Below are 72,089 nucleotides of genomic sequence, written 5' to 3'. Positions count from 1 at the left end.
CATCATAGTATATGCACAGCAACCACACTACCTCTCATTATTTGTTGTAACCAATCTAACAGCATGCATATCTTCTAGCACAAGTGGGGAAAATAATGATCGGACATGTGTGGTCTCTTTAGATTTCTTCTCACAGATCCTACTTCTACTGGTCAAAAAAGATGGTGAGGTCAGGTGGATGGGGGTTTCCAAGGAGTAGTCAGTTTCACTCGTTGTATTCTTTATTATTGTCATGCATTTGTTGAAAGCCTGCTATGAGCTAAAAATAAAAATTCTTACAAGAGGTGCTAGATTGCTGTTGGCCAATCTCATCCGTTGGTGCTGATCTTGACAAGAGATTTGACTTTTTTAAATTGGAAGACATTTAGAAATGACAAAAAATTATTTTTTGACCTCTGAAATAATATAGAACAAATTAATGAGCAGTTTCACCTGAATTTCTGAACAAACAATTACATTTATAAAATGGATATATTGGTCTGTATAAAGGGCAGAATGGTGAAGCTAACTAGTTGACACAATGTTTACTATGGTTTTCAAGTAATTTTCTTGGTTTAACTGTATGACTTACTCACAAGTTCAACTGGAAACATTTGAAAACAATAAGTACTCTCCAGTAGGTGGGAAATTCCATTTTACAGAGTCTCTTGCGGGATTTCTGGCACTAAATATGTGCTCGGGGAATGCTTCCACAGAAGGAGGTGACAACCTATTCTTGCAAACATGCTGTATCAAGGTTGGGTTTCTCAGCAATTGTGGGGCACCATACATATCTTATGATGAAATTTAGCCATATTTTCCATGGACCATGAGACATATATATCAAAGTTTTATGTCACTCTTGTGCCATGCAAGGTAACACAAGGGTACCACAACACCTAGCTGGGATTTACCAATCCACGCAAGGCTAACTTGCGCGGCCCTGCAGTCATTGGTTCATATGGAGAAATGTGTCCCAGCACAGTATAATACTTATTCATGGTGAAGCTGGTTTATTCTTAAAATGGCACTTTTATAAAGTTGGCATTTTCCAGCTTAAGCTATTTAGTCCCTGTAGCCTGTACCTGGTTAACATGACTGGGTGTAGCTCGCAGTTGAGCTTTGTGCATTCCTCCTAGACAGCCACACAAAATCAGGATCTACGTTGTGCCAGGATGGGCCATCACTGGCAGGATGGGAGGGAGCAGCGGGGCAGAGCCCCACTTAAACTTTAATAGGCTGTCTCTTCTCCACACAAAGGGCTGCATACCCTCTGTAGTTAGACTGGAGCCAGGGAAAGTAAGGCAGAATGCCATGAAGACTTAAAAGGGAAATCTCAAGAAGCTTCTCCCCCACTTCAAAGGTACAATTGTTTATAAATACTGAATCTCAGACACCACCATTTCATTACACTTCTGAACCTATGGATACTCTGCCAGGAAGAATGACTGTTGCCTGCTACAAGGACTGCCATCCTGCTGGATTGCTGCTCTAAAGGATCTGCTCTCCTGCTATGTATACCTGCTGCCCCCTTGCCTGGAGAAGGAGAACTGGACCTGCAATTGTCGTCTTGAACCCAGTATCCCAGAGTGACTACAAGGGCAAGTCTGCTTGCCTCCTGATAGGAGCTCCAGGGTCAAAAAAGGCCCCCCAATATCCTGAGCCATCCCATGGAGTTAGATCCATTGAGTGCCTGACCCCCAAGAGGAGTGTCTCAGATCATGGACCTATGGTGTGGCTCATGGATGCTGAAATCAAGCTTTTGGGCTCTTTGTGACCGTGAACAGGCTAGTTTGCACTGAGACCTCTATGCTTGCACAGCAAATTTGCACAAAGCTCCATCAACTCTTTGCACTGCAGCATCAAGAACTCATGGGGAGCGCCAATGCACAGCTTCAACAATGCCCACCTTAGACACCGGCTGGCTCCTCGCTCTTCAGAAACAGTCTTGCATGACCTTCTCACTGCTCCTCGCAGACCTCTGAAATGCAGACGGGACTCTTGGCACAATCTTTAGAAGGTAAAACATCAGCAGGACTGACCTGGGACTGTATCTACCCTGCACTCCATCATGGTTGGCCTGAATGTTTTGAATTTGACCAGTCCAGTGTGACCAGATAACAGTGGTTGGTGCTTTGTATTTTTCGGCACTATTTTACACTAAATTCTTTACGGAATCATAACTCCAGTACTACTGATTGGATGTTTGCCATTGTGGTCTAGTTTTATTCATTATATTTGTCTCTATTCGTCTATCCTGGTGTGGGATCTTACTGTGTGTTGTTTTCGTAACATAACATGTGTATTTGTAAAGCACATGTTCACCCCGAACAGGGTATCTTGGCACTGAATAACAGATGTTTATTGTTACCCAAATCAATGGTACTCATTTTATCAACCGCAGATGGATGAAAGGCTGAGGGGACCCAGAGGGATTTGAACCTGTGACCATGAGGTTGAACACAGGCCCCAGCAGTGGATGCATTAGTACACGGAGCCACCAGACCCAGCTTTATTGGGTAACTGGTTGTGCCAAGCTACCAGGGGGTTGAGCATAGGTTAATTTGCGGTTTTCTTGCGCCTTGACAAGGATAGTGGTTGCTGCTTGACCAGGTCAAATACCTCAATCAACCAGTTACCCAATTTTTACAGATACACATTGGTTAGGCACACAACAGCAACTGAGAGGCAAAGGATGAAAACAAGAAATATTTGGAGGGTATTTGCATACAGATTGTAGTGTCTAGTGACTTAACAATGATAGAACACTTTTGACTAATGATGGACTACATAGAACTGTGACATACGTGTTAGAGCAGAATGCAATGAAGGCTGGATTAAACTGATGAGTTCTCCATTACACGCAGATGAATAAAGTTGTGTAATATTAAGCTCCATGTGTTGCATAGTCTTGGTGAGTACCCAGGTTGTGGAAGATGCTATAAATGGCAACAAGGGTGGCATAAGTAATCAGAAGATCTACAGTGCTCTCCCAGAGAATTTGCCATGGTCCAAGCAAGCTGCTTGTGTACACCACATGTGCTGTTGTTGAAGTATGTAATCAACACTTAATGCATGTGGACTCAAAGTGCAGCTCCAGCCACTGTGAAGCAGTTGAAGGTAATGAAAGCATTACAGAGTATCTACATGTCACTGGCCAAGAACCTGCCGGTGAGGCTATACATAAATGGACAATGCTGAGACACAAGATGAAGTCATTACATTATTCAGAGTGTTAACACTGAAGGAGGATACAACCAGGTTTTCAAAGAGAAGTCATTGATAATCAAAATTGCTAAATAACATTGTGAACAGAGGTGCTGCAAGGAAGAGATCACCTAGGTGTCATAAAGTGCGATTTTGACACTAATTGACTTATCAAACCCATTAAAGAGAGTCATCATACCTCTGAACTCAGTCAAGTGGCTCAAGGAGACATGCCCAGTGTGTGCTTACTGAGCCATCCATACTAGAAGTGGCTAATCACCAAAATTACTGAGTGTGTGGAATAGTTAACTTTTTCAGATAGCAGGGAAGAAAGTCATGTTTCCAGCTATCATTAAAGATGATTGAAAGGCCAGCACATCGTAAGGCCTCACAGATGGGTTGCATAAACCAAGTCACAGTGACCTACACGCGGTATCATTAAGTTCCACACTGGTCTACAATGCTGTAGCCTCTATAAACCAAAATATTGGTCTTATAGATAGATGGAATAGATGGATTGTTTGGATAAACAAGTTCGAAGATCTTACTGACACACTTGAAAAGACAGATAACACAAAAGTTATCAAATACCTGAAAAATGTTGCTGGTGATTGTGTAAAGGAAGTCATAAAGATGATGCCGCAAAGTGACAAAGATATCACATACCGCCAGATTAAAGAAGCTTTAAAATCTCAAATTTAATCCAATGATCAATGTGGATTATGTGAGATATCATTTCAGTCAAGAATGGCAGAAAGTTGGTGAAACCATCCATGAATTTGTGGAGAGACTTGAAACACTCATCAATCAATAGATTTAAAGATGAAGAAACTATACGTCTTAAAGTTAATGATGGATGCTTGTCAGATTCATTCAGACTGCTGAGCAAAACTCTTTTCTGCAGTGAATGTTAATGGCTGTCAGAGCTGAAGAGCATGCTGATAGACAAGCTGCTGACATGGAGGCTGGAGGTGCCCAGAATTAATCAGACAAGTGTGTGAAAAGTAAGCCAAAGTAAAAAGTCGGAAGGACACTAGTCGATGTATACACATAAAAAAGAGATTGTGTTTTAGATGTGGATTTTCTTTCCACACGATGGTAATTGTCCCACCATTAAATAGATATGTAGAGGATGTGGGAAGGAGAACCATTTTGTGATGGTTTACAAAGCAAAGAAAAAAGCAATTGTGTCACTGTGCGAAGACAAAATGGCTGCTGGAAATTTCCAGAAGCATTGTTCGATGTGCACTCACAAGGCCAAGCGTCGACATCAGTTAAGACAAATTGACACTGAATGAAGTTGATTGTGATTTAAATCATCGTCAAACAGTTCTTCTATATCAGTATCAAGTGAAAGTTAAGAATATGGTTGTGCCATGTCGATGTTTACCTCCGGAAAAGTATGCGCATGTTGGACTGACTATATGTGAAGAAAAATGTCAGTCAGAGAAAAAAAGTCCTGCCAGAGCACCAAAGTCATTCAGACATTGTCAGACGATGACTCTGAAAAGAAAATGGTTGTTCGGAGCTACACAAGATAGCGTGATCAAGCTCACACACACGTATGTCGTTTACTTACTGATGCAGGTTAGACTTTGAATGCATATAAATGTGAGATCAACAAGGCAAAGCTGAAATTCTTTGGCCATATCTTTTCTGACTAGGGCATGATACCTGATTCTGCAAAAGTACAAACACTGTCAAATGCTGATCCCCCTCAAGATGTTTCTATGGTACGTTAAGTTCTTGGCATGGCCAGCTACTGTTCGAGATGAAACCTTGCCACTGTAAGTGCTCTGTTGAGAGATTTGGAAAAAAAGAGTGTTTCATTTCAGAGGTCATATGGGTTAAGAAAAACAAACAAGCCAGTGAGAATGCTACTGAAATGGCCTATTTTTATCTGAAGCTTCATACAGAGGTTGTTGTCAAAGATAGACCAGTCGGGTTAGGCACTATCCTTGAAGGCATATTGTGGAATATGTGAAGTGGAAGTTTGTCCCAAGCAGAACATGCTTATTCACAACCTGAAAAAGAAAGTTTAGCCATGGTATGGAGTTATGAACATTCCCAAGTATAGCTTTACGGAAAGCAATTTATGCTGGCAACTGATCATCAAGCTTTACTAACTTTGTATCGGAATCCATAGGTCAAGATGCCTTCTTTCATTGAATGATGAGAAATGCAATTACAAATGTACAATTACAACATAGCAGTAGAACTGTGCTGACTACTTTTCTAGCGTGCCTATGCAAGCTCTTGGTACTCCATCCAAGACGGCTGAAGCCTATATAAATTTCATTGTGAAAATCAAACACCTCAGCTGCTATTCCTTCAGCCCAGTTTATCACTGCCACAAGCCATGATAGTCAAATGCTAAAGTTGAAAGATATAAGAGCACAGCAATCATTGAACAAACACCCTCGACCTCTCAGCAGTGATGGTGAATGTACTGTCCACCAGAAAGGAAGGAGTTATACTGCGACAGTTGAAAATCCTCTTTCCGGAGAGTCTGTGGCAGAAAATGATTCAAGGGGCCCACGAAGGACATCATGGAATTGTTGCCACAAAACAAGCTCTCTGAGACAGAGTCTGGTTTCCATATCTCAATGAGTGAGTTGAAAATAAATTAAAGGACTGTTATATCTGCAACTGACTTTCTATAAAAGTTACTCAATACAGCTTAAACATGTCAGAACTCCAGAAGCATACCTGGGAGAGATTAGCCATTGATTTTTCAGTCCACTTGAGAATGGACATAACCTGATTGTGATTGTGGATAAATACTCATGATTTCCATTTATTGAGACTCTCTCATCTACAACTCAAGACCGAGTCATCGAGAGACTAGATTGCATCTTCACTTCATGGGGTATTCCAGCCATATTGAAATCTGACAATGGTCAGCCTTTTAAGTGTTGAGAGTTCAAAGGTTTCTTAAAGCATCTGAATATAAACCATCAAAAAAGCACACCTCTGTGGCTGCAGGTCAATGGACTTGTTGAGCGCTTTATAAGTGCACTAAAGAAAGCAGTGCAGCATGCTACTGTTGAGAAGCTCCATCTAAAAAAATTGTTAAATTCTACCCTAACAGCTTATCATTCAATGCCTCACTTGACCACAGTTGAAAGTCTTGAGACAATAATGTTCAGGTGATCAATGGCAACCAAAATATCACATTGTCTTTTACCAGAGACTCTTCTCACTTTTGCCATTTAAATGTAACTCATCATTCATCAGAGCTACAGGTCAAAGAAAAGACTGGTTCTGAAGCCACAGTGAATGCTGTTACCTCTCCACCGTCAATGCAAATCCTGGACGTTGATGGTAACAGTTTTTTAGTTTCCAAGGTTGAACAATTAAAGCACCAAAAAGATTGATTGAAGGGATTTAAGAGTGTGTGTGTCTATGTGTGTCTGGGTGTGTTTGTGTGTGTGTGTGTGTGTTCACTGGATCACAGGGGTTATGACATCTTTATTAAGCAGAGTTAAGCGGCATGAAGCTTTTCAGCGTAGATCGCCTTTCTTAAATGCCTTCATCGTTGTTACACTTGCTGTCTACTTAATACATTGAGCGCCTCACAAGGGATTGGTGGAGGCACTCTGTCTCGCAAAAGAAGGAAGGTCTTTCCGAACGTGTTGCTCCGAGTTCGTGCTGCAGACGCACACTAGTCAGTACATACCCAAGTGGGCGGGGTCTTCAGCCCCACTTTGTCAGCCTGGACTTAATGATCGAAAAAGGGGCACAATCCTCGGTCCTTCGTCCAGCCACTTTTTGTCACAGCATGCAGGGACACCAACTATATATATATATATATATATATATATATATATATATATATATATATATATATATATATATATATATAGTTGGTGTCCCTGCATGCTGTGACAAAAAGTGGCTGCCTCTGAAGAAATGCAAGGTAGCATGAAACGCGTCAGGCAGGCATTTGAAATACAGAAGACTTCCTTGTGACATGCTGTTCCTCTGTGAATAAAAACGAAAATTTATCTTCCTGTGGTGGCTCTCCTTCATGGGCAAACTTGGTTTGATGGATGTTTAACGGCTGGTCCCGGTCGTGGGAGAAGCCCTGCTGCTGCAAAGTGGCCCTGCTGGAGTCAACCGACGATCAGCGCGAAGGGCAGGAGGTCGTTTCATGGTGAGAAACAGAACAGCATATTGAACTTGGGACTCTATATACCCACTGGGGTTTTACTAGCAGAATATTTAAAGCGCTGCTGCAACTCACTGAAGTTTTAATTTTGCACTACATAGACCAGCAGGCTCAGTGCGAGTCGCCGCCCACTAGGACAGGTGGTCTGAATCAACAGTACAAGTAGTGCCTTTGCATCACGCCTCTTTTTTGCCAGAACTGCCTCTGAAGAAATGCAAGGTAGCATGAAACGCGTCAGGCAGGCATTTGAAATACAGAAGACTTCCTTGTGACATGCTGTTCCTCTGTGAATAAAAACGAAAATTTATCTTCCTGTGGTGGCTCTCCTTCATGGGCAAACTTGGTTTGATGGATGTTTAACGGCTGGTCCCGGTCGTGGGAGAAGCCCTGCTGCTGCAAAGTGGCCCTGCTGGAGTCAACCGACGATCAGCGCGAAGGGCAGGAGGTCGTTTCATGGTGAGAAACAGAACAGCATATTGAACTTGGGACTCTATATACCCACTGGGGTTTTACTAGCAGAATATTTAAAGCGCTGCTGCAACTCACTGAAGTTTTAATTTTGCACTACATAGACCAGCAGGCTCAGTGCGAGTCGCCGCCCACTAGGACAGGTGGTCTGAATCAACAGTACAAGTAGTGCCTTTGCATCACGCCTCTTTTTTGCCAGAACTGCCTCTGAAGAAATGCAAGGTAGCATGAAACGCGTCAGGCAGGCATTTGAAATACAGAAGACTTCCTTGTGACATGCTGTTCCTCTGTGAATAAAAACGAAAATTTATCTTCCTGTGGTGGCTCTCCTTCATGGGCAAACTTGGTTTGATGGATGTTTAACGGCTGGTCCCGGTCGTGGGAGAAGCCCTGCTGCTGCAAAGTGGCCCTGCTGGAGTCAACCGACGATCAGCGCGAAGGGCAGGAGGTCGTTTCATGGTGAGAAACAGAACAGCATATTGAACTTGGGACTCTATATACCCACTGGGGTTTTACTAGCAGAATATTTAAAGCGCTGCTGCAACTCACTGAAGTTTTAATTTTGCACTACATAGACCAGCAGGCTCAGTGCGAGTCGCCGCCCACTAGGACAGGTGGTCTGAATCAACAGTACAAGTAGTGCCTTTGCATCACGCCTCTTTTTTGCCAGAACTGCCTCTGAAGAAATGCAAGGTAGCATGAAACGCGTCAGGCAGGCATTTGAAATACAGAAGACTTCCTTGTGACATGCTGTTCCTCTGTGAATAAAAACGAAAATTTATCTTCCTGTGGTGGCTCTCCTTCATGGGCAAACTTGGTTTGATGGATGTTTAACGGCTGGTCCCGGTCGTGGGAGAAGCCCTGCTGCTGCAAAGTGGCCCTGCTGGAGTCAACCGACGATCAGCGCGAAGGGCAGGAGGTCGTTTCATGGTGAGAAACAGAACAGCATATTGAACTTGGGACTCTATATACCCACTGGGGTTTTACTAGCAGAATATTTAAAGCGCTGCTGCAACTCACTGAAGTTTTAATTTTGCACTACATAGACCAGCAGGCTCAGTGCGAGTCGCCGCCCACTAGGACAGGTGGTCTGAATCAACAGTACAAGTAGTGCCTTTGCATCACGCCTCTTTTTTGCCAGAACTGCCTCTGAAGAAATGCAAGGTAGCATGAAACGCGTCAGGCAGGCATTTGAAATACAGAAGACTTCCTTGTGACATGCTGTTCCTCTGTGAATAAAAACGAAAATTTATCTTCCTGTGGTGGCTCTCCTTCATGGGCAAACTTGGTTTGATGGATGTTTAACGGCTGGTCCCGGTCGTGGGAGAAGCCCTGCTGCTGCAAAGTGGCCCTGCTGGAGTCAACCGACGATCAGCGCGAAGGGCAGGAGGTCGTTTCATGGTGAGAAACAGAACAGCATATTGAACTTGGGACTCTATATACCCACTGGGGTTTTACTAGCAGAATATTTAAAGCGCTGCTGCAACTCACTGAAGTTTTAATTTTGCACTACATAGACCAGCAGGCTCAGTGCGAGTCGCCGCCCACTAGGACAGGTGGTCTGAATCAACAGTACAAGTAGTGCCTTTGCATCACCCCTCTTTTTTGCCAGAACTGCCTCTGAAGAAATGCAAGGTAGCATGAAACGCGTCAGGCAGGCATTTGAAATACAGAAGACTTCCTTGTGACATGCTGTTCCTCTGTGAATAAAAACGAAAATTTATCTTCCTGTGGTGGCTCTCCTTCATGGGCAAACTTGGTTTGATGGATGTTTAACGGCTGGTCCCGGTCGTGGGAGAAGCCCTGCTGCTGCAAAGTGGCCCTGCTGGAGTCAACCGACGATCAGCGCGAAGGGCAGGAGGTCGTTTCATGGTGAGAAACAGAACAGCATATTGAACTTGGGACTCTATATACCCACTGGGGTTTTACTAGCAGAATATTTAAAGCGCTGCTGCAACTCACTGAAGTTTTAATTTTGCACTACATAGACCAGCAGGCTCAGTGCGAGTCGCCGCCCACTAGGACAGGTGGTCTGAATCAACAGTACAAGTAGTGCCTTTGCATCACGCCTCTTTTTTGCCAGAACTGCCTCTGAAGAAATGCAAGGTAGCATGAAACGCGTCAGGCAGGCATTTGAAATACAGAAGACTTCCTTGTGACATGCTGTTCCTCTGTGAATAAAAACGAAAATTTATCTTCCTGTGGTGGCTCTCCTTCATGGGCAAACTTGGTTTGATGGATGTTTAACGGCTGGTCCCGGTCGTGGGAGAAGCCCTGCTGCTGCAAAGTGGCCCTGCTGGAGTCAACCGACGATCAGCGCGAAGGGCAGGAGGTCGTTTCATGGTGAGAAACAGAACAGCATATTGAACTTGGGACTCTATATACCCACTGGGGTTTTACTAGCAGAATATTTAAAGCGCTGCTGCAACTCACTGAAGTTTTAATTTTGCACTACATAGACCAGCAGGCTCAGTGCGAGTCGCCGCCCACTAGGACAGGTGGTCTGAATCAACAGTACAAGTAGTGCCTTTGCATCACGCCTCTTTTTTGCCAGAACTGCCTCTGAAGAAATGCAAGGTAGCATGAAACGCGTCAGGCAGGCATTTGAAATACAGAAGACTTCCTTGTGACATGCTGTTCCTCTGTGAATAAAAACGAAAATTTATCTTCCTGTGGTGGCTCTCCTTCATGGGCAAACTTGGTTTGATGGATGTTTAACGGCTGGTCCCGGTCGTGGGAGAAGCCCTGCTGCTGCAAAGTGGCCCTGCTGGAGTCAACCGACGATCAGCGCGAAGGGCAGGAGGTCGTTTCATGGTGAGAAACAGAACAGCATATTGAACTTGGGACTCTATATACCCACTGGGGTTTTACTAGCAGAATATTTAAAGCGCTGCTGCAACTCACTGAAGTTTTAATTTTGCACTACATAGACCAGCAGGCTCAGTGCGAGTCGCCGCCCACTAGGACAGGTGGTCTGAATCAACAGTACAAGTAGTGCCTTTGCATCACGCCTCTTTTTTGCCAGAACTGCCTCTGAAGAAATGCAAGGTAGCATGAAACGCGTCAGGCAGGCATTTGAAATACAGAAGACTTCCTTGTGACATGCTGTTCCTCTGTGAATAAAAACGAAAATTTATCTTCCTGTGGTGGCTCTCCTTCATGGGCAAACTTGGTTTGATGGATGTTTAACGGCTGGTCCCGGTCGTGGGAGAAGCCCTGCTGCTGCAAAGTGGCCCTGCTGGAGTCAACCGACGATCAGCGCGAAGGGCAGGAGGTCGTTTCATGGTGAGAAACAGAACAGCATATTGAACTTGGGACTCTATATACCCACTGGGGTTTTACTAGCAGAATATTTAAAGCGCTGCTGCAACTCACTGAAGTTTTAATTTTGCACTACATAGACCAGCAGGCTCAGTGCGAGTCGCCGCCCACTAGGACAGGTGGTCTGAATCAACAGTACAAGTAGTGCCTTTGCATCACGCCTCTTTTTTGCCAGAACTGCCTCTGAAGAAATGCAAGGTAGCATGAAACGCGTCAGGCAGGCATTTGAAATACAGAAGACTTCCTTGTGACATGCTGTTCCTCTGTGAATAAAAACGAAAATTTATCTTCCTGTGGTGGCTCTCCTTCATGGGCAAACTTGGTTTGATGGATGTTTAACGGCTGGTCCCGGTCGTGGGAGAAGCCCTGCTGCTGCAAAGTGGCCCTGCTGGAGTCAACCGACGATCAGCGCGAAGGGCAGGAGGTCGTTTCATGGTGAGAAACAGAACAGCATATTGAACTTGGGACTCTATATACCCACTGGGGTTTTACTAGCAGAATATTTAAAGCGCTGCTGCAACTCACTGAAGTTTTAATTTTGCACTACATAGACCAGCAGGCTCAGTGCGAGTCGCCGCCCACTAGGACAGGTGGTCTGAATCAACAGTACAAGTAGTGCCTTTGCATCACGCCTCTTTTTTGCCAGAACTGCCTCTGAAGAAATGCAAGGTAGCATGAAACGCGTCAGGCAGGCATTTGAAATACAGAAGACTTCCTTGTGACATGCTGTTCCTCTGTGAATAAAAACGAAAATTTATCTTCCTGTGGTGGCTCTCCTTCATGGGCAAACTTGGTTTGATGGATGTTTAACGGCTGGTCCCGGTCGTGGGAGAAGCCCTGCTGCTGCAAAGTGGCCCTGCTGGAGTCAACCGACGATCAGCGCGAAGGGCAGGAGGTCGTTTCATGGTGAGAAACAGAACAGCATATTGAACTTGGGACTCTATATACCCACTGGGGTTTTACTAGCAGAATATTTAAAGCGCTGCTGCAACTCACTGAAGTTTTAATTTTGCACTACATAGACCAGCAGGCTCAGTGCGAGTCGCCGCCCACTAGGACAGGTGGTCTGAATCAACAGAACAAGTAGTGCCTTTGCATCACGCCTCTTTTTTGCCAGAACTGCCTCTGAAGAAATGCAAGGTAGCATGAAACGCGTCAGGCAGGCATTTGAAATACAGAAGACTTCCTTGTGACATGCTGTTCCTCTGTGAATAAAAACGAAAATTTATCTTCCTGTGGTGGCTCTCCTTCATGGGCAAACTTGGTTTGATGGATGTTTAACGGCTGGTCCCGGTCGTGGGAGAAGCCCTGCTGCTGCAAAGTGGCCCTGCTGGAGTCAACCGACGATCAGCGCGAAGGGCAGGAGGTCGTTTCATGGTGAGAAACAGAACAGCATATTGAACTTGGGACTCTATATACCCACTGGGGTTTTACTAGCAGAATATTTAAAGCGCTGCTGCAACTCACTGAAGTTTTAATTTTGCACTACATAGACCAGCAGGCTCAGTGCGAGTCGCCGCCCACTAGGACAGGTGGTCTGAATCAACAGTACAAGTAGTGCCTTTGCATCACGCCTCTTTTTTGCCAGAACTGCCTCTGAAGAAATGCAAGGTAGCATGAAACGCGTCAGGCAGGCATTTGAAATACAGAAGACTTCCTTGTGACATGCTGTTCCTCTGTGAATAAAAACGAAAATTTATCTTCCTGTGGTGGCTCTCCTTCATGGGCAAACTTGGTTTGATGGATGTTTAACGGCTGGTCCCGGTCGTGGGAGAAGCCCTGCTGCTGCAAAGTGGCCCTGCTGGAGTCAACCGACGATCAGCGCGAAGGGCAGGAGGTCGTTTCATGGTGAGAAACAGAACAGCATAGTGAACTTGGGACTCTATATACCCACTGGGGTTTTACTAGCAGAATATTTAAAGCGCTGCTGCAACTCACTGAAGTTTTAATTTTGCACTACATAGACCAGCAGGCTCAGTGCGAGTCGCCGCCCACTAGGACAGGTGGTCTGAATCAACAGTACAAGTAGTGCCTTTGCATCACGCCTCTTTTTTGCCAGAACTGCCTCTGAAGAAATGCAAGGTAGCATGAAACGCGTCAGGCAGGCATTTGAAATACAGAAGACTTCCTTGTGACATGCTGTTCCTCTGTGAATAAAAACGAAAATTTATCTTCCTGTGGTGGCTCTCCTTCATGGGCAAACTTGGTTTGATGGATGTTTAACGGCTGGTCCCGGTCGTGGGAGAAGCCCTGCTGCTGCAAAGTGGCCCTGCTGGAGTCAACCGACGATCAGCGCGAAGGGCAGGAGGTCGTTTCATGGTGAGAAACAGAACAGCATATTGAACTTGGGACTCTATATACCCACTGGGGTTTTACTAGCAGAATATTTAAAGCGCTGCTGCAACTCACTGAAGTTTTAATTTTGCACTACATAGACCAGCAGGCTCAGTGCGAGTCGCCGCCCACTAGGACAGGTGGTCTGAATCAACAGTACAAGTAGTGCCTTTGCATCACGCCTCTTTTTTGCCAGAACTGCCTCTGAAGAAATGCAAGGTAGCATGAAACGCGTCAGGCAGGCATTTGAAATACAGAAGACTTCCTTGTGACATGCTGTTCCTCTGTGAATAAAAACGAAAATTTATCTTCCTGTGGTGGCTCTCCTTCATGGGCAAACTTGGTTTGATGGATATATATATATATATATATATAGATAGATAGATAGATAGATAGATAGATAGATAGATAGATAGATAGATAGATAGATAGATAGATAGATAGATAGATAGATAGATAGATAGATAGATAGATAGATAGATAGATAGATATATCCAAAAGCAAAGTCGCCTGCTAAGGAAGAGCCCATAACAGGTAGGTTTCTGCCAAATTCTTTATTTGCAGGAAGCACTCGAGGAAAACAACAGCCTTGTCCACAGAAAATCGCACACCCAGCCCAACGCATTTCATGTCCAACACTTCATCACGGGCTCCGGGTAACTAGTCAAAGTAACGGCAATTTTGGCTGCATCATTTATAATAAGATTACCCCGCCTCAGTGGGCATGACCATCATCATGGCCTTGTGGGAATCGTAGTGCCGCCAGATTACTGCAGTGAGCTGCCGTATGTGGAACTACTGTAGAATCAACTATTCAATCCAAGTGGAGTGTGGCAATGTCCTAAAGCACCACAAGTGCTTCAATTTCCCTCCAAACACGGCACCTGTTCCATCAATAATCCCGCCGTTTTGACGGAATCGCAGGAGTGCCTTCTGACACCAGGGCTTGCTTCCACGGCTCAGGCAAGCCGTATTATATCCAAAAGCAAAGTCGCCTGCTAAGGAAGAGCCCATACCAGGTAGGTTTCTGCCAAATTCTTTATTTGCAGGAAGCACTTGTGGAAAACAATAGCCTTGTCCACAGAAAATCTCACACCTGGCCCAACGCGTTTCATGTCCAACACGTCATCAGGGACTCCGGGTAAGTAGTCCAAGTAACGGCAATTTTGGCGGCATCATTTATAATAAGATTACCCCGCCTCAGTGGGCGTGACCATCACCATGGCCTTGTGGGAATCGTAGTGCCGCCGGATTACTGCAGTGAGCTGACGTATGTGGAACTACTGTAGAATCAACTATTCAATCCAAGTGGAGTGTGGCAATGTCCTGAAGCACCACAAGTGCTTGAATTTCCCTCCAAAGACGGCACCTGTTGCATCAATAATCCCGCCGTATTGATGGAATCTCAGGAGTGCCTTCGAACACCAGGGCTTGCTTCCACGGCTCAGGCAAGCCTTGTGGGAATTGTAGTGCCGCCGGATTACTGCAGTGATATATATATATATATATATATATATTCCTTACGAAAAGCGTTTTTTGTTTTGCCAATAACACTGGCACCGCTTTGCGAATCTTCACATTTGATGTCAAGAAAACTATTTAAACTGTAGGGGTAGATAGAGATTGAGAGGAATTATTAGTCATTCTTGTACATAGTATGCCTACCAAGAACTAGAAGATATGGCAGGAGTTAGTAGATGTTACAAAACCTGAAAAAGCAACTTTATATCTGGTACAAAACAATGTTTGCTATAGAAATGTGGAAAGCCTGCAAGATATCACACATATTGAGGATCAGACATTTCCATCAACAGGTCAGATTGATAAGGTAGATCAGTCTAGGACAGAAGATATTTATGAACATTATAGCATCCATCCTTTGAATTCTAAAGAGGTTATTGGTGATGCCATTGAGCTGTTCCAAAGTAAGGAAGCAAAAAGAGCTCCATTAAGTGTGTGGGGAAAAAGGTTTTGAAGCTCGGTGTTTCCCACATCTTTTTCCTACTGGAGTAGTTGGCAGGTATGACGGGCCGCCTGTGCAAATACCTGCAGCTGAGTATAGATGTAGTTGACTTTATTTAGAAGATCCTAGATTTTGTCAGTATATTCACTATATATTTCACCAATTTTTTGAGAGTGACTTGTCTGGCTTCTCATATGCTGTGAATCATATTTCAAAAACAGGAGTTAATTTGCATAATATATCAGCAAGAGAACTTTTAAAAAATGTTCAAGGGAAAGATGAGCACTTGGAATACAATTTAATATTCTAATGGCATGTCAGTGTGGGACTAATGAATATTGGTATTGGCGTCATGGTGAACTCAAGTGCATGTTGAGGAACCTTGCAGTACCTACTTGGTTCCTGATGCTGAGTTGTGATGAATATGTTTGAAATGACCTGCTAGAATTCTTGCAGGAGGCAAATTAAAATATAAAAAACATAAATCTGAAGATGCCAAAAGAACTGTGCTCACTAGACCCTGCAAATGTTTGCAGATATTTTAATCCCAGATTTCAAGTAATGATGACTTTCATCTTGACAAAACAAAACCTCCTCTTGGTGGAGTGATTGATTTCTTTTGGCATAAAGAGTACAAAGACTGAGGTGCTCCCCATATTCACATGGTATTGTGGGTAAGGGATGCCTCAAAGTTTGGAACAGACAGTGATGAGTCTGTGCTGTCTTTTTTTGAGCAGAATGTAACTTGCTCCAACTCAAAGGAGAGTAGTGACACCATTTTAAGACAAAAAGTTCTAAGTTTCCAAAATCATAGATGCGGAAAATACTGTCAGCGAAGATACAGAACAAAAAGGAAATTTTATTCAAGATGTCGTTTTGGATTCCCATGACCTGTCATCTCACAAGGAAGAGTCAACAGCTTTTTGTCTACAGTCAGACATACACTTACAAGGAAATCTCCGAAAATGCATACAACCTATGAAGAACAGAGGCCTCCAAGTATATTAATGATTACAATCCTGTGATTCTGAAGCTGTGGAATGCAATCATCGATGTGCAGTTTGTTGCAGACAACTCAATTGCTGTTGCTCAGTACGTTACATCTTATATAACAAAGTCAAAGAAAAGTGTGATGAAAGAGATGTGGAGCAGATTTCAGCAGAAAAGAGTCTTACAAAGAAATTGTACAATTTTAGTTTAAAAATGCTTTCTCACAGAGCGATATGCTCCTATGAATGTGTAGACAGCTTAAGTTCAGCTAGTTTGTTTTCTAAATCTAGAGGAGTTCTCTGGGTGTGTTTAGGGCTTGCTAATACTCATAACAGAGTACTGAAGTATTTTCCTGAAATTCAATATCTGGCAGAATTTGAGCCACACAGTACAGATAGTCTGAACAGTGACATGCTGGATACGTACTATCCAAGAAGACGTTATAATCTAGAAAGGATGTGTCTTTCTGAAACACTACAAAATTATACTTTCATAAGTAATGTCAGTGAAAACATAGATGAAGGTAAATTTGCTGTGGCTGGATTTGAAGGATGTTTGATGAGGCATAACAAAGGAAATTTAATCAACCATTGAAAGCCACGTTGCCAAGCTCCAGACAAAATAGAGTTTTTCTATTTAGCCTTGTTACAGTTGTTTAAGCCATGGCAAACTGAAAGTGAGCTACTTGGAAACTTTGACTGTTATGAAGACTCTTTCAACGCTGTAAAAGACACTATTGAGTGCTCTGCATTTCCAGTGTATCTTCACATGTTGAAAAGTGAGATTGAACAAAAAGAAACAATTGCTGCTGAGATAGCAAGAGAGAGTTCTCAGAGCAGTCAAAGTTCAGCACCTGGAAGTCAAGATCCACTTGGACAAAAATCATTGAAAATGAAGCTGCACTAGCTATAAATGAGATGGAGAGTGCAATGCTACAAGTAAGACAGGAAACCGTGGATCTAGAACTACTAACACAGCAATTGAATGCAGATCAGAAATACATTTTTGAAGAGGTAAAAGGTAAAGTACATAGGTTTTTCCATGAGAATTAAATGTGTGCATGTTCTACATATAAACCAGTTCTATTGTGCATAAGTTGTCAAGCTGAAACTGGAAAAAGCGTCTTGATTAAAGTTCTGAAGAGTCCAATTTGTTGTGTGTAGTTACTACACCAACAAGCTTAGCTGCTCGAATGTTAAAGGAGTCACCCTTCATCGATTGTTAATGCTGCATGTTGAACATGACAACAAATTACAATATAACAAATTATCTGGTGATCTTTGTCATGAAGGGGAAAGAGCATTAAAGAAATTTAAGCTACTAATTATTGATGAAGTTAATATGGTGTCTAACCTAATGCTAGTGTTTTTAAATTTAAGAATGCCGCAAATATTAAAAACTGACTACGATATACTTTTTGGAGGAAAATACTTAATAGTCTTTGGAGACCTCGTACAACTAACTCCCATAAGCATTCAATACAAAGAGTTAATCCAAAATATGTGCCAAGCATCAGATATGTATCATGCAGATATACTAAAGGATATAAGAGTGTGAGTCCTCTCAAAAGAGGGATAGATAGTAGTACAAACCTGTCTCATCACAAATTTGTTTCCAAGTAATGTTTCAGCTACTGAAGTAATGTACAATTTTGTTAAGGAAGAGAAGTCTATTGTTTCTTTTATACCAACTCTTGAGGAGAGTAGTGCATTCAATGAAGAATTATTGCAACTGGAAAAAGAAGATATTGTCGAAATTAGAGCAATGGATAAAATGGAAAATAAAGGAGTTACAGGGCTTCTAACAGAAAAACTCCAATCAAAATTGGAGAGTTTAGAAAAGTCTGTGTCAAAAACTGCAGGATTAGAAAAACAGTTACATATCTGGAAAAATTGTCATGCAATCTTATGTCACAATTAAAATGTTGAAGAAGGGCTTATAAATGGTGCAATGGGTAAAGTTATGAAATGTGTTAAGTATCCAAACAGAAATCATGTGGAATACTTAGCCATAAAATGTTATGATATTGCTGAAGTTAGGCAAATTAATAGATGTGTTGTACGTTTCCTAATTGTGAAAGACTTATATGTTCAGTGAACGCAGTTCCTATTGTATTTAGTGTGTGCAGTAACCATTCATAAATCACAAGCTTTAAGTGTAGCTACAGGTCTTGTTAATATTGGTAGTAGTGTATTCAAAGAAGGAATGTCATATGTTGCTTTTTCGCAAATTCAAAAATTGTCTGGTTTATTTCAAATTAATTTAGATGAGAAGAAAGTAATTGCTGATGTGAGCTGTGTAATGGAGTATAATTGGTCTAGAACACACCTCATTTAGGCCAGTATCCTGTGGTTCAAACAGCAATACTATGTCCAAAGGGGAAAGTATCTAATCAGTCTATCACAGTTGAACAGAAAGATAAACAAAGGGAATATCAACATGGAAGAAAGAAAAGAAAAATAGAACATAATGAGGAAAAACAATGATAAATCAGGAGTAAACTGTTATGCAAATGTAGTGTTATTTGCCTCATTTTGCAAATTCTAATAATTAAAAGGTAGATAAAACAATGTATTCACAACTGTGTAGTCTACTTGAAGAATTAAAAAGTGATAGAAGTATTATACATTCTGCTACTGGAATAATAAAACTCACTGATGACTGTATTGATTCAGCAGTGTTCTCTCAAACCCTTGAGCAGGATGCTCAAGAATTTCTATTGGTAATGCTAGGACTAGTAGATGAAGAAGATGTGAATATCAATGAATTATCTGGCTTACCTATAAATGGACCCATAACTGTGAAGATTGTGAATTTACGTCTATCAATGGAATCAATTCAGAACAATTCCTATACTTAACATTACCAAATTGTGAAGCTGTGCTGTTTGAAGATTTAACTACAAACGCCCATCAAGTTATGTTCTGTCCAAACTGCAGGTCAACGTTGTTTCTACAGAGGTATGGAAAATATATCATAGTCATTCTACTACGATGCAGAGTGGATGGTCCTAAATTACAAATTTTAAACACAAATTTTCATCTCAAAAAGAACTCTCACAACAATAGCAATCATATTTCATGAAGGAGTTAATATCTAGACACAGCATATTACAATTAAGATGTCAACCAGGATGGATAGTGTCCAATGATGTACTAGTTACATTTAAATCAAGGCTTCCCAAAAAGTTACCACACTCCTATCTGCTGTTTCTAGAACCTAAGTTCTACGGAGAATCTAAGATAAGAAAATGTGGTATTGTGTTGACATATATATGAATTATGTGTTTCTGAAAAATGTTTCAGCCTATTGGGGCTATTGTTTATAGGAAGCTATTAGAAATTAAGGATTCTTTTTAACTGCGTAAAGGAATTTATAAATATTTGAGGACTGTGTTACTACACATAAAAAGTAAATGGAGGTGCTATAATACCGGTAGCCTGAAGTTACATGTGAATAGTCTCTTTACCACAAAATAAAGTACACTTTTGTTGCTACCACAGTAACTTCTACGTAGTACTATGAGTTATGTTTTTCATACATGGACTAAGAACACTTTAGACCTCATTTGGCCTGAGAGGGATGATGTTTACAAAGGACATTAAAAAATGAAGACTGCTTCATAATTGTTTGACATTTTGTACCAGATATAATAATGTCAAAAACTATTTCATTATATAGTTGTTTTCATTGAGGTACTAAGCTATCAGCATGCCAGTAGTAAAAATGCGGTAGTGAGTGCAATAAATAGTATGATGTAGATGTAATGATCTACTGTGCAAGTTTTTTTATTTTTACAATCCATTGACTATTTTTATCCACTGTTTCATGATGAGTCTTCATACAGAGCACTGTTGAAAGTGAACAAGTATGAAAGCTGAAAAGAGGAAAAAACTGTAAAACATGTGTTTATGTTGAATTAAAGTTTTGCTTAAAAATATTGTATATTGTTTGGTTGCCTTATGTACGAAATGAAATTCTAATAAATGTTTGTCTTTTTTTCCACAGTGGTTGGAGGTATCGAATATTACATGTGTCAAATCACTAATCTAGTAAAGTTACTACTCATGCACTCATCCCATCTCCCAGGCAGAGCTGTTGCGCTAGTGCAATCATCCATCCACTACCTAAATAGTCATCCAATCACTCAAGTACTGCACTTGAATTCATCTAATCTCTCAGCCACTATTCATGTACTAATCCAATCACCCATGTGCTACCCATGTACTATGCAAATACCCAGACACTATGTATGCACTCATCCAATCACCCAACACTATCCATGCACTCACTCAATCACACAGACAGTATCCATTTATTCACCCAATCACCCAGACCATATCTGTGTGCTCACACAATCATGAAGCCACTACCCTTGCACTCATCCAATGACCCTGGGTCTTCTCTTGCACTCACCAAATCACACAGGTGCTACTCTTGCACTCACCTAGTCACATATGCACTACTCATACAATCAACCAGGCAGCACTCATGCACCAATCAAATTACCTAGGCAGTACTCATGCATTCATTTATTTACTCATGCACTATCTATGCACTCATCCAATCACCAACACACTATCCATGCACTCATCTAATCACCCAGGGCCCGATTCACAGAACTAACTTAAGACAAAATCCTAAACTTACTACCATTTTGGTATTCACAGAAGGCACCTACTCATTTTGGTATTCACAGAAGGCACTTACTCATCTCGGTATTCACAGAAGTTAGGAGTCCTAACTTTAGGACTCCTAAATGCCTTCTGTGAATACCGAAAGTCTTAAAATTAGGATTTTTCTCAGTTTAGTAGTAGTACAGTTAGGACTCCTAACTTTAGGACTCCTAAATGCCTTCTTTGAATACCGAAAGTCTTAAAATTAGGATTTTTCTCAATTTAGTAGTAGTAAAGTTAGGACTCCTAACTTTAGGACTTTTAAATGCCTTCTGTGAATACCGAAAGTCTTACAATTAGGATTTTTCTCAGTTTAGTAGTAGTAAAGTTAGGACTCCTAACTTTAGGACTCCTAAATGCCTTCTGTGAATACCGAAAGTCTTAAAATTAGCATTTTTCTCAATTTAGTAGTAGTAAAGTTAGGACTCCTAACTTTAGGACTCCTAAATGCCTTCTGTGAATACTGAAAGCCTTAAAATTAGGATTTTTCTCAGTTTAGTAGTAGTAAAGTTAGGAGTCCTAAATTTAGGACTCCTAAACTGAGAAAAATCCTAATTTTCAGACTTTCGGTATTCACAGAAGGCATTTAGGAGTCCTAAAGTTAGGACTCCTAACTTCTGTGAATACCGAAGTGAGTAAGTGTCTTCTGTGAATACCAAAATGAGTAAGTGCCTTCTGTGAATACCAAAATGGTAGTAAGTTTATGATTTTGTCTTAAGTTAGTTTTGTGAATCGGGCCCCTAGACACTACCCTTGCACTCATCCATTCACTGTGGCACTACCCATGCACTCATGCACTCACCCAGGCACGACTCATGCATGCATCCAATTACCCAGGCAGTACCCATGCACTCATCCATTCACTCACACACTACCCATGCACTCATCCATTTACTGAGACGCTACCCATGCACACATCCATTCACCCAGGCACTACAGTTGCACTAATGGATTCACCCTGGCACCCACTTCTACTCCTTCATTCACCCAGGCACTATCCTTCTACTCATTCATTCACCCAGGCCATACCCTTGCACACATGCATTCACTGAGGCACGATGCTTGTGCTTATCCATCCACTCTGCCACTACCTATGCACTCATCCATTCTCTGAGACATTGTCCATGCACTCATCCACTCACCCAGGTGCTACTCATGGACTCATCCAATCACCCAGGCACTATCCATGCACTCACTCAATCACACAGACAGTATCCATTCATTCGCTCAATCACCCAGACCTTATCTGTGCGCTCACCCAATCACCAAGCCACTACCCTTGCACTGATCCAATGACCCAGAGTCTTCTCTTGTACTCATCAAATCACACAGATGCTACTCTTACGCTCACCTAGTCACATATGCGCTACTCACACACTCATTCAATCAACTAGGCAGCACTCATGCACCAATCAATTTACGTAGGCAGTATCCATGCACTCATCCATTTACTCATGCACTATCCATGCACTCATACAATCACCAACACACTATCCATGCACTCATCTAATCACCCAGACACTACCCTTGCACTCATCCATTCACTCACACACTACCCATGCACTCATCCATTTACTGAGACGCTACCCATGCACACATCCATTCACCCAGGCACTACAGTTGCACTAATGGATTCACCCTGGCACCCTACTTCTACTCATCCATGCACCCAGGCACTATCCATGCACTGATTCATTCACCCAGCCATTATTCATGCACTCATCCATTCACATAGGCACTACGCTGGACTCCTTCATTCACCCAGGCACTACCCTTCTACTCATTCATTCACCCAGGCCATACCCTTGCACACATGCATCTGAGGCACGATGCTTGTGGTTATCCATTCACTCAGCCACAACCTATGCACTCATCCATTCACTGAGGCACTACCCATGCGCTCATCCAATCACCCAGTCACTATTCATCTACTCACCCAATCATACAGGCACTCTTCATTCATTCAGCCAGGCACTATCTATGCATGCACCCAATCACCCAGACACTACCTTTGCACTAATACAATTACCGTGGCACTACCTTGCACTCATCCAATCACTCAGGTGTTCCCCTTCCACACATTCATTTACTCAGAAACTACTGTTGCACTAATCCATTCACTTGTGCACTACCCATGCACTCATCTACTCACCCAGACACTATGCATGCACATATCTAGTCACCTAGACACTACCCTTCCACTTATCTGTTCACTCAGGCACTATGCACGTGTTCATCCATTCACTCAGGTACTATTCAAACACATGTCCTATTACCCAGGCACTACACTTGCACTCATCCTTTAACTCATGAACTCATGCATTCACCCAGGCACTAACCATGCATATATCGAATCACTCAGCCAGTACCCATTGCACTCATCTATTCATTAAGGCACTACCCTCACACTCATCCATTCACCCAGGCACTACCCATGGACACATCCAATCACTCAGCACCACCCTTGCACTCATCTGTTCACTCAGGTACTACACATGCACTCATCCATTTACTCAGGCACTATCCATGCACTCATCTAATCACCCAGGCACTTCCCTTGCTCTCATTATAGGGGTGAGAAGTTTGCGCTTTACAAATACCGTATTGATTTGATACGCGCAAATTTACCTTCGCGCTCCCTGTATAACACCCCCTAAGCACCATACACAAGTTACAATGTTCAAAACAAAAGTTCCTGCGAGTGGGTACAACTACATGCTGATACTACTTGACAGATGTGGAACAGCGGCCAGAGCACATGACTTCACAGCATATTACACACAGTTTGGACTCACACTTTCATCCCCGACTCCGGCAGCACCTCAGCTTAGCACCATGAGATTCTAGACAATACCTCACATATTTTCCATACCCCAGGACTTTCATACCAGTAGGTATGAGTACTTCGCTTTGCACCCCCTCTATAGCACACCCTAAACACCCCACAGAGGTTACAGTGCTCCTACCCTCCTCTTTCCTACTTTTTTCGCCCTTTTTTCCCCTTCCTCGCTTCAACAGAATCACAAAATGGCGGCCAACACTTCCTAGTTGCAACCGCTCGCAGCGCTCCCAACCAATAAGCAGCAAGCTCGTGCTCGTGCTCGTACCGCCTCAGCCTATCAGATGCCAGAATTCCCAAATATCGATATCTGTAAATTTCGATATTTCTCAAAAACTGCTGAACGGATTTACACCCTATGAACAAAAACATGATTTCTAGACCAAGACCCTTCTCCCTGCCAAATTTGGGGTAATTCTGTTCACCCGTTCGACCTGAAGCCTTGTCTAAAGTTTCCTATTGAAATTATCATTGAGAAAACACGTTTTGGGACCACCCTTTTTTCTCAGCCCCTCCTTGATGGATCACACCTAAGCTTTCAACATAGGAGCTGATGTGAACAGAGAATTAGTTTTGAAAATGTCATGAAGATTCATCAAACGACGCCAAAGTTATAAGCAAAACAAAAGATTTTCTTCCTATGAAAACTTGGTCCTAACTATAACTACCTACTGGCGACCGCCAGTAGGTAATATATATATCTATATCTATCTATATCTATATCTATATCTATATCTATATCTATATCTATATATTCACTGAAAAAAACATAGGTTTCAGGGGTGTTAATAGTTAGCTGGACTTTTCACTCGTACAAAACTATTGAAATTCCCCCGTTATAGTTAGTTCAGCTAACTATAACTCACGCGCCCGCAATGCACTGCTGATGACGTCACATATTACATCACTCATGACATGGTCAGTGACATCACTCATGACATCACTGATGACATCTCAAATGACATCACTGATGACATCATCCAGTGAATGTGTGTTTTTCTGAAAATTACATATGTTTTATATATGTATATTTCAAGGTTGATGGAAGAATAAATGGGTATATAAGTGTCTAAATGGATGATTTGTTTTTGAAAAATTGATTGTATAACTGACTGATTAAGTGTATCTTAGTGAATACATGGCTTAGTGAGCAATGTTTAAATATGTAAATATCTGTATCAGTCTCTCACTTTGTGTATAAGTGACTGCATGGGTTGGTGAGTAGCTACATGAGTGTCTATATAGGTTATTAGTTGGTTTTTTGAGTATCAGTATGAGTGTCTGAGTGTCTGTATGGTTCACTGGGGGGTATTACGTAGTGCATAGGTGCAGGAATGAGTGACTCACTGTTTGCATGTGTTCAAGACGGCATGTGTGCAGGACTGTATGGGTGGATGAGTGTGTGCATGGGTGTGTAAGTGAGTTAATGACTGTCTCATTAGTGTCTTTATGAGTAACTACATAAGTTTTAAACTAGTATATGTGACTATTGGTGTATATAAGTGAGTATATGTGAGAGTGAGAGATTGAAAGAGTTCCTGTATGAATACGTATGTGTTTCTATAAGTGATTGTTTAAAAGACTAAGGGCCATATGTACGTAGCCTAATACCAGTCGGTAACGGCCGATTTTCGGTAATTATACCGTTACCGACCGGCATTTAGGCTTTTGCAATGTAGGGGGCACATTACAGGATTCGGTATTTACCGAATCGGTAATTTTACCGATTCGGTAATTTTACCGATTCGGTAAATACCGAATCCTGTAATGATATGTAGTGGGAGTGTGTGGGTGTTGTGGGGATTCGTTATTTACCACCAACTAAAAGTGGGTGGTGAATGACGAATAGGTGAAAAAAAGCATTTTTGTGCACGTTTAAGTGTGCAATGTGGCAGACATACATGCCCTTAGGGCATGTATGTGTGCCACATGTGCACACATGCAGGAATCAGGGGTGCAACAGGGTGTCACTGTGACACCCTGCCACCCTTGATTGTGCTCCCCCCATTACCGAATCGGTATTTACCGATTCGGTAATGGTAACTGGCTTCAAGGGATGCATTATTACCGAATCGGTAAATACCGGTTCTAAAATACCGAATTTTACCGATTCGGTAATAATTACCGAATTATTATCTACATAACATTTACCACTTCATAAATACCGAATCGGTATAATTCGGTATTTAAGAAGTGGTAAATGTTGGGCTACCTACATAAGGCCCTAAGTATGTGTAAGATTCTGTAGAAGTAAGTGTGGTGGTGTGTGTATAACTGTATATGCAAGTAAATGGATGATTGATTCTTTATTAGCATGAGTGACTATGTGTGTGAGTAACTCTATGGATGAGTGGCGTTGTGTAACAGGATGTATAGGTGTACATATGATGAGTGAGTACATGTATAAGTGACTGTATAGGACTGTTGGTGATTGAGTGGATGTGTATGTGGATCTTAGAATTACTGAATAAGTTGTTGTAACTGGTATTTGTATGTCCATTGTTTTGAAAATTTTAGTTTCTATTTTTGAATGTGTGTATCAAAGGTTATATTAGGGGGAGAGGAGGTCTGTCACTATCACAAGGAAGATGTCATCAGTGATGTCATCAGTGATGTCATTTGAGATATCATCAGTGATGTCATGAGTAATGTCACTGACCATGTCATGAGTGATGTAATATGTGACGTCATCAGCAGTGCATTGCGGGCGTGCGAGTTATAGTTAGCTGAACTAACTATAACGGGTGAATTTCAATGGTTTTGTACGAGTGAAAAGTCCAGCTAACTATAACACCCCTGAAACCTATGGTTTTTTCAGTGAATTTCTAAGGTTTTTTAAATGCTAATTCCTAACTATAATGTGCCTGAAATCTATGGTATTTTCAGTGAATTTCAAAGGTTTTTTAAATGCTAATTTCTACCTATGCCTACAGAGATAGGACATGTGAAGAAAGAAGAAAACATGCACTGAAAGAAAAAAAAGAAATGCAGAAAGAAGCAACAGAAGTCCTCAAAGAAAAGTGCAGGAAGAAGGATAACGTGCAGAAAGAACAAACAGAAGAGTAGAAAGAAGCCTTGTTGCAAAATCATCCTGTACCCTCAACTTTTTCAGACGGATACTGGTGGTAACTGAGTCTGACTAACCAGTCCTAGAGCCAGTGCTATGTTAAAAGACACAGAATACAGTGAAAACACCTACATACAATAGGGAACATATGCGTTGGGGTCCCCCTGTGATTATCATGACCTCCTTTGTAAGCCCCTAGTATATAATAGGGCAGGGGATTAAAACTACTTCTTAAAACGCGCCACAGGCCGTGTTTGCATACGTCACCTCAGGCCACGTCCCCTCCTTCCCCACTGTGTAAACACGCCCTGTGACCGTTTTAAATTGGGAGATTAAGTCCCCTTGAATCCTGAGGGTCACTAGGGTCCAACTAGACCACTGGGTACCTCCAGTAAGTGCCACAGAGCTGCGTTGCAGAGAGATGTAAAAAGTGGCACGGCCTGGACCACCTCTCTGCTCAGTGGCGCTTACTGGAAGCACCTGGTGGGCTGGCTAGTTGGCCCCCAGGGTCCCTCAGGATTGAAATGGAAATATTTCCCCAACTTAAAACACGCCACAGGGTGTGTTTGCACACGTCGCCTCAGGCCCCGTCCCCTCCCTTCACCAATGTGTAAACACGCCCTGTGGCCATTCTAAGTTGAGAGATTAAGTCCCCTTGAATCCTAAGGGTCCCTAGGGTCAAACTAGCCCACTAGGTACCTCCAGTAAGTGCCACAGAGCTGCTTTGCATAGAGGTGTAAAAAGGGGCCTGGCCTCAGAACACCTGTCTGCAACGCAGCTCCCTGGCGCATACTGGAGATATCTGTTGTGCTAGCTGGCCCTCAGGGACCCTCAGTATTGAAGGGGAATTAATTCCCCAACTTACAACAGGCCAGGGGGTGTGTTTGCAGAGTGCTGCAAGGAGGGGGCGTGGCCTCCGGCATGATGCCGGTCTTTTATTTATTTTATTTTTTTAACAAGGAGGGCTGTGTGACCCCTCCCTTCTTATTCTAATTTATTGGCCCTGGGGACCCCATCCCCCAGGGCCTGTACCCTAATTTGTTTGGTTGAAAAAAATAATTTGGCCCTCCCAAGGCCTTAATCCCAACCCCCGGGTCATGGCCTTTTTTTTTTTTATTCTTTAGGAGGGGGGCTGCATTGCCCCCCTCCTCAGGCCACTTATGGCCCCGGGGACCCCATCACCCGGGGCCGGCCTTTGTTTTTTATTACTTAAAAAATATATATTTATAGAAACACCTAGGACATGCTGGACAAACCGTATGTACCTATCACCATGCCGCTTTGCGTGATATTCATTAAAAGGCGACTATGCATACAATGAATCCACGTGGAATGTATTTGCACCGCTAGTGAAGCTCTGACGTGTCTAACGCCCTACCGTGCCTAATCCCGGCGCCCCCGCCGGTGGGTACTCTCCAAGTAGACACCGTTGTCGTTTATTTATACAAACATGAGTAGCTATTGACGGGCACATTTAATAGACACGCACACCAAGTCATTCAAAGGGGATTCGAAAAAAATTCGACCAAAACTATGCAAGAAACCCCCCTCACGGTTAATAAAACACACATCCACCGCCGGATGTGTAATACTTTTTATTTAACTCTCTGGAAAGGAGACAAACCTCACTTGAGAGTCACAGCATGCTCCTGGCTGAGCCCAATGCTGTGTTACACCCACCAGTGCCTGCCGGGTGCCACACACCTCTGTGTTGTATTCCACCAGCTAGTGCGTTTGCTATGTCACTCTCTAGCCCATGTGCACTGTAACACCACCCCGTGTATATGTCATGCCACACTTGCCTTCGCACAGGTTATATTTCCCCATCTAACGTGCCTTCCTCGATGCCTATGTTATAACGCACAGCGCTATGCCATACAGATTACAATCTGGGATCCATATCTTTGTCACAGTGCATATGCAATGTTACACTCCCCAGCACATATTTTATATTACAACTTTAGAGACTAGTTAGGTTACACAACACTGCCCTGTGCATATTACACTCCAAGGCGCATATCGCATAGCACGCGCTAGAGCCTGTGCTATCTCGCGCTCTCCAATGAATCTGTCATTGCGCTCAATGTATTGCATATTATATTTCACGCCCCGGTTCATCTTATATCAGACTTTTTTGTGCATAGTTTATACCATATACTATATCTAGTTTGCATTTTCAATCATGCTCTCAGGACTATGTTCTATATAACACTGCGTCCACCTACCCTTTTCACGGGCATTACTTTTTGCGATGGGGGTGGAGGGTCAGGAGGTGTTTCTGCCAAGTGAGCCCGGAGTCACAGTCACAAACGTCCTCTTCTTCCTGAATAAAAGTGAGATTATGCTGCATACTTGTTCATATTTTAAGTAGTTTGCACAGACACAGATTTTAAAAACAATAAAGTTCCTAATACCTACCTTCTCTGAACAGTTAGCTTGCTGCCCCATCCACCTCCTCCCTATCCTCTGTTGTCTGAATCCATGGACTAGCCTCCTCCCTCCTGCCATGCATGGTCTGATGTGCTGCCACTGCCCTCCATTTAGCATTATGTACCAGTCCACTCCTCCTGCCCTCAATTTCCCAATTCTATGGTCCATCATTGACCTCCTGCTTAGCCTCTGTGCTTAGCTTGCTGCCCCTATTCTCCTTCCCCCTGCCCTCTGATGTCTTTGTGCATGCCCCTGCTCCACCCTTTTTGCCCACCATGTTCCATGGACCTGCCACTCCTATCTACTCTGAGTGTTCCGTTGAGCTGCCACTCCCCTCCCACCTGACTAGCATTGTCAGATGACTGTAACCTGTCCCTGCCACCTCCACCCTGCCTGTCCACATGTCATGCACCTATCCCCTTCCTCCTGTCCTCCATGGTCCATTTTACTGCCACACCCTTCTGCCCTCCCTGGTCTGTTGTGCTGCAACTGCTCCTCCTGCCTGCCCCGCGCGGTCTGTTGTGAGGCCCCTTCCCCTGAACTCTCTTGTCTGTGCCCAGGTCCTGACCCTCCCTTCTATCCTCCATGGTCCTTTGTGCATGCCCCTGCACCCTCCTTCTTGCCCATCATAGCCATTGTGCTGCCACTAACCCTCCCGCTTGCCATGCATGGTCTTCTGTGCTGCCATGGCCCCTCCCACCTTCCCTATGTGGTCAGCTAGCTGCCCCTGACCCCCTCCCACCTTCCCTCCATGGTCTGTGTGTACGCCATCATAGTCTCATTGTTGCTCTCCATGGTGTGTCTTGTTTCTAGTTCCCATCCTGCCTGACCTCCATGGTCATCTTGCCTCTCCTGCCCTGCCCCCTTGCCCCCAGCCCACTGTTTCCATGTGCAGACCCCTATTCCCTCCCTCCTGGCTTGTCTGTTCCATTGTAATGCCCCTGATCCGTCCCTCCTGCCCTTTATGGTCTGTTATGCTGCAGCTTTCTCTCCTGTCTGTACTTTATGGTCAGCTAGCTACCATTGCCTCTTTCCCCTCTGTTCACTGTTGTCCATGTGCATGGTCCTGTCCCCTCCCTATTGCTTTCTATGGATTGTTGTGCTGCACTCCCGTCCCGCGTGCCCTGTTTGGTGTACTGTGCTGCTGCAAACCCTGATGCCTGCCCTGTAGGGTCAGTTTGGTGTACCTCTCCATGTCCCTCCTGTCCTCTGTTATCCGAGTCCATGTCCCTACCCCAATTCCTCCTGCCTACCACGATCCAATGTACCATACTTTCGAACATTTTGACCTTGGTAAGAGGGAGATTTTGAAAAAAAACTGGGGTATTGATTTTCCCCTTTGAGTTACATTGAAAAAGAGGAGATTGTAGACAGGAGACAGATCAAATAAAGCCCATTTGAGCTTAAAAACATTGGATGTTTCCTGGCTGAAACGGGTCTGTTGGCATGTATGGTTGTACTACCACTGCCTCTTCCTTCTGCCCACAATGGTCTATTATATTGCCACAGCCTCTCTTGCCAGTCCTGTATTGTTGGTTTGCTGCCCCTGCCCCCCTTTCCACTGCCCTCCATAGTCTGTTGTGCTGCCACTGCCCTTCCTGCCTTCCCAGTGTGGTCAAATTGTTACCTCAGCACTCTCCTACCTGCCTTCAATTTTCAGAGTCTGTGCCCCTGGCCTCTGCCTCTCAACAGTATCCCAATGAAGAACTATATTTATTACAAAAGTATGGAACGCCTGATGTCATCTTGATGTAATCAAAACTGTAATACCTAGAGCATTTCCTTTAGAAATTATATATATGAGAGGGTCTTATTTGCATCAAAATTATGGTTAGTGCTCTAAAAAACTAAAATGAGGACATATTTTCTGAGTTTTCAAATAGCGACAAAGAACTTTTAAATAATTGTAATCTTTATGTTTTTTTATCCAGTTGACCACTTGATTAAATGTTGCACCTAGGGGAGAGGATGTGGTGTTACTTCTAGAGCGGCAGACTGGGGAACCAGGTAGGAGTTTCTGCTTCAGCTCAACATTCTGGGATTCTGGTCAAATCACTTAATCTCCCCATGTCTACGACCAAAATGAATTTGTTGTTGTGGGATGTAACCAATGCTCATGTAAAGCACTCCAATACCTGACAAGTCTGCACTATATAAAACTGCAAATACACAAAAAATAAGTGTTTTGCACACTTCTGTCATTGGGCTACATGTGGGCTACATCTGGGTGATATTTGTGCTGCATTTGGGCTCTTTAGTCTCTGGTGGCCATCTCGGGAGATTTATTTGTTATGAAGTTTCCTTATTTCCTCATTTACTGCATTCTCCTCAGTAGAAAATGCTTTCAGTTTTTACTTTGATTCCATCAAGAAGGCATTCAGATGTGTCACACATTTGCCATAAATTCTGGATGTTAGCACTCTAGTTGCTCATTAGATCACTGTAGGAAAGCTACTGCTCACCAGGGAAGTCTGCAGCTGGTATTCAAAGTGCATGTTTCAGTCTGCATGTCAAAATTTTGTTATGAAATAGAAGAGGATTTGAGAAGTCAAAATGTGCCCTAATTTTTCTTTCTGCAGCACTAATCATAATTTCTATGGCAAAATGATCCCCCTCATTGTGTTCCTTTTTAAATTAAATGTTTTAAGTGTTACCAGTTTATTCCAATCAAGATGGCTTCAGGTGTGCCATACTTTTGTGATAAGTAAGACAGTAAGCGCTCTAGTTGTTCTTAAGAACACTCTGGGACATTCTGTCATTGGGCTATACTTGGGCTACATCTGGGTGATATTTGGACTACATTTGGGCTCTTTTGTCTCTGGTGGCCATCTTGGGAGATTTATTTGTTATGAAGTTTCCTAATTTCCTCTTTTACTGCAGTCTCCTCAGCAGGAAATACGTTCAGTTGTTTACTTTGGTTCCATCAAGAAGACATTCAGATGTGTCACACATTTGCCATAAATTCTGAATGTTAGCACTCTAGTCGCTCATTAGATCACTGTAGTAAAGCTACTGCTCACCAGGGAAGTCTGCTGCTGGTATTGAAAGTGCATGTTTCAGTCTGCAAGTCAGAATTTTTTTATGAAATAGAAGAGGATTTGAGAAGTCACTCAAAATGTGCCCTAATTTTTTCTTTCTGCAGCACTAATCATATTTTCTATGGCAAAATGAACCCCCTCATTTTGTTCCTTTTTAAATTAAATGATTTAAGAGTTACCACTTTATTCCAATCAAGATGGCTTCAGGTGTCAATACGTTTGTCATAAGTAGGACTGTTAGCGCTCTAGTTGTTCTTTAGAACACTCTGGGAAGCTGCAGTAGAACACAAAGGAATCAACTGACAGTCTCTACCCTTGTTGGATGTACATGTTTTACTGAGAATGTCAGACTTCATTCTCACATGACTGAGAAAGATAATGTGAATTTACAGAAAATATGCTCTCAGTTTAGCTTATAGACCACCTTCCAAATCTCTGTGGGAAAAGCATGAGAAAATAGTTTTCTCTCAAACATGATTAATGATATCACAGCAGAAGGCTTTTTCACATGGTAAAATCACCTTAGAACACACCACAATTCCTAAAATGAGTATGGTACCTTCAACACATGATTTATAATGTAACTAAAGTCTTAAAACCTTCTATTAACTGCAATGCTTTTTAATGAGGTGCTATCATGTATATTGGTCCCAAGATGGCTGCCAACACTTCTTGGATGAAGTACTGACAGCCAATCAGATCTCACGATGAGATGTGTGGTTAGGCTCCGCCCAGATATATCTATCTATATATATCTTTTTAACTCTAATTTTCTCAGGAACTACTGAACGGATTTACACCATTTAAGCAAAAGGCATGAGTCTGAACTAAGGACTACCTCTTTGCCAAATTTGGTGTAATTCCGTTCAGCAGTTCGGGCTGTAGCTGCGTCAACAGGTCCTATGGGAAAATGCATGGGGAAAACGCGTTTTGGGACCCCCCTTTTTTCTCGGCCCCTGCTTGACGAATCACCGTGAAATTTTCAGGATAGGAGCAGACCTGAACTGGCCAAAAGTTTGGAACTTTTCGCGAAGATTCGTCAATTGGCACTAACGTTATTCCAAATAGAATGTTGCGGATTTCCTATGGAAAATAGGTCCTAACTATAACTACCTACTGGCGACTGCCAGTAGGTAATATATATATATATATATATATATATATATATATATATATATATATATATATATATATATATATATATATATATATATATATATATATATATATATATATATATATATGTTTCCAAGTTGTTGTCCAAAATTAAAGGTGCACTCAGCAAAGGATGTTTCATCAGAAACTTTACTTTCAAACTGGCATTTCATTCCAAACATTTTTCATAGCCTGATGCATTTCAGAGCTCCTGCTCTTTCATCAGAGGCTTGCTAACAGTCCACAGAAGCAGTAACACTCTCTTCTCCCCTCTGCATACTAGTTGGTAATTGCCCTCAGGTGGGCCTCCCAAATGTAAAGCGGACTCATTAATATATATATTCACTGAAAAAACCATAGGTTTCAGACATGTTATAGTTAGCGGAAATTTTACTGATAAAAAACCAATGAAATTCCCCCGTTATAGTTAGTGCAGGCAACTATAACTCACGCGACCGCAATCCTCTGCTGATGCTAATACTGTATTTAGACACTTATTTGCCCATGTCTTCTTCCATAAATTTTTAGCTATACATATATTACAAATATTTTTTTTTCATAAAGACACATATGTCATCAGCAGAAGATTGCGGTCGCGTGAGTTATAGTTGCCTGCACTAACTATAACGGGGGAATTTCATTGGTTTTTTATCAGTAAAATTTCCGCTAACTATAACATGTCTGAAACCTATGGTTTTTTCAGTGAATTTGCAAGGTTTTTTAAATGCTAATTCCTAACTATAACTTGTGTGAAACCTATGGTTTTTTCAGTGAATTTGTACGGTTTTTTAAATGCTAAGTTACTTTACGCCATTCGTGGCATGCACGCCCACTTAACGCAGTTCGTTCCGTGCGCGCACGCCCACTTAACGCAGTTCGTTCCGTGCGCGCACGGTGCGCTTCGCGCACCGTGCGCGCACCGCGGGCCCACTTTACACAGTTAGTGCCGTACACGCAAGGTGGGCACGCAGTTCGCAACGCGCACCGCGTGCCCACGTTACGCACCGTGCGCACATGGAGGACATATTATGCGCTTGCTTGTGATAGGTAATCTGTTAAATTTAATTTGTAAGTGATGACAATAATATGCCATGCACAGAGAGTGGTTTTTTTTTTTAATAAAATTTTTAGCGTAAGCGCACCGTACGCGTACGGTAAGCGTAATCGGCGAAATTTTCAAAAAATAAAAATTTACCGTTTTTGGCCTTGGGGGATCTTTGAGGACTCAACTAACATGGCTATGTGCATGGGCGCTGTCTAAACAGCCCCTTTATATGTTTTTTGCCTTTGTTTACAGCCCCCCCCTCAGAGTGCGAGAGAGAAAATGGCGGCCGCCGCTTCCTGGTTTCGACCGATTCGAATGTTTACTTAGATGTAACAGCCAATCAGAATCGCGCACGCCACCGTACGCGTACGGTAAGCTTACGGTAAGCGTACCGTAAGCTGGCTCAGATATATATATTGATTTAAAGGCTATTTTCTCAGAATCTACTGAACAGATTTACACCAAACCTACAAAAGGCACTTCCTTGACCTGAGGACTACCTCTCTGCCAAATTTCTAGTAATTCTGTTCAGCCGTTCGGGCTGTAGCCCTGTCTAAAGGTCCTATGGAAAAATGCATGGGAAAAACGTGTTTTGGGACTCCCCTTTTATCTCAGCCCCCGCTTGACGAATCCCCCCGAGACTTTCAGGGTAGGAGCGGAGCGTAGCGCCCCACCTATTTTGAGAAATTCGCGAGGATTCGTCGACCGGCGCCAAAGTTATTCAAAATAGAATGTTGCGGATTTCCTATGGAAACAGGGTCCTAACTATAACTACCTACTGGCGACCGCCAGTAGGTAATATATATATATATATATATATCAAACAAACCACTGCTCCACATGGAAAAGAGCACGCACACAAGGTTAACAAGGTTTATGGCTTCTTTATTGCATGGGGCCTCCTTCGACCCGGCAGACAAGAGAGATGCGTTTCGGCTGACGAAGCAGCCTTCCTCAATATATAGTCAAAATTTTAATTTTTCATTTAACAGATGGGGAGAGCTAGTGTCTTGCAAGTTAACAATGACAGAACCCTTTTAGCTCCTGATGGACTCCGTAGAACTGTGATGTGGCTTAGAATATGGAGTTCGCCGTTAAATGTAGATGAATAAAGACATGTGATACCAAGCTGTGTTGCATAGTAATTGGCGGGTACCCAGGCTGGGGTGGACGAATACACAGATTATTAGGGAATTCTAAGTAGGGTGGTGTTTTAGAGATAACCACTCCAATGCAAGAAGAGTTTACTGTGATACTACAATATACCTTTGCAATATCATGAAAGTTTGTTTCCGTTCTTCTACAATTGAGGGTTCTCTGTGGTATTTGGAGAGCTTAGAAGGGGGTTGTACTCGGTACAAAAGCACTATGTGATGTGGTGTGTTCCCTTTTTGTTCTTATATATGCTGTTGAATGTTTTTTCGCGGATGGCCTGTTCTATATTTCAATTATTTAAGCATTCAAAATAAAGTAGAAATTGGTAACCTAGCTTCATATGTCATAGGTGATGTATAGCGTCAATTAAATCCAATTAGCACTTGAAAAACAAAATAAACAATGATAAAATATATGCAATAATGTACTGAAAACCTTTCTGTTAGGATAAATAAACGTGCGTAGCTTAATTTCTTCTTAACCTCTCGTTTTCGGTTTCTTTTAGTTTCCTTTACATGATTTGGACATTGCTTCCCAGCCCAGGTGCGTGAAGTGGCTCATTAAACTCCTGCGGTTTGGTGTGACGCCAGTACAGGATTTAAAATGTGCATGTAGTCCCAGAGGCTCTTTAGGTCTTAATGATGGCAATCTGCATGGCCGTGTTAACTGCTGTGCGGAGCCCAAAGCACTTCCTAAGCACACCCAGGTTCCTCTTAAGGATGTCTGGGGTCTTCTTATGTGCAAACCTCTATGGCTCATTTGCAGGTGTTTTACGAGATTCGCAAAACTTGTTTAGAATTCAACAGTGAGAAAAGACCGAACATGTGTTGTAGATAATATTTCTTTAGCCACAATTAGAACTTCTGCCTCACAATAGTTAAGGCACGTTTTCAGTTTACCTGATGGTTCTATTTTTCTCAGCATCAGTGACATGATTTACGAGTGCCCAAGGATAGCAGCCATGGTGCTTGCAAACCCCTAGTGTCTACTTTGCTTATCCTGCAATTTACCCAAACCATCAGATATTTTAAAAAATGATGATGCCTTTAAGTTTCAATCGTTTCATACTTGTTTGTGGGAGCATTTAGTAATATGCTGCAGCTACGTGAAGAGGAAAAACCAGGAGCTAACATACTGCTTCCTTTCTAGCCTTCCTTGTAAATAGCAGCCATGTTAAAAAAAGCAAAATTACATTTTCCAAAGATCCCAATGAACGGAAAGAACTCGCGAGTATTCACTCTAAAGCCGAGATGGAAGTCACACGTGACAGAGCACAGCCCACGAGGAACAGCGATGTCACTTCCCTTGATGATTCCACTCCAGCCGAGTATTCCGACCTTTCATCTGCAAGTACTTTGTTTTTCATGGTTTATATTTATGTGCACAGTTATTTAATAATTATTAATTGTGAATTCACTATCTTGAGTAAAGTGTTGATTTTATGGCAAAATCTATTTAAATATCCTTTCTTGTTCGTTTACCCTCTTTTCCAAACATGCAAATTAGGGAGGTATGTCGAGGGTAACCGAGGACTGTTATGGTACCATTCTCGGTTTATTATTATTTTTTTGCTCTGTAGTCATGCTAAGGATGCTACCTGACGGGCGGGAGAGATCAGTACATGATGACACTTCTATGGCGAGCTCACTGACAAATTGACTAGAATCCTAAACATGGCCGAAAATGCTAAATAGGGGGATTTTATATTTAAGGAGACTCAGGCATTGCAGTGTCACTAGAAATACGCAAATGTCCTTTGCTGAAAACAAACCGTAAGCTTGGTGATTTGGCATCTACAGAAGCAAGTCAAGCATCCAAAGTTGTATTGTTTGGAGATCATTTTAGGAGATGGGAAAGTGTGCCTTTGATTTGACATGCCCCAACAAAACTTCAAACAATAATTGAAAATGGCTTTCACCCCTACATTTTTAGCAGAGCCATAGATGACAGTAGACCTTTACTGGTCGTTACCAGTTCAATGTCTATTATACTACAACTTTAAGGCCACATAAAACAATACTTCAACTGGAAAAACAAGTACCCTCCATTCCAAATTTGCTCTATAGGTTTAATTGCAATAACACATAAAGTATTTTCAAATCCATTATTTCACAATGCTAAAGCAATACAACTTGTTTAGGCTTACATTTAATTTCGAACAATTGTCATTTCTAATCCGCATATTTAGCCGTTTTATTTCCTTAGTCACATGAGACATCTCCTTATCATTCTAGGCATTCCATTGGTCACCACAGTTTTCAGTCAATGCTGTGTTGCAGCTGAATTCATATCTCTCTAGCCTGACATTTTATAAACATGTTTGACCATTGCTTTTTCTGTAATGCATGTTTTGCCATCTCTTCTCAACCTTTCAGTTGTGTTTTACTAGTCCTGTCCTTCCCCTATAACTCCCTGTTTTGATTCACTACACGTGTTCTCTGATTTTGTGTCCATTTTGTTTCAATTACAAATTATTCCCTCCAATGTGCTCTTTTTAGGTGAAGGGCGTGTGCATCGATCCATTTAATGCAGACACAGCACAATCAGCATTGAATAACTTAGCGATATGATGTCTCATCATGGTTTTCAAATTGTCTCCTCTGGCTGTCTTCAGATGCAACATTCATCTTGGGTCGAATGTGGCATCTGAGGCATTTGGGGATTGATGTGACATCCGAAGACGTAATCTGGATAAGACGAATCAGGCCAAGGTGATGGCAAGTCTTTGGCTTTATATTGGTGTTTTTCTATAGAATCTAATGTTATAGCACCTACAATTTCAGCAAGACACACCTTTCTTTCAACATTTGTTCAACAATTTCTTGAAAGGCAATTAAAGGTACAATGAGTGGAATTCCTGTATTTCATGTATCCTGTTTAGAAATATCTCAAACCATGCAGGTCTAAAAGTACACTTCTGAGAGTATCCTCTATTTGACAAATCAAGTTTTGTTTTTGCAAACCCTGGGATCAAGGGTGAAGTGAATCACCCGTTTAAACGGAGGTGCTACTGGAACAGATTACATTGTTTTATGGCCCATTTTAACATTTTACTTTGGCTATTATATCATCGCAAGTCAGAAGTTAAAACTAAAAAATTCCACAAGAATAATCTATGATAACATAACATAACTGTGGGATAGGGACCAAAAGTATAGCTAAAAGAAGCCCATAACAGTGACAGAGGGAAAGAAAAACCTATTAAAATGGCAAAGAAAAAAAGTAGAAGCCAATAGAGTGAACCCGTGCAAACGAAAGCAAGTAAAATGCAAATAATAAAGGAGGGAAAAAGGAAGCATAAAGGAAAGAGGGCCCAGATGAACAAAGAAAATAAGTAAAACTTTGCAAAAAGGAAGGAAGAAGAGAAAGAATGAAGGGTGGAAAGAAGAAAAGGAAAGATCAAAGAACTAGAAAGAAAAATGAAAGGAAAAAAGAAGGAAAGCAGACAAATATAATGAAAGAACAAAGAAGAAATTTGAGACAAAAGGATGGGTGAGTGACAGAAAGAAGAGAAAGAAATAATTAATGAATGAAAGGAATACAAAAAGAAAAGATGGAAAGCAGTTGTGAAAGAATGTCAGTTGAAACATAAGAATAATCGGATATTGAGAAGTATAGGAAGCCAGAAAAAAGGTCTGATGGAATGAGAAAAGAATAGACAGAAGGACAGAAAGGTTCAGAGATAGAATGGAGTACACATAAAACAAAAAAGATGATAGAAATGAGAAAATAAAGAAGCACAGAAGCACAAAGAGAAGGTCAGTACAGGTAAATGTGTAGTTTTTCGCCAAATTCCTTTCAAACTAGGCTATAATAGTCATAATTTTGCATAATATTCTGCAAATGTTCCCCAGGGGTACAATTCTTATAACACCTCAAAGGAAGGGTATGGATTCCTCACAATACTTGCGCATTTATCGCTATATATATGGGTCAAAGTGTTTTATTTTTATTTTTCTGGCTACTCCCTTGCCTAGGATTCCCATTTCTTTCTGACTCTATACGTGTGGGTCTATTGGATTATGTGCTTTACAGAAATAGGTATATTTGGTTTTGGGATGAATGCCGCTTGAATAGGTCTCAAAACAAGGAAATTAGAGATCATTGTCAGAGAATTTGAATAGTCTCAAGATTCCACGTTGTATGCTTTTTATTGGAAGACACTGTAGCCATCATATGTATCACACAGTCACTTGCTTCTATGGTGGTTGTAAGTATGCTTAAAACAAACATAAAAGAAGGCTTTGCCAGAAAGTCAGACTTTCCTAGCTATTGTGCTAGGAATGATCTGAATCTAGGTTTGAAATGGAGGCTAGTATAATCCCCCGTCTCTCCTGTACTTTGTTTGCCTTTTTATTACTTCTTCTTTCATTCATACATATCATCTCATTCAGGTCCAGCTTCTGCTTCAGGCAGCAAAATTTGCAGATAAACTATTACATTGGTAGCAGTGGCTCCAGTTAACTGCACGTCCTCAGGTTACAGCAGCTTGTAGTAGTTTGCATGAAATGACACTTGTAATCAAAAGGCGGATACAGCTTATACTACGATAGACTACACCTTTGCTGCACAAAATTGTAATGGGAATGATGACAAGGAAATCACTGACATGACATAACACTGTTTGTCTGGGGCACCGCAAGTATATAGATAGTAATATAGGTCTGTTTGATTATAAGGAAAATACACTTTATTGAGTAGGGCACCAAAATCTATTTTTGCTACAACCAGTAAGGATGAAAAATATATTGGTGATGCACAGTTAAATATCACAACTAAGAAATAATAATATAATGTCCAGTTAAGCAGAAATTGCTGCTAATATGGTATAATCACGTGCAGCTCCCGGGTCCCTGAAATCAAGCTTTTGGGCACCTTTGCACTGGGAGTGTGCTGCCCGCTCGAAGGATCATCACGAGCTGCCATAGCATCGTCTCCTCAAACAGCAAGCATTGCTGACCATGAGGACCCGTCTGCCATCTGCGATGCCCGTCCAATTCTTCGCCACCACAGGATCAGTGCTCACAATGCTCTACTTGTTCCCAGCGACCGTTTACTGCCATGAACGGGGCTTTTGGCTTAGCTTGAGAAGGTAAAACTTCAGCAGGACCTGTTTGGAACTGTAGCTAACCTGCGATCCATCACAGTTGGTCTGAACTTTGGATTTTCCCTGGTCTAAGGCAACCTAAAAGAACCTTTTAGCTCTATTTTCTTCGAAGCACTGTTTTTGGTTTACTCTTTAAAAATCCATAACTCGAGTTCTAGTTATTGAGTTTTTATCATTGTTATCCTTTTTTATTCATAAAAACATTATCTTTATTTTTAAACCTGTGAAGTCTTTTGTGGTGTATTCATTGTGTTACTGTGTGTGTGTCTGTGTGTGTGTGTGTGTGTGTGTGTGTGTGTGTGTTGCGTAAATATTTTACACATTGCCCTTGTAAGCCTGACTGCTCTGACAAGCTACCAGAGGGTGATCACAGGCTATCTTAGTGTGTAGAGTGATGGTTACTGCCTGGGTGCACAGCTCAGCCAACGAGGAATCCCATTTCTAACACTGGAAGCAGCGGTGGGATATGAGTAGGCGATGTGCAATATCACATAGTAACTCATTGTTCACTACAACTCTATACTTAGATTAATTCAAGCATTTATCAATTCTCCCTGTTCTGACATCTTTTAATTTTTCCAAAGTCCTTTTATCCAAGTCCCATTTTTCTCTACAATGTCTGTGGTTGTACCTGGCAAGATGGAATTCAAGCTGGCCAACCTGGAAGCTTACACAATGGCTCAGCTCAAGGGGTTCTGCCAGTAAAAACGGGTGTTCCACAAGGGGAGTGCCAAGAAGGCTGAGCTTCAGGAAGCATTGAGAACATAGGCAGAGGTCAATCCAGAAGGAGAAGTGGATGATGAGGGATCTGAGTCTGAGGAAGGATCAGAGTGAGACCTGACAGAGGGTCTTGACATGCAGCATACACAGGGGGAAGCTATTTCCTAACAGGACTGGTAGTCCACTTCAGGCAGCAGTGTGTCTTCAAAGAGCCTGACCTAAGAGGAGCTGGAGGACAGGAGAGAGGAGAGGAAACTCAAACTAGAGCCTGCTAAGATTGTCAGGGAACAAGCCATTACTAAGCTTAAGAAGGAACAAGCTCTAGAGGAGAGGAGGTTGGCCATGGAGAAAAACGAAGATGGCTCATGAGCTTAGGCTAAGAGAGCTCCCTGTGATACCTGCAGTGTCTTCACATGAGTCCAGAATCCATACCCCAAAAGATATGGGGTTGAATTACAATCTGGGTGATGACATAGAAAAATGGTTGGCAGCCTATGGAGTTGCTTTGAAAGTGCACAGTTCTGGTGGGGTAGTCTTGGACTTACATGCCCATGGTGGGGAGGGACATGCTCCTTACAGGCGAGGTGGGGGACCAGACTAACTACACTGCCATGAAGACCATTTTAGTCAGAATTTTGGGTTGACATCTGAGAGGTATCGACAACGTTTCAGAGCAAGTTGCAAACTCTCTATACAGACATGGGTGGATTTTCTGAATTATACTGGTAAGGCACTGTAAGGCTGGGTGAGAGGCATCAAAAGGAATGATTATGAGTGGTTGTATAGCTTGTTTTTGAAGGAGCACATTTTTTATGCTTGTTTTCCAGATCTGCACTAATACCTAGTTTATAGCAAGCTTACTGACACCAGGAAGTTTTCTGAGGAAGCAGACCTCTGGGTCAGCATTAGAGTGTCCAAAAAGGTATCTGGAGAGACTCTGAAAAGGGTGGTCAGGGTTCCAAACAAAAGAAAGAGGGGCATGATAAAAAGATTGAGTTCTAAAACGCCCCCAAAACAACTCACAGGGGAAAGGGTTTGGTTCACATTCCCAATCTGGCAACCAGAAGAAAGCTCACCCTGACAAAGGTTAGAGGTCCAAGCCCATCAAGTGATATCTGTGCTACAAGTTTGGACACTACAAAGGGGATCTCAATTGTCCAAAAAGAGTACCCACTACCACTGGAGGGAAGGTCCCAAGGGTGGCTAGTTTAATGCTTGGGGAGGCGTTTGTCCCAGTTAAAGGAGCAGAGTTTGCAGGAGTTGCCCTAGTGTCCCTGGGTGACAGTGGGATGGTTCCTAAGATCCATGTGTCCTCACATACTACACAGTGAAGTCAATCGGTCACAAACAATGGGCAAGGTATAGAGAATCTGAAGGATATATGAGCCAGTATGACTACGGTGTAGATTCAGCTAGTTTCCCCAGAGCAGGAAATTCCTAATGCTGTCCACCAGATTGGGATTGCTGACAACAGAGAGGGTCACTATCCTGTGCCCCAGGTTCCATTTGAGTGGGGAGGAGTTTCATGTCTTCTGAAAGTTGCAGTAAGCCCTACCATGCATGTGGACTGTTTGTTAGGTAATGACCTAGAGCACACTACCTGGAAGGAAGTGGAGCTCAAGGCTCATATTGGGTTGTTAGGGATACCTGAGTGGATCTGTGTCACAACAAGGTCCATGGCTGTCGAGGAAGGGAGTAAAGAAGTGCTGAAGCCTGTTATTATGCCCAGCCAGTTGCTAAGGAGGGAAAAGGCAGAGTGCATGGTAATCCAGCCCCTGATTGTACTTCCAGTGAGATGGAGGGGGCACCTGCGGTTGCTGCCCCAGATTCCACAGAGGAGGACATTGCTTCCTTAGGTGACCTGCCTGAGCTTGCTGGATGGCATTTGGAAGGAGGACCCACCAAGGAGTAGTTCTGTAGGGCAGAGAGTGGGTGTCTGACCTTGTAGACATGAGTCAACAGGCTGAAGCCCAAACAGTAGGGAATGCCTCTGGTAGTCACCACATTTACTGGAAGGACAACCTCCTGTGCAGTGAGCCTAAGGTTTCTGGGCATAGGACATCAAGAGCCTGGTGGTCCCCAGATGCAACAGGTTCTTCCTATTGGAGCTGACTAACGAGATTCCCCTGGCAGGACACTTAAGACAAGACATGACCTTTGCAAAGCTTGCCCCCCACTTCTATTGGCCGAGGATCAAGAATTCCTCAGGTATGTTCTGTAGGATGTGTGTGAGCTGCCAGGCTAGTGGGAAGACAGGAAAGAGGCTGAATGCCCACCTTAACCCACTTCCTGTCGTTAACACACCCCTTGAAATGGTGGAAATCTACATTGTAGGGCCTATTGATCCCCAGACTGCATCAGACAAGAGTTTCATCCTGGTTCTTGTGGATCATGCCACTAGGTACCCAGAGACATTCCCTGTGAAGACTACTACTACACCCATAGTGGCAAAGGCTCTGATAGGTATATTTACCTGGGTGGGTTTCCCCAAGGAAGTTGTGTCTGACGGGCACAAATGCCATGTCTGCTTCTATGCAGTCAATTTGAAATGAGTGTGGGGTTCCATACAGGTTCTCCACCCCATACCAGCTAAAAAACAGTGGGCTTGTGGAGAGGTTCAGCAAGACCCTGAACGTCTGCCTAAGGCCTTGAGGAAAAGTGCAATATCTTCTTACAATGTCCGTTTTCTGCTTACCATGAGGTGCCACAGAGAGGAGTGGATTTCAGCTCATTAGAGCTGTTGTATTGGCATCCGCTAAGGGGATCTAGGAGTCTGGTGAAAGAATGGTGGGAGTAAGCTCCCAGGAAGGTACCCAAGGATGTAGTGAGCTGTATGCTGGCCTTCAGAAACCAGACTGCTAAGTTATGGAAGCAAGCTTCCAGTAACCTTGATGCCAGCTAGGAAGTCATGAAGGTGTGATATAACAAACATTCAACCAGTTAGGACTTTCAACCTAGTCAAAATGAGTGGGCAATTGAGCAGGTAGAGCCCAGGTCCCACCACGACCACTGGATTAGGCTATATGTGGTGATTGAAAGAAAAGGTGAGGCCACATGCCTGGTGGACCTCAAGACCCCTGGGAACCCCACAGGGTCCTGCATGTAAATCATCTTAAACCACACTTTGAGAGGTTTGAGCTCACCATGCTGTTAGTGACTGATGCAGAAGAGCAAGAGGAGAGTGAAATTCTCCTAACCTCTGGGACTCCAAGGAGAAGGATGGGTCTATGGAAGGAGTAATAATTTCTCCCACTCCAACTCCTGAGCAACATAGACTGCCACCAAGTGTTGGGACACTACTCTTCTCTGTTCTCCTTTTCACCTGGGACTACACACCTGTGTACCCATGATGTGGGCATAGGGGACAAGCTCCGGTTGCAGATCAGCATTAATGCTGAAGTACCCACATTCTGGATTTGGGGGGATGGAGCCCTCCAGTATCCCCTGGTGGTCTAGTCCCGTGGTCCTGGTACTAAAAGCTGCCCCAGCCGGCACCACACCTGTGTCTATTAAAGAGAGCTAAATTCTGTAACCAAGGCTGATCCTCACCCCATCCCTCTACTACCACTGGAAGGAAGGTCCCAAGGGTGGCTAGTTTAGTGCTTGGGGAGGCATTTGTCCCAGTTAAAGGAGGAGAGTTTACAGGAGTTGCCATAGTGTCCCTGGGTGACAGTGGGATGTTTCCTAAGATCCATGTGTCCTCACATACTACACAGTAAAGTCAATAGGTCATAATCAATGGGCAAGGTGTAGAGAATCTGAAGGATACATGAGCCAGTATGACTACGGTGTAGAGTCAGCTAGTTTCCCCAGAGCAGGGAATTCCTAATGCTGTCCAGCAGATTGGGATTGCTGACAACAGAGAGGGTCACTATCCTGTGCCCCAGGTTCCATTTGATTGGGAAGGAGGTTCATGTCTTCTGAAAGTTACAGTAAGCCCTATCATGCATGTGGACTGTTTGTTAGGTAATGACCTAGAGCACACTACCTGGAAGGAAGTGGAGCTCCTTTTCTACTGTTTTGCTGATTGATAGGCTAGGGGCTGCCCAGTATCTCACTATCTTTGATCAGACATCAGGGTAATGGCAGATCGCCCTAATAGAGGACAGCCTTCTCCACTCTAGATGGCCAATACCAGTTTATGATGATGCTTTTTGGATTAAAGAACGCCTCGTCCGACTTCCAGAGGCTGGTGGAACCAGGTTCTTGATGTTAGCATTAACGTGTTTTTACTGATTTCACAGGGTTGTTTCTCTATGTGGTGGGTCATCTTTTTTAAACACAAACTGCTTTTAATTGTTTTAAAGAATTCTCTTTTCTCATTATTCAGAAGACATAAGCATGAGTTAAGTGTCCGTTTTCCCAACGGACGGCCATTTTGTTGTGCCATTAGTCTGCTGTGGTTAGCAGTCTAGCCATTGCACGCCGGGCTCCACTTAACACGGCCGTGGGACAGATGCGCTCCACACTAGCAAGTGTTTTTACTGCTTTCACAGGGCAGTTTCTTTATGTGTTGGGATATCCTTTTTTTTACAAGAAACTGCTTTTAATTATTTTGATAGAATTCTGTTTTCTCGTGACTTAGGAGGCATGAGCATGATTTAAGTGCCCGTTTCCCCGACTGATGGCCATTAAGAAGGAGATCCCCTTCCTGGACCTATTGATCAGCCTTGAGAGCGAAGTACTGCATAATACAACTTACAGAAAGAGCACAGACTGCAACAGCCTCCTTAGCTTTAAGAGCTATCATCCCAAAGCGCTGAGAGAGAACCTACCCTACAGTCGATTCCTGAGAATCAGACGTAACTGTAGCAGAATAAATGAGTTTGAGTCCCAAGCCAACTGCCTGGCCAACAACCTCGCGGAGAGACACTACCCCAGAGAGGTGATCAGAAAAGCCAGAAAGCGGGCTAAGAACAACACACGAGAAGGACTACTGGAAACTAGGGAACCCAAAACCAATGACCTCATAACCTGCGTCACTACCTTCACCCGTCTATTCAATCGAATCAAAATGATAATCAACCGGAACTGGAGTATCCTCAACAGTGACACATTAGACCTCCAACCACCTCGATTTGCGTTCAAAAGAACAGAAAATCTGTGCGATCAAGTGGTGAACACATGCCCACGTACACTGCAGACAGCTAAGGAAACCACTCTCTTGAACCTCCCTGCAGTCACAGGACACTACCCATGTGGCACATGTGGGGCATGCTCATCCACGAGACATACAAAGTCACTACAACTGGGCAATTTTCTATGAGAACAACGCAAACATACAAATTGCAACACTACCAATTGTATATATCTCATTACATGCCCATGTACCCTGCACTATGTTGGAATGACAACGAGAGCAATAAAAAAGAGGATCAGTGAACATAAGAGCACCGTGAGATGAGCCCGCACAGCTGCCAAACTCACTCAGCATTCCTTAGAAAAAGGCCACCTATGTGAGGCCATTCAGTGGACTATCCTAGAAGCTAACCCAGGGTGGAACAGTAACTCGCTATTTAGATGCGAACAACGGTGGGTCCACCGTCTTCGCACTAATACACAGGGCCTGAACGATTAAATTCCTTGGTCAGAGCTATAATCCCCCCCCCCGACGACCCCTCCCATGAGTGCTTTAACCGTTTTACAATGACATGACAACCATCTGGGCTTAGCAGCCTGACTATACCAGCGAGCCTTCTCACCCTACTTGTGACTTATTCATAACATGACAACCATTGAGCTTAGCAGCCTCACTTTCAGACTTCACCACATGCTCGCGGTGCCACATCTTCACCACACTTTTGCAGTGCACGATTGGCACCTTCTGCAAAATACTCCTTGCCTCTGTATTCATACACACTGGGGTTTTCTTCCTCCAAGAATCTCGATACTACCCCCCATGAGTAACCCCCCCCTTTTTTTGCATCCATTTACCATACTTAAACAAGTGATAAGGAGGGGTGGGGTGCGAGATGCAAGCTCGGTGTTTACACTTTGTTGGTTCTACTTCGGTACCACCTACCCGTTATGTGCCTGTTAATGACCTTACCGCATGACACTAGCACACGTAATGAGTTTGGGACCATTGCCTCTCTTAGGACTCTATATGCCAATACATTACACATCGAGAAAACTTTTACTTTCATCCTCTCCCTTCGCTTTCCTACGCACAAGCGCAGTTCCTGTGAGCTACCCAGCATGCATGCGTGTCACTGTGGCTTAGCGTTGCCACACACACGCAGGCGCACCTCACTAGAGCATGACAGGGCATACCGGAAGCGGGAACCTCCCGCGATAGATTTATCGAACACTTAAATTATGGCCAGAATACCTCAATCCACTACCTACGAGCTGGCGTCTGGACGGGGCAGGTTTCTTATGCTGACACCCAAGTAAAACCGTGAGTACTCGACGATCACTTTGGGATACCCACATCCGAAGTAAGTCTGTGTGTTCATGGATACTGCTTGCGCTACGATACTGACCGTTTGTTGTGTACACGTTTCTTTTTCTCTTTCTTTTCTCCCTCGACATTACTCTATCCCTGCAGCCCAAGAAGGTGCGGGCATCCTACGCCTCTAGCTCACGGAGCATAGTTAACTTCCCCTTTAGGTAAGCATGGACACAGCCTGAACACACGCATTGTGAACTTTAACCTGTCTTGTCTAAATGCAATATGTGCTGTGCAGGGATACGCTTACCGATTCTCCTTCTCCAGCCGAAGCAACGCAGTCGGGCTGAGTGCGGGTTTGACGAAAAGCGCACGACCTTGAATGTCTAATGTCCATTTGTACGATGCACACTACCACCTATTCCCAGTGGCCGCCTGCAATCATTGCGCTAACTGGGAGTGTGTGGGATGGGGCGCGACCGGACTCACGCATATTCTATGCTCCTGCCCGGTGACCCCCTTTCCCCACTGCGCTCCTCTATGGCGGTGACGCAGGCCTCACTTCAATGGGTGGTCTATGTGCTTGCAACTCATTAGCCATGTGTAACAATATCCTAGAGAGATACCCCTCCTGGTTTATTCACCACTGGGAGGCAATGTTAAAAGTTCTCTAGACAATGTACCTGAGCCTTGTGTTTTTCTCTCCCTTGTTCTCTCTCTCCCTATCCATTCTAGGTCACAATCAAGAGGGCATATCTAACTCTGTAGTCATAGCCGCGCCCCCTAAAATTATAGTAGGCGGTTCCCCCCTTGACAATTGAGAGGGCCAATGGTACCCCTTTTATGTTACTGCTTCCGTGCACTCACATCACACCACCTTCAACTCTGGTCCTGATGAAACGCCAGGGATCTTTTAGACCGACATAGGCGTGAAACATGTCGACCTTACTATAGTTACCCGGGTATATTACGCATCCGCTGGTAACTCCCAACCTATGGGTTTTTTATCCTGCCAAGGGTACCTCGTTATTAAAACTCTCTTTCTTTGGTAACACTTAGGCAGTTTTAATACGCACTGCACGCACAATAGGACCTTTACCCACACACCCACATGCACCCGTCGGCAGTTCTCTAAAAAGATCTCCGCCAAAGAGAGCCTTGGGGGGACCCATAGGGCATTGCACCGCCGGCCCGGCGAGGAGCAACTGCCCGATGATGAAGCATGACATCCCTCGAGATGTGTGAGGGCAACAAGAGACAATTTGTGTCTTTCCCCACCTCTCTCACAAAGTCCTTGACCTAGTACCCCTCTCCCCTTCTCCATTCCTTCTCCCTCTATTCGCTCAGTGAGGGTTTGACTTTATGAAACACTCACTCTGGAACAGTGCCCCCCGTTTTGATTTCGGCCATTATGTTGTGCCTATAGTCTGGGGTGGTCACAAGACCCTCATGTCTTAATACAAACATGTGCTTACTCTTCCCCTAGTCACATGGATGATAGGGTTAAGGAGAACAGCATGGACTCCTTTCATTTTTACAGTATTAACTGTTGCTCTCTGCCTAAACATCAACAGGATCTGTTTGAATTCCTGGAAGAAAAGTCCCCAGATGCTCTGTTTCTCACAGAGACCTGGTTAAATGAGTATTCGATACCAGATATAATTGTGTCCCTTCCTCCAAGTTATCTGATGGTAAGAAGGGACAGACACCATAAGAAAGGTGGTGGCATTGTGATTACTTTTAAAAATAGTTTAAAATCAAAATTGAAAATCTTTCCATCGAAGACAGCGACACTTCCTTTTTCTCGTTACCCCTGTCATATTACTTTACGATTTAAGGAGCATTGATCTACCGCCCTCCAGGACATGCTGGTACCTGGTGTGCAAATATTATGGATCAACTCTCATTTTATTCTTAGATGTGCTGATTTTGCTTTGTTGGGTGATTTCAATATTCATCTAGAAGAAACCCCTTCTGTGTGCTAGGACCACTTCTATTGAAGATTTGAATGCTCTCAATCTAACTCTCTGTAACTCCACTCCCACGCATGAGGCGGGATATCTGCTGGATCCCATCTTCTCCAACATGGATGGTCGTTTTACAACAGCAGCGCTTCCGTCGCATGCTCTGACCATCTGGCTGTTCCTTTTCTTATTAGGAAATCTCTTCAATTCCCAACTGGTCCTTCAAAACTTAAGGCCAAGTATAGAAACTTGTGTAAAGTAGATGCCTCACCTTTCAATACCTCACTTTGGAACTCCAAACCCAATCTAATGGAGACCATTGACGTTGATCACCTCTTATTTGGATTAGGGAGCCCTTAGAGTCTTCTTATGCTTTGACTGTTAAAACCACAAGTAGATTACGTTCACCAGCTCGCTGGTTTAATGATATGCTTCATCTAGAGAGGGAAAAATGTAAGGGTCTTGAAAAGACTTAGGAGGAAAACATATGAGTTGGAAGCTACATGTAATTATAAAACCACCATTAAGAAATATCATGCCCTCTGTAAAGTAACAAAAGCTTCCTTTTACTCAGATAAATCACAAAGGCACAGAAATGTTCTAAGACTCTCTTTGATGTTGCTAAACAATTATCTGACCCTAGTAAACGGTCCCCTGCCTTTCATTTGTCTCAGTCCCAATGCTCAGAATTAGAGGCCAGTTTGAAGTCTGGCGTATTTAGAGAGGAAACGGATAGTTCTCTCCAACCAACTTCCACTCAGAATCCACTTTCTTCCCCTGGTATGCCTAGTATGACTCAGGGAATGGAGACTTGGCTATTGCTGGATTGTGATGGCTTTCTGTCCATCCTAAGTTCTATTAAATTGGGCTCTCCTCTAGATCCGCTTTCCCCAGCTGGGCTGGATCTCCTTGAAATGGACCTTCTAGGAATGGTAATAGATCTACTCAATTGCTCAATCAAAGATGGCCATATTCCACAGGCATGGAAACATGTTATGGTCCTCCTACTTTAAAAAAAAGCCTAATCTTGAACCTACCATATGGGCAAACTACGGACTCATCTTTCTGCTGCCCCTTTTTGTGAAAAGTTTAGAAAAGCATATCAATTCATCTCACTACCTATGTTGAAGCCCACCAACTGTTTCACCCATCTTAATCAAATTTCAGAAGGGGTTACAGCACTGGTACCGCCTTATTAGGGGCCACACAGCACCTAAGATGTCTTCTGGATGAGGGCAACACTGCTGCCTTGATACTGTTGGATTTGAGTGCGGTCTTTGACACAGTGTCCCACTCTATCCTGAATTGGTTTGGAGGGTACTACACTTGGGTGGATGATTTCATTTCTGAAAGCAAGATCCTTCCAAGTATTTTGGATGCATGGTGTTCTCAGGAGTACCTCAGGGTTCTGCATTGAGTCCCCTTTGGTTTAATCATTATGTGTGCCCATGAGCTGATGTGGTGGAGAGCTGTGGTCTGATACTATTTTTGTATGCGGGCGACACCCACATTATTTTCTCATTGTCGTCCCCTCAGAAGCACCATGCAGAGTTAATCAACCGTGGTCTTATAAATATTGCCTCCTGGATGGAAGGCAATTTGCTTAAACTGAATGGTGACACATACAAGGTTTTGGTTGTGGGTAAAACGCCTCAATTGTGGGGCTCAAAGTACTAGCCTGCATATTTAGGAATTGTTCCTACCCCTTCTATCAAAGTGAAAAGCCTGGGCTTCTAGTTTTTTAGTTTTTTTTGTTTTTTGTTGCATATTTATATACCGCGAACTCGTCCCGAAGGAATTGGAGCGCTTTATATAGCACCGTATTTACATTACACATTCAGGCACGGGGAGATGAAGTGATTTGCCCAGAATCACAGGATGTGGACGCGACCTCGAGGCTCGAACTCTGGTTTCCAGCACCAAAGTCAGCAGCGCAGCCGACGGACCACATCCTCTTAGATGATGCTTTGTCTATGTTCCCGCAAACTGCTATAGTAGCATCTACCTGCTTTGCAGTCATGCAATGGGTAAGGACAATTATATGGATTATTCCTCACTCTGCACTAAGAATGCTAATTCAGGTGCTTATCCTTTCAAGACTGGAGTATGGGAATGTTCTCTATCTGGGCACTGACAAGGTAACTACTCATCGTGTTTAGGTGGTGCAGAGTTCTGAAGCTAGGCTTCTTACTCAACTTCCGAGCAGTACCGCAGCCTCCCCCATTCTCCAAGAGCTGCATTGGCTACCTATCGGAAAAAGAGTACAATTTAAAGCTTTCTGCTTTATGTTTAAAGCTAAAGCAGGACTTGGCCCGAAACATGTCCAAGAGCTGGTCTCCCCTTATATCCCCTCCTGAGATTTGAGATCTGCCAGCCAGGTTCAATACTGTGTACCCAGAATCTGCCGGGATCGATCTTATTTAGGGCTGAAACTGTGAAACGCAGTATATAAGAAACTGCACTTCGTTGATGCAGTTTCGCAAACCTTTAAATATGGCTCTGCTAAATATGGTGTCTTCAGGATCTCCTTGCAGTCGCTTTTCACCGGAAAACCCGATAGGTAGCTGTGCGCTATACAAATGGCAAATAATACTAATAATAATAATAATAATAATAATATTAATATGAAAGCCTTCTCTGCTGCTTATAGGGATGATAAATCTATCTTCAGTAGCTGCTGGCAGGACCACCTTTTTCACCTCCAGGAAGTGCTTACTGCTCTGCAACAGGCAGTCATGACTATCAAAAGAAGGTAGTGCCAGCTATGGCAGGGGTCTGTTGTGTACTTGGGACACCTGATGGGCAGGGGAAAGGTGCAATACCCTTCAGGTCAAGATACCCCCTTGACAGAGTGGACTTTCACGAAACAGCCCAGAAATGTGATTTGAACGGGGGCATGCCAAACTGCATTTGACTCTTTGAAGCAAGCCATTTGCACAACTTCTGTGCTCAAGGCCATTTATTTCTCCCAGGTCTTTATCATTCAGACAGATTCCTTAGAGCATTGCAGAGGTGCAGTACTATAAGGAGGGCCTATCCCAACCTGTATCCATCATCACCAGTCGATTACTCTGCAGGGAACAGAGGTGGAGTGCTATGGAGAGCGAACCTTTTGCTGTGGTCAGGGCACTGAAGAAATTGAGGCCATATGTGTTTAACCGTCATTTCCTGATTCAGACAGACCACAGGCACCTCAGGTGGCACATGCAAATGAGGGGTGAGAATCTAAAATTGTTGAGGTGGTCCATTTCCATACAGGGTATGGACTTCAGGGTGGAAATAGACCAGAGCTGGACCACGCTGATCTTGGTGGTCTGTCAAGGTTTTTCTACCTTAGCAGTGAGAATTCCCTAGAGGCTGAGTAGATTGCCCCACTTTCAGCGGTGGGGACATGTTTAAGACCTAGTGTGGTCTTCCCCAAACGTTTTTCCATTTGCCTCCATTTTTGTTGACCTTAGGACTCTGAGCCCTTTTCCACTGCTAACCATTGCTAGAGTGCATAAGCTTTCCCCCAAAGTTAATTACATTAGTGTATACTGAATTAAAATATGTGTTGTACTTGTAAATCCCTTGTAAAGAGGTATACCATATACCCAGAGTCTGTACTTCAAATGCTACTTGTGGGCCTGCAGCACTCATTGAGCCACCCACAGAAGTAGCCTTTCAACCCTGTCTTAGGCCTGCCACTGCAGTGTCTGTGTCTGCAGCTTACTATCATTTTGACTTAGCATTTAAAACTACTTGCCAAGCCTTACACTCCCCTTTTATTATATATACGTCACCAATAAAGTAGGCACTAAGAAACCCTAAGGGCTGAGTGCTATGTAGGTTAAAGTTAGAACATGTACCTTTATGTTATGCATGTCCAGGTAGTAAAAAAACCCAGTATACTTTGTTTTTCACTACTGTGAGGCCTACCCATCTCTTAGGCTAGCATTGGGAATACTTTTAATTTCTGAACAGCTATTTTTGTTTTAGTAATGATAAAATATTCTTATTGGTGAAGTTGGATGCATGTGCATTCTCTTCAGACAGCCACTTGGGGGTTCGAGGTGTGTTCTGTCTTTGCTGTATGAGTCAGGGCTAGGCTTAATAGACCTGGGCCACATTTAGAGTAGATGGAGGAGATTTCCTTGCCCTTGAATTGGCCTGGTCTGCCTTGAACAATGCTGCCCCAGAGAACAAAGCAAAACTGAGTATAAATATTGTTGCCCAGACCCCAGAAATTTAGAACTCCCTTGCATGAAAGGAACCTGCCCAGAAGAAGAGCTGAAAGAACTGCCAGGAGTACTGCCCCTTTGCTGTCTTGTTGCTTTCTTGGGTTGGCCTGCAGCTGCTGCTTCTGCCTTGAACGTTCTTCAGTTGTTGCTTAATATGCCAAGGGCTCAAAATAGAACTTGCCTCCTGTTCACTAAGTGTCAGGGACAGCAAAGACTTCACTTACCTCAGGGTACCATCTCTGGAACCATGGGTTTCAATTGCCACAGAGGGGGAAAGCAGCTGACATCGTCACCAACACCGCCGCTGACTGTGAGTCCTAAAGACATTGTAGATTGCACCATCGCACTGCACACTGCAACCCTGGTCTCAGTGATGACGATTGCTGCCACAACCGAGCCGCTGCTTGCACCGTGACCTGTGGGCAATGCACTCCGCAACACCTCACTTCCCTCTGCCGCCCTGGTCTCGCAGATGACGTCGCTGCACGCTGACCCTGATGCTCGGGAGGGATAGGCTCCTGACCCTACTGGGGGATGAGGCAACATCTTTCTTCCACGTGAGGCAATGCTTAGTCAAGAAATTTGGTCCGACGCCAGAGCAGTAAGAGTGAAACTCACGGACACCCAAAAGGGTAACACGCTGTCATGGGTGGTATTTGTGAACATCTCAGTGAAGGCACTAGAGGGATGGATTTGTGATAACAAAGTGAGCACTTATGAGAGGATATACAATTTAAACATGAAAGAGCACATCTTGCCTCATTGTGGACAAGAGAAGTTATGCCAGTATCTAGTGGACTCTAAGCTGAGTAGCCCTAGAGAGCTGGGGGAGCTAGCTGATGAGTGGTTGAGAACTTAGTTTTCTCATCAGCATCAGGGGGATGATCAGAAGACAGGAGGACAAGTTCTTCCCAAGGGAAAGAAGGTCAAAAACAGAGAGGGTCCTCAAAATATCCACATAAACCTATGCAGGGGGGAAGGAGTTTTTGGGGAAGGCTTTTGACCCTGCAAAGGCAGGAATGTTCCATGACTTGATGTAGGCAGGTCAGTGTTTTGACTATTCACAGCCAGGACACAAGAGGGGAGAGGCTGTCTGCACAAAGAAGACCCCCACTGATGGGATTGCAAACATAGGTGTGGGGGTGGAGATTGCACCAGTGGTGGGGAAGGAATTGACAGAGGCAACCTTAGTGTGCTTGAGTGGGGTAGAAATTGCAATCCTGGCCGTCTTGTTGGCAAAGACCTAAAATCAATGGAACTGAGGATGAGGCTCTGAGAGACACAGAAGCCAGTGTGTCTATGGTCACAGAGAAACTCGTTTCCCCAGGACACATCATTCCTGGTCTATATCACCAGGTAACCTATGCAGAGTGCAGAGCCAAACTCCATCCCGTGGCAATGGTGAGTTTGGAATGTGGATGTGTGACAGTCCCTAAACAGGTAGTTGTGTCTCCTGCACTCCCAGTACACTGTGGACTGGGAAATGATCTTGAAGTGTTTGACTGGTCAGAGGTAGCTAGAATGGTCCATGCAAGGATGCTTGATCTCCCTGAGTGGGTGTGTGCTGTGACCAGGTCACAGACTGCGCAAAAGGGAAAAGCTGGACCTTTTGACACTGGAACAATGGCACAAGTATTCAATGACAAAGGGAAAGTGTAATGGTTCTGGTGAGAAAACCAAAGGAACTCCAGAGGTGCAGCAGGAATCTAACTCCAAGGGGGAAGATCTGACCTCTGAGGTAGGATTCCACCCCTGCAAGATCTGTTCAACTTGGCAGAATGCAAGGAGCTTATGGATCCTCCAGTGAGGAGTTTTGTCAGAGGCAGAGAGTGTCCCAAGCTTGAAAGCTTGAGGCAGACTGCCTGTGGAGAAGAGAAGGGTGATGTCAGTGGCTTCCACAAAGTCTACTGGGAGGATGGTGTGCTCTACACAGAGGCTAGAGACATCAAAGAAAGGGCTACCAGTAGGTTGGGGTCCCCCAAAAGTACAGAAAATTCCTCCTGACTTAAAGCAATGACATCCCCTTTGCAGGACATTTGGGTCAGAACAAGACTTCGAACTGGTCGGTTAATCATTTCTATTGGCCCAATGTGTCTGCCAAAGTGAAGGAGTTTTGCAATGCCTGTGCAACCTGTCAAGCCAGTAGCAACACAGTGGGCAAGCCAAAGGCTCCTTTGATATCAATACCACTGTCAGTGGCTGGGGCTCCCTTTGAGAGGGCCAGGGTGGTCATTGTGTGTCCCCTATAATCACTAACAAAATCTGGGAACAAGTATATTTTGGTGGTAGTGGACAATGCCATGAGATACTGAAGCAATACCTCTCAGAACAGTCATTGCTCCATCGTTGGCTAGGGCCCTACTTGGTGTGTTCATCTGAGTGGATTTCACACAGGAGTTTTTTCTCATATAGGGGCATGAACTTCATGTTCGGCTATCTGAAAGTGATGTGGAAAGAGTGTGGTTTCATGTACAAGTTCACCAACCCATAACATCCCCAGACTAATGGTCTGGTGGAAAGGTTCAATAAGACCCCGAAGACCATGATCAATGGGTTGACAAACTCAGTAGGAGATGGGATTTTTTCCTCCCATGCCTACTGCTCACAAAAAGGGGTTGGCTTTAGTCCCCTTGAGTTGTTGTTTGGGTCTCCCTATAATGGGCAAACACAAGGAGATGATAGACAGAGCGCTGACACTTTTAAGAAACTCACTCCCAGTCACAGATCTGGGTTGAATCCATCATCGTTCTTTAGCTCACTTTGCCACCCCAGTTCAGACACAGGTATATGCAAAACAGTCTTGACCCTGTGTCCCATAGGAACAGTCCAGTCTGAACTGACAAGCTAGGTCTTCCCTGGACCGGAAACAAGCATCCTGGGTCGGTTTCCGGGTAACACCCCTCCTCAGCCAGCTTATATCCAGTGTCAAACTGAGCAAGGAACCCACATCTGGGCATACCCTGCCAACTTTCGGCAAACAAAGCAAACACAAGGAGATGATGGATGGAGCACTGCAACTTTTCAGACACTCACCCAAGTCACAGATCTGGGTTGAAAACATATTCGTTCTTTAGCTCACTTTGCCACCCCAGTTCAGACCCAGCTATATGCAAATCAGTCTTGACCCTGTTCCCCATGGGAACAGACCAGCCCGAACTGCCAAGCCAGGTCTTCCCTGGATCATAAAGAAGCATCCTTGGACCGGTTTCGGGATAACACCCCTCATCAGCCAGGCTAGCATGAATCCAGTGGCAAAGTGAGCAAGGGACCCACGTCTGGGCATACCCTGCCATCTTAGGGTGGACAAAGCAGACACAAGGAGATGATGGACGGAGCTCTGAAACCTTTCAGACACTCACCCCCAGTCACAGATCTGGGTTGAATGGGGCCATTGTGCCTCGTGAGAGAGTCTTCGGAAAAGCCTCTGGAAAATCCTCTCGAAGAAGCCAAGGACAATGTGCTGGACTGTGTGCTAGGCCCGAATTCTTGCGTGGCAGAGTACATGTACAAGGCAAGCAAAAAACTGGAGGCCAGCCAGGAGCTTATGATGCACTGGAATGACCAAAAGGCTACTATGTACACTCCAGTAGACTAGGCCCTATCCAATCCTAGAGAGAAAGTGTGAGGTTACATACTTGGTAGACCTGAACACCCCAAAATCCCTCACTGTGTCCTGCATGTCAATAGGTTGAACCCCACTATCACAGGGCAGACATGACAATGCTGATGGTCAACAATTAGGGAGGAGAGGAGGAAACTGAGCCAGTGCCAGACCTCTCCCACAATGTGCAAGATGGGTCAGTGGAGCGTGTGGTACTCTCCCCCAAATTGAAACAGCAACAGCACAGAGACTGCAAGCAAGTGCTGGTACAATTTGCTGGTCTGTTCTCGCTAACCCCAGGTATCACCAGCAGTTTTAGAGGTTGTCTGATCAAGTCAGAGCCAGCATTAAGGCTGAGGTAGCTCAGATGCTGGAATTGGGTGGTAATTGAGCCTTTTAACACCCTATGGGCCAGTCCAACAGTGCTGGTACCCAAACATATCCCTAGTGGGAAAAGAAGGACCTAAGATTCTTTGTGGACTACCGATGACTGAATGCAGTCACGAAGACTGATGATCACCCTATACATAGAACTGTTGAGTTCATTGAGAGGTTAGGGGCTGCAAAGTACCTGAGCACATTAGATTTGACCTCAGGCTACTGGCAGATTGCAGTCATTGAAGGAACAAAGGAGAGGTTAGCATTCTCCACACTAGAGGGATATTACCAATTCAAAGTAATGCTCTTTGGCTTAAACAATGCCTCTGCCACCTTCCAAAGTTTGGGCAACAGGGTCCTTTCTGGGCTCAAGCAGTTCAGTGTAGAGTATCTGGATGATATAGCTGTGTACAGTTCAACCTGGGAGGATCACTTATGTCACCCGAAGGAAGTGCTCAGGCACTGTAGCAGACGGCTCTGCCTATTAAGGCCAGTAAGTGCCAAATAGAGAAGTGCTTGGTGGTGTACCTGGGCCACCTTGTAGGTGGGGGGTATGCACAACCTATCCAGGCCACAATCCAAGCCATTTTTGATTGGACAGGTCCTGCCACCCAGACACAGGTCAGGGCATTCCTTGGTCTGAATGGGTATTATAGAATATTAGTTCAGACCTATGGGACCATTGTGGCCTCCCTGACAAAACTCACTTATAAAAAGCATCCAAAGAAAGTTATGTAGATCCAAGAGTGCCAGACAGCATTTGTCAATCTAAAGATGCTATGTGTTCACCACCGGTGTTGCTGGCCGCTGACCACACAAAGGAATTTGTGGTTCAAACAGATGCTTCTGAACAAGGGATTGGGACTAGGAAATTAGGAGGGGCTTGATCAGCCAGTTGCCTTCATTAGCAGGCAAGTTCTCCCTAGTGAACACAAGTTGAGTGCCATTGAAAGGGAAGCCCTTTTAGTACTCACGTCCATGTCCAAACAGACCACAGACCTCTCAGATGGCACATACAGATTAGGGGGGAGATTTCAAAGCCTTTGAAGTGGTCCATTTCTCTACAGGAAATGGACTACATAATGGAACACAGACCGGGAACTGTCCATGCCAATGCAGATGGACTTTTCAGTCTTTTTCACTTTGCTGATGAGGACTACCAGGGTGTAGTTCAGTTACCCTTCACCTGTCATTTGGGAGGGGCCAGGTGAGAAAACCGTCATTTTTGGCCATGTTCATCTCTATTTTTTGACTGATACTGGTGGTAACCAACTAGGACTGTGTCCTGGGCTCTGCTAACCAGGGCCAGTGCACTGATGAAACAGGTACATGGTAGTTAGGTATACTTACAATTGGCAATGGCATACCCTGCAAGTCTCTAGTATATATTAGAGCAGGGGGATTCAAAGTTAAACTACCTATAAGTCCCTAGAATATAATAGGGCATGGGGGTTTAGCGGCCCAGTAGATTGCGTGTACACTGCTGTGTGCCTACTGTCACTTTTAAAGGCATCCTTGCTTTGCAGACTGTCTAAAAGTACATTCAATTGCAAATTCCACTGTGGTGTTTCAGGTACTACCAAAGTAATAATATATCTCATTTCTATATATAAGTCACCCCTAAGGTCTCCCCTAGTGAATCAGGGGTGGGGTGTCTGGGAACTATAAGCAGGGACATTATAAAATACGTTTTATGAGCCCTGGTGAGGGAAAAACTGCCATTTTCATTTTCCCCCATTGTAAATTATTAGCTCCATAGCCTAACATTGGAATATGTTATTTCATTATAAATATTGTTAGGAAGGAGCTAAAAATGTCTTTCAAAGACTTAAAAGATTAGCAATGATAAATCCAACAACTTGGCTCTGTTGACTATATCATAACTAATACAGTTAACAATAATCTGTGAGCCAAAATCCAGCCTGCAAGTAGTCTCTCCTGAATGGGCAGCGTTAACGGGCTTAGCCAGGCAGCTTCAATGAGGTGATAAGTAGCCGTATAGCGAAGAGATTATCTGATGGTGAGAACTCTGCAGCTGCACTGGATGGGTCAGAAAGGGGGCGCGGTAAATCAAACTAGGCTTCATAGAGAGAGCAGGACAGTAAGGAATGCCAGGCCTACCACCTTCCACCCTCTAATCCAAGCCAGATGGCAGGCATCTGATATGCAATTTGCAGGAGGGGGAAGGGGGATTGTTAGAAATGGGGATCTCTAGTTGGCAGAGGTATGCACCTTGTCCAAGTAGGCACCCTTCCTTTTAGCCATGGTAAGGGGAATACACTTCTAAAGTGACCCCTGCTCACCCCCCTTTGTAGGTTGGCATGAGCAGTCAAGCTTATCTCAGAGGCAATGTGTAAAACATATGCACACAACACACAGTAATGCAATGAAAACCCTACAAAAGGACACCACACCACTTTAAAAAAAATAGCCGGGTCTGTTGTCTCAGTGGAATAATGCATCCACTGCAGGGGCCTGTGTTCGACCTCATGGTCACAGGTTCAAATCCCAGCGGGTCCACTCAGCCTTTCATCCATCTGAGGTCGATAAATTGAGTACCATTGAGTTGTGTAACAATAAACATCTGTTATTCAGTGCCAAGAGACCTCGTTTGGGTGGACGTGCGCTTTACAAATACACGTTATGTTATGTTATCCGTGTAAAACAAGGCCAAATAATAAAAAGTCCAAGATACAGTAATTAAAATATGACTATTGCAAATATAGACTTAAAATACAATTACTTGATGTTGGTAGCTCCATTTGGGGCTTTCACGGTGTCATGAACAAACAGTCCGACCGCGGTGTCGTGGGCAAGCTACGGTGTTGGGAAGACCCACAAACAGTGTCTTGGAAATGCAGAGCTTCATGGACCTTGCAATGAGATCCGAAGATGCCAAGTTGCCAGGAGTCGGTTCCAGAGGTTGGTGCAGGAGTCGTCGGACATATGAAGTTGCACGCATTGTAGATCGAACTCCGTGAGGTTGAAGCCAGGAGCTCGGGTGTCGGGAGGCATGAGGGCATCGGTGCAGCAGTACAGCGTGAGGTGCCCTCATGTCGTGTTGCAGGCAGTGCCTCGGTGATGGCATCCAGTGGTGTCGGTGGGACCAGGTATGCGGTGCGAAGTGGCGCAGTGCTCATCACATTGCTGGCAAGTCACGATGCACCCAGCATTGTCATCGTCGCTGGAGTGTTGTTGTCGGTAGATGATCTTGAGTCAATGGCACAGGCATTGGTAGGCCAAGGATGCAGTATGGGATGGGGCAGTGCATCAAGTAACGTGAGAGCGAAGGCCGCAGGCCATGGTGCAGGCAGCAGTATAAATGTCGGCTTGGAGCGGCATCGTTGGGGATACCAGGGTGGCGATGTGAAGCAAGGTGGTGTGAAGTACAGTGCCCTCAGGTCATGGTGCAAGCAGCGGCTCTGTGGCTGCTTCGGTTGTGGGTGGGACCAGAGGTGTGGTACAAAGTGGGACAGTGCTCTCTGCGATGCCAACAGGTCACAGAATCAACATCCGCGTTGTTGATGGTGTCAATTTGCTTTTTCCTCTGTAGAAGATGAAACACGCAGTTCCAGAAGTGGATACCTAGAGGATGGTGAATGCTTTGCAGTTGCTGAGAATTCTTGAACAGGGGGCACACTCTACCTCAAGCCCTTGAAGAAACTCATGCAAATAAGTTGCAGAAAGTTCACTCCTTTCACTGCCCAAGACAAAAGCAGCCACTGCAGACCAACCCAGTAAATCACACAGCAAAGTAGTAGTTCCTCCTCACAGGTTCTCCAGCTCTTCTTCAGGGCAGGACCCTTAGTCCAAACAAGTTCTAAAGTCCTGGGGTCAAGGCCCCAATATTTATACTACTTTTCCCTTTGACGTTTTAGCAGAAAGCCTCCGAGTTCAGTGAAAACCAGTTCTGTCCTTCCTCGTCCAGCTTCACTACAGGAGGTGGAGACAGCATTGTGCAGAGCAGACACAGCCTATTCAGGTGCCATTGAAAACTCGTCCAACAACTCTAAAGGCAGAAAGCTCTATTCAGCCTGGCTATGAGTCACCCAGGAAAGGCAGGATACACCTCAACCCCTGTTGTGACTGCTTAGAGTGAATGCACATCCCCAGCTCCTGTCACTCCAAAACCAGATGGTGAATACACAAACAGGCAGAGGCACACAGGATGGTTCAGTAAGAAAATTACCACTTTCTAAAAGTGCCATTTTCAAACACACAATTTAAAAACCATCTTTACTAAAAGATGTGTTATTAAATTCTGAGTTTAGAGACCCTAAACTCTCCATCCCTCCATCTTGTCCCAATGGAAAGCTACATTTGTAAGAGGTTACAAGGCAGCTCCCATGTTAACCTATGGGAAAGACAGCCTTTCAACAGCGAAAAACAAAAGAATGCATAGTATTTCACTATACAACATGTAAAACACACTGCAACATGTCCTACCTTTCACGTACAATGCACCTCGCCCAAAGGGCTACTTTTGTCCTCCCATAGCAATGACTTACATGTAAGAAATGGGAAGTATAGGGCCTGACAAGTGGGCGCACTTGCAAGGGCGAAATGGTAGTAAGAACTGCAGGCAGACACTGCCGTGGCAGGTCTGAATCACCGTTGAAAGGCTACTTGTGTGGATGGCACAACCAGTGCCTCAAGCCCACTAGTAGCATTTGATTTACAGGCCCTGGGCACACACCATGAACTGTACTAGGGATTTACTAGTAAATCAAATATGCCAATAATGGAGAACCAGTCATAGCACAGTTTTTCATGGACAGTATATGCACTTTAGCACTGATTAGCAGTGGCAAAGTACCCAGAGTCCTAAAACCAACGAAGAATGGATGAAAAACAGAAGGTCAAAAAGCAAAAAGTATGGGGATAAAATGGCACAAAATGCCAGGTCAAGCGGGGATTGTTAGTGGAAATGAGCTACCCCAGTTAGTTAGTTTAGCCAGCACTTACTCCAAAGAAGAGAAAATCTCCTTCTTGAATTTTAAGTGCAGTGCTTTATGGGACAAGAATATTCCACACTTTGGAGGAAGCTGTAGTGCTTTTGGCCGGCACCTTTCACCCCATTGGACAGGGGTGGCCCTAGCTTGTCATCCCTGATAACTATAAACTGTAAATACGTGGAGGTTGTAGTGCAACTCTATTCTAGTTCTGGTTCTGAATTTGAATTTGCTGCCAGAAACTAAAATAAGAAGCACTGCCTTCCTGGATTCCTGGTCTGCACCACACAGGATTGCTCCCTGAAGGACTGCTCCTGCTGCACATTTGAAACTACATCCGTGACGACTTTGTCTTGCTTCAAAAAGGATTAAGGAGTGGATTCACTGAAAGGAACAGGTTAAAAAATCTTGCCTGCACCATCTCCCTGAAGAAGTCTACAGCCTGGAGTGTGTCAAGTGGATGTTTCAGAATTCAGCCAGTTGCATTGTGAGAACTGTAGTCCACACTCCTAAGGACCATCTCAGAGCTTCTAGACCCTTATAATTGTGGTTTGGAGACTTTGAGCCCTCAAAAAGAAATTCAGGAAGAAGTTGTAGAAGTTTTGAGGAACTTTTGGAAAAAGCTCCATACGTGGGTCGGCACACAGTTGAGAGCCAAGCCGACTTCCTACAAAGGTGACCCGGACTGGCCGTCGGGTTGATACTGCTGACAGCCCTGGAGCTCCAGTCTTCCAAGGTTTCAACCGGGCCCTTGTGGAAAAGCAATACGACAATGTAATATTGAAATCAGCCTGCTGAATGGGACTGCACAACGTCGGGAGAAAATCCTCCAGAAAAGTTCCTGAGTCTGAATGTAAAAATTTGGCCAGGGCCTCCCTCTTAGTGTATCTGACCTGGGCTCCATTGCAGTTGACCTCAAACTTTGACTTTGTCCCGGTCAGGTGCGATCAGATGTCGCAGGTTGGAGTCATCTGTTTTTCAGCACTATAAATTAGTTAATACTTACAAATTCCTATCTCTGGTTCCCTATATTGCATTTTTGTTATTTTGGTGTCATTTTCAAGATCAAAATATTTCCCAGTTTTATAAACTTGTGCAGGATTTTTATTGTGTATTTTGTCTTTCTTATTTAATGTATTAGTATATTTAAATGCTTTACATACCAGTCTGCTGAGTTAGGCCTACCTGCTCACTTCAAGCTACCATGGATTGAGTCAGTGGATATTGTGTTGAAACCGTGACTGGACCTCATTTTGCATGAGTGGCTTTGTTGCCAGTGGTAGGTGCATGCTTAGCCCTACCAATAACCCCTCTTCCAACACCATGCCTGCTTCTTGCTTACAGGGAGGTGCCATAGACGGGTGTTATCTTTAGCCCATATGAACTTCTGTATGGTCACCATGGAACCTGGAGGGAAAAGACCAACCTCTCAAGAACCCCCACCCCACCAGGATATCGTGAGTTACATGCTAGTCCTTCTGGAACTGGATGGCCAAGTTCTGGAAGAAGGCATTTTAGAATTTGGAGGCTAGGCAGGACATATTGAAACAATGGTATGACCAAGAAGCTATCATGGTGGAATTCTAGCCTGTGCAAAAAGTGTGGGTGGCCGAGCTAGTGGGGCCCAGAGCTCTCCAGGACCTCTCAACTGGGCCATATGAGGAGGTGGAGAGGAAGGGGGAGTCAACCTACCTGGGCCCATATTATGAAAGCGCCCCAGGGCGCAAGGGGCGTTTGCTCCTGCATGCTGCACCCGAGGGACTATGGTATTACAGAGGGGGAAGAGGGGGCAGCAGATGCTTTTGCCGCCCCTTCTGTAATACAGATAGCAGTAGCCAGCGCTACATTCAGAAAGTGTCCTTCATGTGCATGGGGCGTGCCCCATGAAAATGAGGGAATCTCTTGGCCTCTGTGCCCATGCCATATTACAGATGCAGGCACAGATGCAAAGACACTCTCAGGAGGCGACTGCCAGTGCACCATCTAAAAGATAGCACATTGTCGGTGTGCCCCCTGTGAACATCCCTCTGGAAAGGGGAATGGGGATCCCATGGACCTCCCCAGACATCCCCTTGCAGGTGGGTGCAGTCACTGACTGCACCTGCCTGCATGGGGATCTCAAACCCCTTTTAAAAGTGCAGGTGGGTGGTTGCCTACACAGTGAAATTCGGAGCAGCTGTAAAGCAGCCCATCAGTATTTCACTTGAATGCGCGGACACCAGGGCTGCATGAGTTCGCAGCTGCCCTAGTACAGCACATTTTATGTGATAGAGTGCACTTTCCCTGTTTAGCCTGGGGTACCTGTTTTCAGGTGCGCAAGGCGCATACATGGAAAGTGCGCCCCAATACGTAATATGGCCTGTGATGTATCTCTAGTCCCCCAGAAACTACTTAAGGGTACTCCTCTTATCCACTATGAGAGATAAGAGGTCACCATGATGCTGGTGACAGATGATATAGAAATGGGGGAATAGAGGGAACCTCTCCCTGATCTTCTATTATCTAAAGAGAAGGATTTGTCAGTGGAGGGCCGAGGCTCTCTTAAAAGAGCAGCGAATAACAACAGAGGCTTTGATCGAGATCGCTCCACCTAAAGAAGAGCGCTCCAGGATTACACGTGTCAACAGATTTTGCACATTTTCCAACCAAATCAAGAAAAGTGTCCGTAAGAACTGGAAGATTCTCAACATAGGAAATACTCCTGTTCCTGGTTCTTTGTTTGCTTTTAAAAGGAGTAACAATTTGAGGGGCCGACTGGTCCACACGAGACCCAAGAACATGAGACCCACAAATCAAGACACACTATGGGGTCTACCAGCAGTCAAAGGACATTTTCCATGTGGGGCCTGTGCGGCGTGCCCACAAACTAGACATAGGACCTCGGTTGACATTGGCACAAACAGGTCGTGGGTACTAGCCCGCCATACAAACAGCGAAAGGCTCATTTACATGGTAACTTGTCCATGTGGACTATGTTATGTGGGTATGACCACACGTAAGATTAAGACCAGGATAATGGAACATAAGAGTACCATCCGATGTAAGAAATGGTCTATCAAACTCACTAACCATTTACTTGAGAAAGATCACTCACCAAAGGATTTGAGTTGGACAGTGTTGGAACAACCATACATCCCTTCCCATATATCTGACATAACCAAATTCTTATTTTTGTGAGAGCAAAGTTGGGTCAGAAGCTACATAGCAACAATGGGGGATTGAATGACCACATCCCTTGGACTGCACTTCAGAAAATAACAGAACTAAGAGAGCGTGTTTAACAAACCATACTGGGTTTGGTAAGACCGAGATTCTTTTCTGGCTGCATACTCTTTACCTTATTGGCGAATGCTGACCTAATGTCTAAAGTAGAAAATGAGAGCATTATGACATATGTCCTATCCACCATTTTGGTATGCAGTTATTGCTGTCCCTGCCACAGGTCACATGTGATAAACAGCCACGGTACTATAGAGAGGCTATGAATATAAATGAAATTGAGTTGCGATATATATATAGTCCAGATGTCCACATGATCAACTACATTTACACTTCGGGGGAGATGAACTACTACTCCCATTATACCCATAAGAGATGTTCAGAATTTCTCACTTTTCTCACAAGTTCAACTGAACTTTTAGTGCATCTTAGTGCATTAGACGTGCCCAGCAGGTGCTAAGTTGTACATTAAGTACACCTTAAACCATACAGGTCACATGTTGACTAATGGCTATGGCACTATGGAGAGGCTATGAATAACTGAGTTGCGAACTAGATATATAGATTCCAGACTTCTACATTGCATTTATACTCTGGGGTGGTGCACTACAACTCCCTTCATACCCCAAATGGATGTATCAATACTCTTATTGACATAGGTTCTATTGAACTTCCATTTGCATACATCCCAATGCATTCGATTTTCAAGTCCTACAGAAAGGTGACCCCTTCGAGTTTTTATATACATTATCACAGGCATCTCACAGCACCAGAGATGTGACCAAGAATGACTACATTCCCCATCATTCTCTGCCATCAGGTGAGGAGGATGTGACGTCATGTGCACACGCCGTGTGTTCCATAAGTTATTTTATTTCTCTGCGAGTGGCTGAGGAACACCTCCGGTTACAGCTCGCGTACTGACAGGAGTACCAATGAAGAGGTAAGAGGCTTGGCGGAGACTGACCTTGGCATTTTTACTTATAGTCGGCCTTCGTTCCATTGTCCTATTGGTAGATACGTGACCCCCAGCACTAGGGGCACCTGCATATGTTTAACTTGAGTGCTTTGGCTAAATTCCTTGCGAACTTCCCTCTGTTATGCCTCATTAACCCCATGCAATATTACTAACTTTATGCATAGTGTTCTCTGCCATCAGGTGAGGACGCTGTGACGTCATGTGCACACGCCGTGTGTTCCATAAGTTATTTTATTTCTCTGCGAGTGGCTGAGGAACACCTCCGGTTACAGCTCGCGTACTGACAGGAGTACCAATGAAGAGGTAAGAGGCTTGGTGGAGACTGACCTTGGCATTTTTACTTATAGTCGGCCTTCGTTCCATTGTCCTATTGGTAGATACGTGACCCCCAGCACTAGGGGTACCTGCATAGGTTTAACTTGAGTGCTTTGGCTAAATTCCTTGCAAACTTCCCTCTGTTATGCCTCATTAACCCCATGCAATATTATTAACTTTATGCATAGTGTTCTCTTTGTGAAAGCATTATCTTTGGTACCAGTGGTTTGTCATAAACGGGATTAAGCTCTGGTTTCACCTTATTACAGATATTATCCTTGTTTTCATTTTGCACTTCTGGGTTAAAGATGCATACTGAGGCCAACATTACTTCAGTGAATTTAGCTTAAAAACTTTGCAGACTGCTGGTATTGCGCAAGGATTGCCCATGGCTCCGGTGGATCTCTAACACGGGGTGTACGCCACAGGGTATTCAAGCAAAGTCAATATTGTAGGTTCCAAATGGGATCTGAACCACGCATGAACTCGAGGCCTTTTTGGTTCACTGCGACATGACTTACCACGACATGATCACCATTTGTGCATTTTGGTGAGTGAGTTATAGCACCACAGCCATTTTTTGGTCCTATCGTTCGGGCTACATGCAGATATCTTACGCTAAGACGTGCATCAGTTGTATAGCCTGTTAGCACACATGATGAGTGCCGCAAGAACTTTTAAAGCTGGCATGAATTGACTCTGTGACACGATAGTTGCATGAATTAGTAGATCCTCATCATGCTATCTGTTGGAAATGGGAGTGTCTAGTTGGCAGAGGTAGGTACCTTTTCCAAATAGTGACCCTTGCTTCTAGTCGGGGCAAGGGGGATACACTTCTAAAATAAGCCCTGCTCACCCCCTTGGTAGCTTGGCACAAGCATACAGGTTTATCTCAGTGCCAGTGTGCAAAGCATTTGTGAACACATACAGTAATACAGAGAAAGCACTACAAATGGACACAACGCCAGTGTAGAAAAATAAGTAATTTTTATCTAAGCCAAAACAAGACCAAACGACAAAAATCCACAATACAGTAATAAAAATATGACTTTCAGATTATAGAAATAGTTCAGTTCAAAGCAAATTGCACTTTTCACACAAAGTATCTGGGATGCGTCACGCAAACAAACAAAACCGGCTGCAGGGAAGGTGATGCATCGGTTCCTTACACTTAGGGAAGGTGATGCATCAGTTCCTTGCTCCGGGGGAGGTGATGTGTCGGTTCCTTACTGCTGTGCAGGGGAGGTGATGCATCGGTTCCTTACCAGAGAGGAGGTGATGAGCCGGTTTCTTAATGCATGGGGAGGTGATGCACCGGTTTCTTACTGCATCCCCCAACAATGGGACAAACTTGCCACCTCAATGTGATGCGACGATCCGGAACGATGCGTGGATTCTTCCAGCTCCCTGCAGAAAACAGTCTCTAGAGGTCCAAAACAGCAGGCACCTCTTTGCTGGTCCGAAATCCCAGCAAAGAAGTGCAGGGGAGCTGGTGGTGAAGTCTTTGTATCCTTGAGACTTCAGAACAGGAGGCAAACTCAGTTTCAAGCCCTTGGAAATCTTCTTTTAAGCAGGTGACAAAGCCAAGAGTAAAGTCCCTTTCTCCCTTCCTTGGCAGCAAGCAGCCACTGCAGGCCAAACCCAGATAGCAAACAGCACAGGGGCAATATTCCTCCTCAGCTTATCTGGCTCTTTTCCTTGGCAAAGGTTTCTCTTGATTCCCAGAAGTGATCTAAAAGTCTGGGTCTGGGGCCCTCTTTTCATATACCAAAATCCTTTGCTCTCTGAAGGCAGAGAGTTTCTGCACCCAGCCAAAACCAGTTTTGTGGGGCACTTTGCAAGTGCACAACAATCTCCTTTGTCAGTGTGAGCCCTGGCTCCAGACACAACACAGGGAGGCGGAGCCGTCATTGTGGTAGCCAGGCAAAGCCATATTCAGGTGAAGGTGCTATTCTTCCCACCACTCCAAATGCAGACTAAGCCTATTCAGCCCAGCCCTGACTCATCAGACTTCTGGAGCCACTGCCCTTCTCCAGCCCCTGTCATCCAAAATCCAGACATGCTATACACAAAACCTAGCTGAGGCATACTAGATGGTTAAGGAGGAAAATACCTACTTTCTGAAAGTGGTATTTTCAAACACAGAATGTAAAAATCACCATCACTAAAAGATGCATCTTAACATTCTGAGTTCAGGCATACTAAACTTTATTTTCCAATCTTGTTCCCAAGGTCAGTTATGTTTATAAGATGTTATAAACAAACTCCCCATGCTGGCCTATGGGAACAGATAGCCTTGCAATAGTGAAAAATTAAATTGGCTGTATTTCATTATCAGGACATGCCACAGACATCAGGGCATGTCCAACCCTTCACATACAATGCATGCTGCCCACAGGGGCGCCTTGGGCCTACCTTAGGGGTGACTAACATGTAGAAAAGGGAAGGTTTAGGGACTGGCAAGTGTGTGCACTTGTAAAGTCAACATGACAGTCCCAGACTGCACACAGGCTCTGCAATGGAAGACCAGAGCAACACTTTGTAGGCTGCTTATGTGGGTGGCACAATCAGTGCTGCAGCCCACTACCAGCATTTGATTTACAGGCCCTGCGCACACACAGTGCACTGTACTAGGGTCTGACAAGTAAATCAAATATGTCAATCATGGAATCACTAATCCATAACAACAATTTACGAAGAGAGCATATGCACTTTAGCACCGATCAGCAGTAGCAAAGTGCCCAGAGTCATAAAACCACCAACAACAGGTCAGAAAAAATACAAGAGGAAGGCAAAAAGTTCTGGGATGACCCTGCAAAAAGGGCCAAGTCCAACACTATCTATCTTGGCTCTCCTTATTAGAGATGTATTCTGTTCCTAATGCATCAAGGTAGATCTTTCCAGCTTTGCCATTTTCTGCCTTTTCTATGGGATTGATATGTGTCCCTGAGATGCTCACTAATGTGAGTTTCGAGCCATTAGACATCTTTTTGACAACACATGCGTGCATTTGGTTTCTACGTGATCATATTTCTTTACATGATTTTGCTAAGGAGTTGTGTCTATATAATTGTTATAATATTTGACACATCCAACATCCTTTTCTTTCAGAGCGGTGCCCCTTCCCTGATCTGTTGCCAGGTTGAGGTGAGGCTTCTTATCCATACAATACGGGTAAGCGTATTATTTATTATTAACTGTCAATGCAGAAGGCTGGTGACGATAGAACCATCTCGCACTGTCCTTCATATTGTTCTAACAAACTTGTTTATGGTCACTTGCATATTTTATTTCTCTTGTGTTTTCATACAGATTCAACCAGTAAATCAGCTACACAATCAGTAGGATTACTGGTGTTGCATTTCACTTTTATTATTCATCACTTATCACTTTTTGGTCAAGCAGTAGCATATTTAGGTCCTGACGAAAGCCGCAACACTTTTTGGGGTCTATAAGGCTGAAACATGTAGACGTGTATTCGTCTGAAACGTGCAGTGATAATTTCACACTGCAGGTGTTCTGTTTTTAATCCTGGCACCAGGAACAAAACAATAAAGCTATTCCTGTTGCTCTTGGTAGCTAGTTTTAATATCAATACCCTCACAGTTTGTATCGGGACTAGGTTATCCCATCACAAGGAAAATCCCAACGATGAAGCATGCCACCTATGGTGGGTGAGGGATTTCGTCCAGATAAAGGGATTCCCCCACAAGCACCTTGAGACGATCTCCAGTGTCTCCTTCCTGTTTTGTTTGGCATTTTAGACCTGAGGATTTTTTGTGTTTATTATGAGGATTATTTATGTACAGGAAGGTCTTCCTTCCTGCATATAAACAATCTTGAAATGCCGTTTTGTCACTTCTAATTGTGCTGCTTAATGCAGCCCTCATTGAAGTTACAAAATGTCATCTTTTTTAAGGATTGTTTATGTGCAGTAAGAGTCACCATCCTGAACATAAACAATCCAAGGTGTTTTGCTTTTCCATGTGTGCTGCACAAGGCAGCACACATGGAAAAAGCAAAAACAAAGAGAAATAAAGTATTTCTCCTCCATTCGTCAAGTTACGAGCAGGTTTTCCCTGGTGTTAATTTTGCCGCTGCGTTCTATTTATGCTTCCTTTGTAAATAGGGGTCAGCATCAAAATCAATGGGTGTTTTGGTGGAATGCCCAGTGCAACACCCACTTCCCACCCCTTTCACACTAAGCATAGCATGAAAGAGGGCCTAATTTACAAGGCACGGTTAAGCCATGTTAAGTGGCTTAACGCTGCCTTGCAAATAAGGCAAAGAGGCTCAAAAATATGCCCCTCAGGGAGAGGCTATCACTTAGAGAGAGCTCTGCTACATAGGAATTCCAGAACAAGGAGAAGGGGTTATAGACCATAAAGCTTCAAATGGGGATAGG

Source organism: Triturus cristatus, chromosome 5_2 (assembly GCF_964204655.1).
Source record: "Triturus cristatus chromosome 5_2, aTriCri1.1, whole genome shotgun sequence".
Taxonomy (NCBI): Eukaryota; Metazoa; Chordata; class Amphibia; order Caudata; family Salamandridae; genus Triturus; species Triturus cristatus.
Note: the sequence above shows the minus strand (reverse complement) of the source record.